Raw genomic sequence first — 72,089 nt, 5'->3', positions numbered from 1 at the left:
CTATAGTCAATACAGGGGCGTAGCGAGCCATCTTTTTTTTTGACAAAGAAGAATCCGGCTCCAGCCGGGGAGGTAGACTTCCGGATGAATCTCCTAGCCAGATTCTCTTCAATGTACTCAGACATGGCCCAGGTTTCGGCCGCAGACAATGGGTAAATACGCCCACAGGGTGGAGTGGCGCCAGGTACCAGGTCGATCGGGCAATCATATGGCCTATGAGGTGGCAATGTCTCTGCTTCTTTTTTACCGACGACGTCTGAATAGGGCCAGTAAGGAGCCGGAAGACCGGGTAAATTAGCTGGGGTAGGTGGTGGACGAACCGGGCAAACCGGAACCAGGCAGGTCCTATGGCAATCCAGCCCCCACCAGAGTTCCGCACCGGATTGCCAGTTCAACACGGGTTTATGTGTCTGGAGCCAGTGGAGACCTAGTAATAGGGAGTGAGAGAGTCCGGGTAGCACATGGAAGGAGATTTTCTCAGAGTGCAGCATTCCCACCTGCAGGGTTATGGGTTCTGTGATGAGCAGGATGGTCACCGGAAGGAGTCCTCCATCCACGGAGGCAACTGACAGTGGTTCAGCCAGAGATTTGGTGGGAATACAGTATTTCTCTACCAGGGACTGGGAAATGAGGTTTCCAGCAGCTCCAGAATCCAGGTGGGCGAGTTCAAAGTGACAGTTCTCTCCCCAGGAGATAGAGACTGACAGAGTCAGGGATGGAGAGGGCTTACTTTTGCCTAGGACGACCTCTCCGAGCGGTCCTAGACACTGGCGTTTCCCGGCTTCTGCGGGCAGGAACGGATGAAGTGCTCCATACTGCCACAATAGAAACAGCTTCCCTCGGCTTGGCGTGACTCTTGGCGAGATTTGACCATCTTCGTCTGGTCGATCTGCATAGGTTCAGGCGAGTGCGCCTGGGGAGTGACTGGTTGAGAGGCAGGTCTCAGGAAAGTAGGAGCAAGGCGAGAAAAGTCTCTCTCCCGGCTAGTCTCTTTGGCACGTTCTTGGAACCGAATGTCAATCCGGGTAGATAGTGACACAAGGTCATCCAGGGTGGTAGGAACGTCCCGACCAGCTAACTCGTCCTTAATCCGACTGGAAAGACCCTCCCAGAAGACGTACACCAGAGCCTCATTTTCCCAGGCAAGCTCAGAAGCGAGGGTACGGAACCGTATGGCATATTGGCCCACGGTGAGACTCTCTTGGCGGAGACGTAGCAGAGAGGAGGCAGAAGAGGTTTTCCGTCCAGGTTCATCGAAGACTTTCCGGAAAGCAGCGAGGAAAGATGACAGGTCGGATACCAGGGGGTCCCCTCTCTCCCACAGGGGATTTAGCCATGCCAGTGCCTCACCAGTGAGATGGGACATGATGAAGGCCACCTTGGCACGGTGGGAGATGAACTGGTATGCCAAGAGCTCAAAGTGCAGGGTGCACTGGTTTATGAAACCACGAGCTTAAGCGGGGTCGCCAGCAAAGCGTGGAGGTGCCAGGAGCCGAGGTCCATAGCCGGGTGCCATAATGGGACAGGATTGCGGTGCCGCAGGAACAGGCACGGCTGGGCCAGAGATAAACATAGACGAGTCAAACAATGCGCTTAGACGACAGTTAACGGACCGAAGATAGGACAGCACCACTTCCTGCTGAGTTCTCTGACCTAAGACCTCCTGGTGCAGATCGGAGATCTGGGGGCCACCGGGTTCCATGGCCCGAGCAAACTGTTACGGGTCCGGGTGGTGGAACCTCTGTGCCGTGGTGCAAGGAGGGACCCGGGGGGGGTAACTAAGTATCAACCAGAACCGACCCTGGTCGGACGGCGACTAACGACTCCGTGACCAGGGAGAATCCGAGCAGAGGGACCAGGTGCTACTCTGGGGACGACCTTGTAAGAGAGCAGGTGGCTCCCACAGGTCAGATGGCAGGGACTGACCGGTATGATGGATGGACACAGCAAGCAGGCAGAAGTCTCTGGGTAAGCAGACGGGTGGTCACGGTACGTGACAGCAGAGCAGGTAGTAGTCTCTAGGGTTACCAGGCAGGTGGTCACAGCAAGTGACAGCAGGAACCTCCAGGTAGGCTATCAGGTGGTCACGGCAAGTGACGGCCAAGCAGGCTGAAGTCTCTAGGCTAGCAGGCAGGTGGTCACGGCAAGTGACGGCAGAGCCTCCAGGTAGGCTAGCAAGTAACAGATGGGTAACAGGCGAGCGCTCCCAGGTGAGCGGGTTAGCAAGCATGGCAGATAGCAGGCAGGTAACTGGCAGGTGCTTCCTGGTAAGCAGGTGGACTTACCCATTGACAGACTGGCGGATGACCGGAGACAGACTGTCGGGCTGGAGAGTAGACAAGCTGGCAGACAGGACAGGAAGTCAGGCTGGCAATGGGACCTGAGGGCTGAAGCAGAGATAAGTATACTTGTGCAACAACTTTTGCTCGGGCACCTCCATTTTGGAGGAGGTGCCTTATATATGGGAGGTCCTCCGGCAATTGGCCGGGGACTCCTTAGGACGGCGCACGCGGCCCCTTTAAGAGAGAGGGAGCGCGCGCCCTAAGCACAGTGCCTGGGAAGGAGCGCGCACCGGCCGCTGCAGGAAGAGGAGCGCTGGAGGACACCGCGCGGGGAGCGGTGAGGTGAGAGGGACGGCGTCTCTGCCTGCCAGGAGGCAGAGACGCCGATGCTACAGTGTGCTAGGTCAAAGGCTTCACATACTCCTGCTGCGGGGTTGCTTTGCCCTTTGGAGGTTCCTAGTGCACCTTGGACGCATCTCAAAATGGATTTTATTACTGATCTTCCTGTGTCCAAGGGTTTTAATGTCATCTGGGTAGTCGTGAACCGTTTTAGTAAGATATGTCATTTGGTTCCATTCATTAAGTTGCCCTGCGCCAAGACACTCGCTAAGGTTTTTGTTAAGGAGATTGTCAAGCTTCATGGAATTTCCACGGATATTGTACTGATAGAGGACCTCAGTTTGTGGCTCGCTTTTGGCGTGCTTTTTGTGACAGGTTGGGAGTCCATTTGTCATTTTCGTCTGGGTATCATCCTGAGTCTAATGGACAGACTGAAAGAAAGAACTAGGATTTTGAGCAGTTTTTGCGTTGTTTTGTGGCGGACAATCAAGAGGTGTGGTCTGAGTTTCTGCCTCTCGCAGAATTTGGTTTATGGTGGGTGACATGGTTTGGTTGTCCTCAAGGAAACCAGCGGTTGTGGTTTCCCTCTAAAAAACTGGGTCCTAAGTTTTTGGGTCCATTTAAAGTGCTTCAGGTTGTTAACCCGTCTGCGGTTAGGTTGGATGTCCCTACTTCCTGGAAAATTAATCATGTGTTTCATGTTTCCTTGCTGAAAAAGGCTAATGATCAGATAGGGATTTCACTGTCACAGTTCCTCCTGTGGTGGAAGACGGCGAAAATGAAATTTCTCGTATCTTGAATTCTAGATGGCATAGAGGGAGATTACAGTATCTTGTCTCCTGGAAGGGTTTCAGTCCCGAAGATAACTCCTGGGTTAGGGCGGATGATATCTCTGCTCCTAGGTTTGTTAGAGCTTTCCACAGGAGGTTTCTGGATAGGCCTGGGCTTGGAGGATCCGGAGGATCCTCATAAAAGAGGGGGTACTGTTAGAACCTTCCTGTTTTTTTGTTTTTTCCTTCTTGTGTTTTGCGGTCATGTGACCACCTGCCTTTATATTCCAGCTACGCCCTTTTGGCTGTGCTGGACTTCAGTGTTTGACTGTTTCTCTAGCCAGGTGCTTCTGTGCCTTTCTCTGTTAGTTTGCTTGGTCCTTCTGGGACCTCTAGTACCTTTTTGTTTGTTTGTGTTTTTGTGTTCTGCAACAACTTCTCTGTTTAGGAAGTGTCCCATTTTTGTTCCAGTCCTTAGTTCTTTTAGGGACCCCTCCCCTTATGCTATAGGTCTTCGTTCAGACTAGCCGAGGACTAAGGCGGGTCTGTTCGCAAGTAACAGGCTGCCCGCTACATCGTAGGGATTCAGCTTAGTCTAACTGTAGGGACAGTTTTCCCTTATCTTTCCTTAGTACTTGTTGCAGATCATAACAGGGTGCCCAGTTGTGGGAGACACTGCTGCCAGATCCCTCTGAGGCTCCGGCAAAATGGCCACTGCGCCTCCCATGGCCACTGGCAAAATGGCTGCCGTGCACTCAGAGGACCCCAGCAAGATAGCAGCCGGGCTCTCGCTAGAGGAAGCTTGGGAAGATTGCTCCATTCCTTCCCATACTGGCGACGCTACCGCATCTTCCCCCGCGAGCTCTGGCCCTCACCTGGTTCATCGTTGCTGCACTCGTTTGCTCTGGCGGGGGACGTTAGGGCTCAGCCACTCTGGTGACTGCCGTCTTCTTGCTGGAGGCCACTCCGGGCAGGCATTGGGCCTCCCGGAAGGGGGACATGCTCTGCTGCTGCCCTCTCCATCTTCAGGGTCGGCTCCCAGAAGTACCTTCAGCTTCTCCTGCAGCCTCTTCGCAGCCTTCCTCAGGGACGTCATCAAGAATGGATCCATGGCCTCACAGCTTCTGAAACGCTGGTCTTCTGTGACGTTCACTGGACCTGGCTCCACAGACAAAGTGCTGGTCCAGACTCCTCCTACACTTTATAAAAGGTACCCTAACCTACTGTCTCCTATAAAATTCCCCCAATGAAACCTTAGTGCCCCTTTGATGACCTGGCCTTTGACCCACCCCCTTCTTTCCCACTTCAAAAAGACTACAAGCAAAACTGACCATTAACCCTTTCACTACCTCCTAATTTCAAACCCAGTCATGTCCGATCTTTCATTAGCTGCACTTATTCCAGCCCTGTCTTGTTTGCAACATGACCTCATACACTGATGTCAGATCATGCCCAAATTTTCAATGTGTGTGGGAATCTTTATCTAGAGTAGCTCTATTGAATTCAATTCTTTATCAGTCCAGCTAGTGAGAAATCAGGTGAGAACTTTAAATTTTATTATTAGAAGTCTTCAGTGCAGCATATTTGGCCACTAGATTATTACTGAAAACTGCACTTATTTATTTTTATATAAATAGATAACAAAATAAGAAATATAAAAAATAGCATAAAGGCAATGATAAAAACAACATAAAAAACTCATACTAGAATTCCCGAGACAGGCTTCAGGGGGTGCAAAGATATCAGATTCACCCAGTCACTGGTGCGTCTGGGCACTGCCATATAAGAAGGCACCAGTGTTATACTGTTATGATAACATAACATAACATGACGTGTGGAGGCATAACGAAGAGGGTGCAAAGGCAGTAGTGGCACCCTCGCCTAATACGAATGGACACTCTAGTAGCACTGATGAAATTCACATCCCGGATCAACTGCTTGACTAGAAGACCAGCTGTTACTGAAGTATTCAGCAGCATCTAGGATTATATTTCTACCCACAGTAAACTTCCCGTTGTGTGTATTTTTACCTGATTGTCCAGTGAAACGCTTTTCGGCATTATCCGTATATGTATAATGGAAGTCAAAAATGTTATAACAAGCAAAGCAAAAGCGTAAAAAAAAACAGATGTAGCAGGTAGAGCTTAAAATGGGCAGACCTTGCAGAAAAGTTCCCCAAGGTGGAAATTTCTGGGACTTTTTTGTGGGTGTTGAGTGAATATTGAGCGAATGGAGATTAAAATGTTGAGAGGGATGATATTCATTAATCTATTTAGTCATTTGATTAAAGGAATAATTGACCATGGATGGACCAAATTTACATCGTTGTGTCCACCTAATCAAAAGCAGATCTTTGAAATTACATCCATGAGCCCTAATAAAACATTTGCAAAAAAGTAACTTTCATTAGCCTAGCACTTAAAGAAGTTGTCCACTACTTGGACAACTCCTTGTCATTCCCATGCTTGGCAACCATAAAATAAAAAAGCTTATACTCACCCCCCGTGCTGGCGCCGTACCTTTCGGCACTCGCTCTCTCCAGGGCTCCCATGCTGTTGTTGTGACACGTAACAACGGCGCCCAATGAGCGCTGGCATCACTGTCCCCGCCTCCCCGTCGAATTGAGCATGAAGAAGAAGTCAGAGATCAGCTGCAGCCTGGACTTCCTCTTCATGTTCGATTTGTCCAAAGGCAGAGCCAGTGACACCAGCTCTGATTGGGTGTGTTACACGCACGCCGCTAGGTTCAGATAGGGGCAAGACAGGTTACATGAATTCTTTGGAATCCTGGGGGAACCGTTACTCAGGGCGACCATAGACCATGTGCTGCAGCTTCTTTCAGGCACACAGGGGTATTGACCCTCAGGCACAGACACGTAGGTTGTTTCACTTGCTGACCAGACACACTTGACAAGAGTCCTCATAAATGGTAGAACAGTAGCATTTAATAATAAGACGCACAGCCAGTGCAAGTTAAGTCTTATGACCAACAGGCTCCAGTGACAAACAGTACAGTTTCCTTAGCAGCACAGCAGTTCACAGTCTTCCCAGTAGTACAGGACAGCACAGTTCTAATGAAAAGGCACATTAATGAACACAGCATTCTTTACAGCACAGTGAGATGGAGGGGGGGGGGGTTTGCTGAGGGAATTGATCCATGGGACACCATTTCTTCCAGTCTTTATCTTTCTGCCTGACAATACTCTGCTCTTCTAGCTCAGGAACTCTACCTGACCTGTGTTTAGCTTCATTCCTGACTTGAATCCTTTTCACTTGCAGGGGCGCTTCTGTGAGGTACAGAACACACACACCACCTTTCTCTTAGGCTCCAGCCAGACAGTAAACAACTTCCCCACAATCCCCCTTTTGGTTCTGCTAACACACCCCCCTTCTCCTGTGACTGTGTTAACCACTCTAGTTGCTGGATGCTTCTGGAGCACAACACTTCCTGTCTCATGTGCTTGTGTTACTTCTAATATTTGCTGAATGCTTTTAAAGCAACAGCACTACTTCTGCATGTCACAGGTGCTGGCGTCACGTATCACAACAGCAGCATGGGAGCCCTCGTACTGCGAGTGCTGACACTACTGGAATGGAACCTGCAAGGGAGGGGAGTATAATCTTTTTTATTTTATTGGGGCCAAACATTTAGATCAATAATGGGTTGTCCTAGTAGAGAACAACCCCTTTAAATGATTGGTTCAATAATCTGTATAATAATACCTATCGAAGTTGGGCCTGGAGGGTCATTACTGCATGCTAGTCCAGTACTGATTACCGGAATCACTTCCTCGATGTATTCTTCAATCTGAAGCTGTGTTTTCTGCTATCTGGTTTCACCATGACTTGTTGATAATATGAAACAACCAGACAACCTCCTTTTGCTTATTTAGTCAGGATTCTTCTCAGAATATCTCCCAATCCATCAAAGTGCAACTGTTTTCAAAATGTTCTTTAATTCTCAAGCAACTTCTGCCTTCCTCCTTCCTTTGTCATCTTTATAACGAGATGTGATTCATCTACCCTGACGTTTTTAATAATTTTATTTTTAATGCAGTTTTAGAATGTCATAAATCTCCACAATTTCAAACAATTTTGTTTTCTTTGCATCTTTAACAAACAACATGAAACAATTTATATTGGAACATGATCTATAAATATACACGCTCCATCACTGTCTGCCAAGGGGATCCTGGTTAGAATATTGAGATGACTTCAATGTGCTGCTCGCAGGAGGACTTCATAGCACTTGTCACTAGCAGGGAAATAATCAACTTTTACTTTCTGCCAGATTTCCATCTTGTTATTTTTCCATTAAACCCACAAATGCAAGAGCAAGTTTTTTTCCCCACTATTTATTTTATAAAATTTTAGCACTAAGAAAGTAAGAAAAAATTTCACTCCTGCCTATGAATAGAACAGTCTAATATCTGATGCATTTTTTTCTCAAAGTCCTGTAACAGCATTGGACAAGGATTTCTTTGGCTTCCAATCGAATATTATTCTAAAGTCCATCTTTCCTTGCCTTTTCTCTTCCTCTTGCAGTGGTGTGAATTGAAGAGTATTTAGATAAAAATCTTGACTTTGTGATACTCTGTCAGGAGATGTTTATGTTATAGGTGTATATGTGTGGCCACCCAATAGTTATGATGTAAATTGAAGTTTGTCGAGGTGTTCATGATTTGAGACTCATCTCATGAGATACGGACAACAATTGATTGGCTTTAATTTTGGTTCCTAAAAAGCTTATCTTCTGATGGACCTTTAGAGTACATTATGGTTCTAGAGCCTGGGCAAATTAGAGTTCAGATTCCATTGGGCAAGTTTAACCCTTTGTAAGGTTTTCACTCACTCAGCAGCTCTTATAATGGCACTTGGGCATAAGGAAAACAAAAATAGTCAAAGTACAGTGGCAGATACGTATTGGTCCGGCTTGCCCAGACAGCGTAACATCCAGCACATAATATTCCAGTAGGAGACTTAACACAGGAGGACTTCTCACCTCCATTCTCAGTCACTGAATGAGACAACTGGTCTCCTTTTTTTCTGCCTCACCACACCCTGGGTTTGGATATGTGAGCAGCCAGTCCCACCCATATCTCTGACTGGTCGTAAACATGTCTCTTGACACACCGTATTAACTCTCCCACCACTATACGTGTTGAAGCCTGCTTTTCTGGGCTTACATCATCGAGGCTGCAAACCTCGATGATACATATCTCCCCTCGAGGACCTGTCCAGCGGCCATCTTACACCCTTAAAAGATCTAAGGTAAGGTGAGGAATTGAATTTACATCTCCGATGTGGAATTTCTCCAATTTCAGGCTTTCATGCAAAACAAATACACAAAGCCTTGGATCGAACATATGTGATGTCCACTTTCTAGACTGCTGGTGGAGTCATGCAGTGGGACAGGTTTTCACAACAAACACTTTGTGCCAGTTCACTATTCCATCATGTTTCCATTGCTGATTTACCACCATTATAACTCCAATCTTATGTACCCTGTTAAAGCCAACCAACTGCATCTTCTGACTCCAAAGTTGCTTCCCAAAAATATAGAGAATTATCAAAAGCAGTAAAATGCAAAGCGTTGACCATGATTAAGACCTTCTGGTCAAAACGCGTTAGTTTTGCTGACTGTGCTGTCTTTTATATACTTATGTTCCTGAAATAAATTTGAAGATTTTAGTCCATTCACGGAGGTCCGGATATCTTTTCACCATTAAAGTCTGACAAGCTCATGTGTTCTTGCACCTGTAGGAAGATGATACTGCAAGACTGATGAGCTGTACTCCCCAGTCTCTGGATTCATGTTGCAATAGACATCATCTCTGATTTGTTTCAACGTGATGCTTGTGACTTTGTATAACTACTAATTTAAGATAAATACAGCTAAACCTCTTCCATTCATTGACAGAGTACCCCTAGAATTAGCTTGGAAAAAGAAAAGCAAATGTGTATCCATAGGCATAGCTAGGGGTTCAGCTCGGGGGAGTGCAAACATCTGAGTGGGCCACTAAACAGGTAACCATGTTTATAATTACACTCCTTAGTCATGGGTATAGGAGAACCTCAGCGGATGAACCTGTTGTTACTGAAAATAAATTTCTGTAGAAAGACCAACACCCATATTACCACCATACGTAAATCTCTGTACAAAGACCAACACCCATATTACCACCATACGGTGACCATATAGTGATAGTTACCAGTCTTGCAGAATATATAAGAGATTACAACACAGTTATAGATATTGACTTACAGCTGACGTTCTTTCTGATGAAGTCATTCACTTTTTCCTTCTTTTCTATCTTGCCCAGACCGACACGACAACTTCTCCAGCCACAACTAATCTGCAGAGTTTATTATAAAGACATATTTGACGTCTAACTTTTCCAGCACAGTCCCCATGTTTTTCCAAGATGCACAAACCCCTCACCCCAATGCTGAGCCACTGCTGCCATATGTGTCAATATTACTGCACCTGCTGTTTGGCACAAAAAAAGTGCTCGTCTTACAGCCCCACATAATAATGCCAAGCACTGTACCCCTTACAAAATAAAATGCCTCCTTTATGCCCTCTAGATAGTAAAATTGCTCCCTAGAAAATATTCATAGAATCATAGAATGTAGAGTTGGAAGGGACCTCCTGGGTCATCTGGTCCAACCCCCTGCTCAAAGCAGGATTCACTAAATCATCTCAAACAGATGTCTGTCCAGCCTCTGTTTGAAGACGTCCATTGAAGGGGAACTCACCACCTCTCGTGGCAGCCTGTTCCACTCATTGATCACCCTCACTGTCAAAAAGTTTTTTCTAATATCTAGTCTGTGTCTCCTCCCATTTAGTTTCATCCCATTGCGTCTAGTCTTTCCTTGTGCAAATGAGAATAAAGATGATCCTTCTACAATGTGACAGCCCTTGACATATTTGTAGACAGCTATTAAGTCTCCTCTCAGTCTTCTTTTTTGCAAGCTAAACATTCCCAAATCCTGCAACCGTTCCTCATAGGACATGGTTTGCAGACCAGTCACCATTCTGGTCGCTCTTCTCTGAACTTGCTCCAGCTTGTCTATGTCTTTTTTAAAATGTGGTGCCCAAAACTGTACACAGTATTCCAGATGAGGTCTGACCAAAGAGGAGTAAAGTCCGATAATGACTTCACGTGATCTAGACTGTATGATTCTGTTAATACATCCCAGAATTGTATTTGCCTTTTTTGCTGCTGCATCACACTGTTGACTCATGTTCAGTCTATGATCTATTAGTATACCTAAGTCTTTTTCACATGTACTGTTGCTTAGCTCTATTCCTCCCATTCTGTATATGCTTTTTTCATTTTTATTGCCCAGATGTAGTACTTTGCATTTTTCCCTGTTAAAAACCATTCTGTTTGTTGCTGCCCACTGCTCCAGTTTATTTAGGTCTTTTTGAATCCTCTCTCTCTCTTCTCTAGTATTAGCTATCCCTCCTAGCTTTATGTCATCAGCAAATTTAATCAGTTTACCCTCAATTCCTTCATCTAAATCATTGATAAAGATGTTGAACAATACAGGTCCCAGGACGGAGCCCTGTGGTACCCCACTTGAGACATTCATCCAGCTGGATGTGAAGCCATTTACAACCACCCTTTGAGTCCGATCACTAAGCCAGTTATGAATCCACCTAACAGTTGCCTGGTCCATTGCATACTTGGTCATTTTTTCAATAAGGATGGTGTGAGATACTTTGTCAAATGCGTTGCTGAAGTCAAGATATACTATATCTACAGCATTTCCCTGATCCACCCAGTCAGTGATTCTGTCATAGAAGGAAATTAAGTTAGTCTGACATGACTTGTTAGTTACAAACCCATGCTGACTCTGGTTAATCACTTCATTCTTATCCATGTACTTACCTACATGTTGTTTAATAATTTGTTCAAAGATCTTTCCTGGTATAGAAGTCAGACTCACCGGCCTATAGTTCCCTGGGTCCACCTTCTTCCCCTTTTTGAAGATAGGAACAACATTTGCTCTTCTCCAGTCTTCTGGGACTTCTCCTGTTCTCCAAGAATTTTCAAAGATTATGGAGAGTGGTTCTAAAATTTCTTCTACGATCTCCTTCAGTACTCTGGGGTGTAATTCATCTGGACCTGGAGACTTGAACTCATTTATGTTAGCTAAATATTCCCTCACAATCTTTCTGTTTACAGATAACTTGGATTCTTCTATTCCTTTAAAACGACAGTGAAGATCAGTTGATGATACATTTTCTTTCTGAGAGAAAACAGATGCAAAATAGGAATTAAAAAGTTCGGCCTTCTCAACATCCTCTCTTACCATTTCTCCATTTTCATCCTGTAAAAATCCTATAGCATCTTTGACTTTTCTTTTACTTTTGACATACCCCCAAAATCCTTTTTTGTTGCTTTTGACATCTCTTGCAAGCCTTAATTCATTGTCAGCTTTAGCTAACCTGATACGTGCCCTACAGGATCTGCAGACTGCATTATAATCTTCTTTAGATATGCCTCCCTCTTTCCATTTAATAAACATTTCTTTCTTTCTTTTTAGCATGTGTTTAAGTTCTGTGTTCATCCATCCTGGTTTCCTTAAATGCTTCCCATTCTTCCTACTTTTCGGGATTGTTAACGATTGTGCTTTGAGAATCTCAGTTTTAAAAATTTCCCATCCTTCCTGGACATTTTTGTCCTTAAGGACATCCAGCCATTGGATCCCTCCTATTCTATTTCTGAGTCTCTTAAAATCTGCCTTTCTAAAATCTAACCTTGAAGTTTGAGTCTTCACATGTCTTCCTCCTCTAGTTATCGAAAATTCTATAATAGCATGATCGCTGCCTCCTAGGGTCCCAGCCACCTTTACCTCCTCAACCATTTCATCCCTGTTTATAAGGATTAGATCCAAAGTAGCAGATCCCCTTGTTTTCTCCCCTACCTTTTGGAAGATAAAGTTGTCAGCAAGAGAGGATAAGAATTTGCTTGACCTGTTAGTTTTACTTGAGAGAGATTCCCAACAAATGTCTGGATAGTTGTGACGCGCCCCCTGGGCCATATTCTTTAGGGGAATACCCGGAGCCGGATCAGATGGGAGTTGTAGTCTTCCGAGTGGCTATGACCCGGTCCGTGCCCAGGGTGTCAAACTCAGTTGTATGTGGCAGTCCTACAGATGTTATTAAGTTCTTAATGTCGACTACGCCACCCGTTGTATTGCGGTCACTATGGCCGCCGCTGCAGCAGGGTCCGCTGAGGCTGATGGTGTTGGTGCAGCTTTTGATAGTATAACCCCCAACGGGTGGGGTATAGCCTCAGGGGGTCAGGTGCAGAGGATGGGGGTTGTGGTGGTGCAGCATAGATGTTAAATGAAGACAGAGTCGGGTTGTGCAGTTTAGGGTATTTACTCACTGCTGATGTTCCGGTCACTCCAGCTTCAAGTGACCACCCGAGCCGTGCTGCGTCCACCAGGTCCTGGATTCAGCAAACCCCCAAACAAGTCCGGAGCGTGACCCTGAGCTCTCCTTCTGTCCTTTCCTCTGGCCGTCCCCACTAGTGATCCACCTAGGTCCAGCTCCCTCGGGCCTTCTGTTGGGACACCCTTGGCCTTGGGTTCCCTGACCCTCCACGTGGTATGCCTTCGGGGTGGATGTGGTGGGTGGCCGTGGCAGACGCTGCCCACGGCCTCCGGTCTCTGGCTAGGGTGTGCTTTTGCCCCCACCAGTTTGGGATCCGGTACCCTATTGCCGACTCTTCACCCGGGGATTGAATTTGGGTTCTCAGAGTCCTCTCTTTGTCCCCTCTGGGTCTTTCCTTCTCTGCTCCACTCTTTCTCTCTCTGGGGCTGCTCTGCTCCTCTGCAAAGACTGACTGACTGACCCTGTTCTTAGATGGTGCCCACCTTATATACTCCCTCTATGTGTGAGCTCAGGCGACCAGCACCCAATGAGCTCCTATCTTTACCCAGGCTGCTCCCCCTATCTGCCCCTACACTACTTGGGATGTTCCACCCCCCTCCCACTCCAGCCAGGAACAGACTCGGTCGTACCTGCACATTTCTAAGTGGGAGTACCGTCGGTCTGCTCCTCGGAAATGGGATGTGTGTAGTGCATGCAGCCTACCGAGCTCAGGTCCACACTCCATCCTTACCCGGGAGTGGAATATCACACCTCTGGTTGAGGTGCAATACCCCTGTAGCAGCCGAATCCTCAGGGTGCTACATTCCCCCCTGGTAAATCACAGCACGTCCTCGGGCTGTAAAAGAATAAACACCACAAACATACAATTTTTGCATAAACATATAAAACATCATATAAAACATTATATATATATATATCAATAAAACTTTTCATATAAAACATTCTTGTAGACTTTTCCTCGCTTCTAGCTCCTCCTCCGGTCACTGTGCAACGTGTGACCGGGTAAAGTGCGACAGTCTTTTCTTGAAAAATGGTTTTCCTATAAAACCGGTAGGGGGCGCTTTAGGAAGCGCAACTATATACAAAAGGGGTAGTGGCCGCTCTCAGTCCTCGGCCAGGTATTAGGGAGGAATGACCGCTCTCAGTCCTCGGTCAGTGGGATTTAAGGGTTAAACGGGTAAACAGTTCACACTTGCTGGTCCCAACGGGGACTATATTAGCAACAACGGTTCACTGTGCCCCGACGGGCAACTATATACAGTTTCTACTCCGCTGTACTCAACGACGACGTCCTCCTGCTCTTTCTTTGTGATTCACTTTAGCTTCAGACCCGTCCGGATCCTCTTGCTCTTCCTCCTCACATCGCAGCTCCTCCTCTGTCAGGCGATGCACATGGAGGGCGTAGGGTCCTTTGGCACACTTGTGCCGGGTAAAGGTGACCTCGTCCCCGATATAAAGGTCACGACCTCTGTGCCCCTCCGGCAGATGGGACTCCACATCTCTGCGCGTGACAAAGACGTCGCCGGGGGTGTTGTGGTCTCTGATGAAGCCCCACCCATGCTGCATGTTGAACTTAATTACAGTCCCGGTGGTGCGGGGACTATGCGCTGCACGGGGGTCTCTCCTGGTTCGGCTCTTCTGCTCGGCGCTCCTTACTTGAGCCTGTTGTTCCCGGACCCGCCTCTCTCTCCGCTCCCTCGCAAACTCCTCGAGCTGCTGTCGGCAGCACTCAGCACGCTCCGCTGCAGCTGCCCTGGTTTCTTGAGTGAACCCCATTGGGTCTTCTCCGGTGGGGTCCCACTCAAATTGGGTCTCTTCAAGCGGGGGCGAGATCCTTATCACGGGCTTCGGAGCCGGAATCAGGGGTGCACACATGGCCCCAACTCTCCTCTGGTGCTCCAGTTCATAATATTTCTGGGGCCAGATGAGGGGCTGCCCGTCCGGCCACGTGTGCTGGGCAAGCAAGTCCTCTCCCAGACGCGGCACCCTTGGTTTTGCGGGTGCGGGCGCGGTGGTGGTGGCACCCGGGTTGCCCAGGCCTTGCGGCCAGGCCTGGGGCACCTGGAAGGTGAAGGGCACCGTCAGGACGGCGGCGCCCTGGGCTACCTGGCCTTGCGGCCAGGCCGGAGGCTCCGCGGAGGTAGGGGGCGCTGTTGGTGATGCGACGCCCGGGAATCCTAGGCCCTGCGACCAGGCTGGTGGTACTTCCTGCTTGGTCACGCTCGGGGTCGAGGCGTGTGACGTCACAGGGGTCGCGGCTGCGGCTTCCGGTTGAGGCCTAGTCTGTGGCGGTGACATGGCGTTTTCGGGCACAGCAGGGGGACTTTCGGGCTCTGCGACGGGGAGCTGGGGCAGGTAAGCGGTGTCCTGGTTTGGAGTATAGACGTCCCCTTTACCTGTCTCCATGCGTTCGGCTCCCTTCTCGGCGTCGTCTCCGGCCTTGGGTCCTCCCGCGCCATCCTCAGAGGCGGTCTGTCTCCTCATCTTGGCTGGCGTGCTCCGGGTCTTGGTTTGCTGGGCCATCTCTCGTCTCCACTCCGCCAATGTCTCTCGCTGTACCCGGGCCATCCTCCGTGCGAGGCCCTCCAGGGCAGTCTGTGCACACTCCCGGTCTCGGGGGAGCTGTGCGAGGACCTCCACTAAGCCTAGTGGGGTCGTGGTTTCCAGCAGGCTCCTGACCAACGGGTCGGTGCTACTCTGCTCTTCTTCCAGCAGGCTCCTGGCCAGCGGGCCGGTGCTGCTCTGCTCTCTGGACATCTCCGGGTGAGCTTCTCTGCTCCTCCTCTCCAGGCTTCTTGCCTCCGGGTGCGCTCGCTCCAGACTGCTCCAGGCGACACCCATCTTTGTTCTCTTCTTTCGTCTCCTCCCCCTTCGAGGGCGGTCCCGGGGCCACTTGGTGACTGTCAGCTCCAGGGGCTGTTCTTTCACCCTGACAGACACCTCTAGCATCACAGTCTCTGTTGGTGGGGGCGGTTTCCACTTTTGGCGCCATTTTCGGTCCTGGCCCACGATGGGAGGCGGCCTCTCACCACCCTCTGGCACGCCCATAATGGCGTCCGCTCTTCCAAGGCGGGAAACCTTTGGAAATGGCGGGAATCGCTTCCCAGTGGCGGGAAACTCTGCAGATGGCGGGAAAACGCTGTTAATGGCGGACAACCGGCTGGAATCGACTGGTGATGGGGTCCGATGGCGGGGACCCTCCGGAACCGGCAGGAGACTTCTTTTTGAGGTAAACTTGCACTTTTCTTCAGGCACGCAGTACCCGGGTGTTGCGGGCACGTAATCCTGCCGACTACGCCAAAGTTGACGCGCCCCCTGGGCCATATTCTTTAGGGGAATACCCGGAGCCGGATCAGATGGGAGTTGTAGTCTTCCGAGTGGCTATGACCCGGTCCTTGCCCAGGGTGTCAAACTCAGTTGTATGTGGCAGTCCTACAGATGTTATTAAGTTCTTAATGTCGACTACGCCACCCGTTGTATTGCGGTCACTATGGCCGCCGCTGCAGCAGGGTCCGCTGAGGCTGATGGTGTTGGTGCAGCTTTTGATAGTATAACCCCCAACGGGTGGGGTATAGCCTCAGGGGGTCAGGTGCAGAGGATGGGGGTTGTGGTGGTGCAGCATAGATGTTAAATGAAGACAGAGTCGGGTTGTGCAGTTTAGGGTATTTACTCACTGCTGATGTTCCGGTCACTCCAGCTTCAAGTGACCACCCGAGCCGTGCTGCGTCCACCAGGTCCTGGATTCAGCAAACCCCCAAACAAGTCCGGAGCGTGACCCTGAGCTCTCCTTCTGTCCTTTCCTCTGGCCGTCCCCACTAGTGATCCACCTAGGTCCAGCTCCCTCGGGCCTTCTGTTGGGACACCCTTGGCCTTGGGTTCCCTGACCCTCCACGTGGTATGCCTTCGGGGTGGATGTGGTGGGTGGCCGTGGCAGACGCTGCCCACGGCCTCCGGTCTCTGGCTAGGGTGTGCTTTTGCCCCCACCAGTTTGGGATCCGGTACCCTATTGCCGACTCTTCACCCGGGGATTGAATTTGGGTTCTCAGAGTCCTCTCTTTGTCCCCTCTGGGTCTTTCCTTCTCTGCTCCACTCTTTCTCTCTCTGGGGCTGCTCTGCTCCTCTGCAAAGACTGACTGACTGACCCTGTTCTTAGATGGTGCCCACCTTATATACTCCCTCTATGTGTGAGCTCAGGCGACCAGCACCCAATGAGCTCCTATCTTTACCCAGGCTGCTCCCCCTATCTGCCCCTACACTACTTGGGATGTTCCACCCCCCTCCCACTCCAGCCAGGAACAGACTCGGTCGTACCTGCACATTTCTAAGTGGGAGTACCGTCGGTCTGCTCCTCGGAAATGGGATGTGTGTAGTGCATGCAGCCTACCGAGCTCAGGTCCACACTCCATCCTTACCCGGGAGTGGAATATCACACCTCTGGTTGAGGTGCAATACCCCTGTAGCAGCCGAATCCTCAGGGTGCTACAGTTGAAATCTCCCATGACCACTACGTCATATTTTTTGAGAACTTGGTCATTTGATACATAAAGAGTTCATCCATATCTTCAGCTTGCCCAGGTGGCCTGTAGTAAATGCCTACAATGGTGTCCTTTCCGTTGTTCTCTCCTTGTATTCTTACCCAAACAGTTTCCACAGAACTCCCAGTCTCTGAAGCTTCAATCTCTGTGCAGATATACGCTTTTCTAACATACAATGCGACACCTCCTCCTCGTTTATCAAGTCTGTTTCTTGCAAATAAGTTGTATCCTTTTAGCCTTTTATTCCAATCATGTGTATCGTCCCACCAAGTTTCAGTGATTCCAATGACATCATATTTCTTTTCCTGCATTAGTAGTTCCAATTCTCCTTGTTTGTTGCCCATGCTTTGTGCATTTGTATAAAAACATTTTAGTTTGTGATTGGTTTCTCTTCCTCCCATATTTTTATTATTTAAATTGTTTTGTCTTTGTTCTTCCTTTCCACTTCCAGTAGCAGAGATCTCAATAGTATTTGTCAGCTGTATGGCTTTTTCTGGCCTTTTGCTTCCCTTCCCACATTGTTCTAGTTTAAAGCTCTTCTGATGAGTGTAGCAAGGCGACTTCCAAATACATGTTTTCCAGTCTTTGTAAGGTGCACCCCATCTCTAGCAAGTAGTCCATCGTATAGGTAATTCATTCCGTGATCCAGAAATCCAAATCCTTGTTGACGGCACCATCGACGTAGCCAGTTGTTCACCTGTAGAATCTTATTCCACCTCATTGTTCCATGGCCATCCACTGGGAGGATGGATGAGAAGACCACCTGCGCTCCCAATTCTTTCACTTTCTTGCCTAAGTCTTCAAAGTCACTGCAGATGGTTTCCAGGTCCTTTCTTGCGGTGTCATTTGTCCCCACATGTATTAGCAGGAATGGGTAGTGATCTGTAGGTCTGAAGAGTCTTGATATCCTGTCAGACACATCTTTAATTTTTGCTCCTGGAAGACAGCACATTTCTCTTGAGGTTATGTCTGGTCTGCAGATAGCGGCCTCTGTTCCTCTTAACAGGGAATCCCCCATGACCACCACTCTCCGTTTTTTCTTCACAACATTCTTCTTTCTCCATCCAAGAGGATTCTGAGGGCTTACAAGGTTATTCATTGCTGGCAAAGTCTTATCTTGCTGTATTTCTTCATGGTTCTCCTGCGTGAGAGCCTGGTACAGGTTCCTGAGCAGTATGGGTGCTGACTGCCTCTCGATCCTCCTGCTTCTGTGGGTCACATGCTTCCATTCCTCTGTTTCCTCAGGTGCAGTTCGAATTTCTTCTCTTTCTGAATCATGAAGAGATAATTCTGCTCTGTCTAAGAACTCTTCACCTTCCTTAATGATTTTCAAGGTAGTTAACCTCTCTTCTAGATTTCGCAACTTTTCCTCCAACAGGGACACAAGCTTGCATTTCTCGCATGTGAAGTTTGGCTTTTCCACTGGCAAGTCTGTGAACATGTAGCAGGATATGCAGCTCACCAAATGGCTCCTGGACTCTTCCATGTTCTTACTGTTAATGTTCTGAAAACAGTGAAAAAAGCTTCAAAATGCGCGCGGTTTACCGATGTCCTCTTTTCAGCTCCAACAGCCAAAATCCAGTGTTCTTTGAGCTCGCGGAGACTCTTCACTTACCCCAAAATGCAGCGGGAATATGCAAATTATCTCCTCAGGACTCCTCCCCTGGTTTACCGATGTCCTCTTTTCAGCTCCAACAGCCAAAATCCAGTGTTCTTTGAGCTCGCGGAGACTTTTCACTTACCCCAAAATGCAGTGGGAATATGCAAATTATCTCTTCAGGACTCCTCCCCTGGTTATTAATGCCATGTGCAAGTGCCCTAGAAAACAGTGCCTCCATTTTGACCCTAGAAAGTGATAATACCCCAAGTACAATACCCTGAATGCCCCTTTAACCATATTGCTTCTTAAGTGCCCCCATCTCATTTAATAATGTCTCCTGAGTCTCCCCAATTACCATAAAAATGTGCCTTGAATAATCCCCCTATGTACAGTACAGCTCCCGTATATGCAGTATGATACCCTCGCAGCTACCTATACACAGAATGATGGGCCCACAGCTTCCCTATATGCAATATGATGACCCTACAGCTCCCTATACACAGAATGATGGGCCCACAGCTACCCTATACACATTATGATGACTCTACAGCTCCCTATACATAAAATGATGGGCCCACAGCTTCCCTATATGCAATATGATGACTCTACAGCTCCCTATACACAGAATGATGGGTCCAAAGCTTCCCTATACACATTATTATGACCTTACAGCTCTCTATACATAAAATGATGGGTCCACAGCTCTGCTAGACATAGTATGATATCACTATAGCTCCCTTATACAAAGTGTAATGCCTCTACAGCCCCTATACACAGTATGATGGCCCTATAGCTCCCCTATAATGCCCCCCACACTGTATGATGCCACAACAGTAGTAGCTACACTGTATGATGACCCCCACAGACAAATCTACAGCAGAAAATCTACTTTATATTCATTTTTTTTAAAAAGAAAGGATTAAACAAAGCAATTTCATTTTCAATTTAAATGATAATGAATTAAAATGATTGCTGTAGTACAAAATATGAACATCAGCAAAATGGTGGCAAAGTGCAAACCACGTGAGAAGAGCAAGTGGGCAAAAAGTATATTGTAAACAATGGTGATAAGATAGCACACAGTAGAATTACAAATGAATATTGTGTATTTAGAAAGCTGTAAATCCATATAGATAAATGGAGAATGTATATAAGGCAAATGCATGAACAGTAATTTAGATACTTATAAAAAATCATAGTATATAACATTTCCAACAACTGTTCTAATACCATACATTCAAATCACTATGGATGTACAGCAATAACAATTGTTGCTGATATGCACTGAAATACTGATTAATGAATCTCAAGGTACACTTAGAATAATAAATGTCACCTAATGTGAATGACAAATCCCATACATCATCAGATAAATATCAAAGCGCAAGTGCAATGATACAAATAACAAATCTCATTTATTGATCGTTAGATGCATATCAAGGTGCAAATATAAAAATTAATAATATGTAATATGAATGGTACATCCCATGCAATCATGTACAATTATTACCCATATTATGTCCAAATGGTTCGCCAGCCACCAACCTTAACACGTGTTTCGCCTATACAGCTTCCTCAGAGGACGTACCTTGAATAAAATGTACCTTACAAATGCCAGAGGTTTATAACAGTGCCACAGTGACCTGAAACAGTTCAAATTAAAATTATTAGACCCTCATTGCAAAATCAGTTTATTAATAAAATTTACAAACATTCTGGTGTTTGCAATGAGCAAATGAAACGAGAACGATGTAAATAGCTCAACACAATGAATATAGCCATCGCAATTATAACCCTATCATTAGACTTTATCAAGTACATCTGGAGCCTCAACAGCTTTGTCCAGGCACCAGCACTTATTACTTTCAGGCTGGATCAACACATGCACATTAAGTAGGGTTGAGCTGAATTTACCAATCCTATTCATCTACATAACAAGTGGTTTCTTCAAATTTAGCACAAAATGCCACTTTTACTGACTGCTGGCTGCAGTCTCAGAAATATTAACCCTTTCATGACCTCTGGCTGTTATGACCTGCTGCAAATGTGAATCAGAACCAGACCGGAGCTTCTGGCTGAGTTCCTAAGGGCTGTTATCGCATTCCTCATAGGCAATGGCATCCAGGTCACTAATATTCGTTATCAACAGAGTGATTCAAAAAGTTATGGTAATAGATCATTGCTTTGCACAAACAAGGTAAAAAGACTAAAAGACACAAAGGCAGTGCCTGTTCCTATAGATACAGATGGAGGCAGTGTTCACAAGTTGATTCAGCCAGACAGGGCCAGTACAGCAGTGCCAAAATCTCTCACAAACAGTCCCTGCCAACATGCTTTAATTAAAATAAAGAGTTAAAAAAAAAAATTTGTTGGTTATAGGAGTCAGTAATTGACATCTGTGAAATTAACCTTTGGGTTAGCAGATGTAAGATATGAGCCACATGTTCTATAATGTTAACCCTACAGATAGAAGGGGAAGAAGTGCCATTTGGATACACAAAAATGATGAAATCAGAGGGGTACAACAATCACTAGCTTTCCCTCTTGTGCTGAACTTTTTGAACAGGAGACGAGTAGTGGAACATAAACTTTTTTGGTGTGATGATGTTTCGACTGACAGTTATCACTTCTACCTATCACTTCTGGTCCCAACATAGATAGTTGGACCTGCAGCGATGGAGCGGTAGTATGTAATTCCAGTGATAAGTTTTAGTTAGTGATGAGCGAACGTGCTCGCCACTACTCGGTACTCGCCCAAGCATCATGGTGCTCGACAAGCTCGGCGCTCGGCCAGTATTTCCGGGTTGCTCATGCGGGAACTCGGGTCCCCTCCCTACATGATTGGCGCTCTTTAGAGAGCCAATGAACATTCAGGGATTGCCTGCCATGCACTGTAATGCCGTAGCCATGTTGGTTGTGGGCATCTCAGTGATTGGCTGGCCGCACAGCGTTATCAGGTCTATATCAGACCTGGCGCCGCCATGCTCGTCACAGTCACTCTGGATCAGACAGTGTAGGGAGAGCTGCTGCTGAGCTAGGGAGAGATTTGCTTGTGTATTAGGTAGTGTAGGGAGAAAAACCGCACATTACACATATCCATCTTAACAAACAGTCCTTCTGAGGATTAATCCATCTGCAGAGATATCTGGCAGGTAGGGTATATAGGCAGGCAGGCAGTGTATATAGCAGAATGCAGTGCACATAGCACAAGATGCTCCATTCTAATTCTGCCTTCTGCTGCTGTTACATATTTGTATACAAAGGCCCAGGTCTCAGGGGCCAGGAATACTTTTCTTTAGATCTTAATTCTCATTATTTGCTTAAAAACCAATCCAGAGAACATTTTTCTGTGCCATTTGCTTGTTGGCACTGCAGAATACAGCCAGGTCCTTTCCAAATTACAGCGCTAAAAATTCATCTATTTAAAACTGTGTTTTCTCCGTCACACGGATTACATATACATTTTCAGAAAATATTGCCATTTCTGGCCTCCATTAAAAAAAAATTTCAGTGTGTCAGTGAAGCAATTGACACCAGTTTGCTGTTCAAAATAGTTACCTACAGGCCAGGTATTTAAAACTCTGTTTTCTCCATCACACGGATCACATATAAGTTAGCTCCAAACTCAGTCATTTGTAGTGAGCGTGGAAGATACTCTCCTCCATTTAAAACGGGCAAGGCACGTGGCAAGGGACGGGGAACTGGACGTGATGGTAATGGTGCATGCAGAGGCCGAGGCCAAGGCTGTGGGCAAGCCGAAATTGTGTCACAATAAACACCCTTATCTTTTCGCCTGACCTTACTGTCTCAATTCCTAGGGGACCACAGCACACCACTATTGATCCCAGAGCAGTGTCAAAAGGTTGTTGGTTGGATAGCGGATAATGCTTCCAGTCACTTAGCCACCACCACCACCACCCTGTCTTCCACACGGTCAAGTCTCAGTAGCTGTGAATCTGGACTGCATATTCCTCACCCTGATCCTCCTTCCTCCCACCATGCCGAGTACCCAGAGACAACTGATTCCACACTTGGACACTCTGAAGAGCTGTTCATTTTTCCATTTATAAATTCGGGCCTCTCGCCCGGTCCACTTGAAGTGGGGAAAGAGGAGATCGCGTGTAGCGATGCCCAAATATTTGAGCAGCCGCGGTCACACGAAGGTGACAGTGGGAAAGCGTCACAAGAGGTGGACGATGATGAGACACAATTGCCAGAAAGTCAGGAGGAGGACCAGGGTGCGGAAGTGGAAGACCAGGTGGTGGATGATATAGTAACTGACCCAACCTGGCAGGAGGACATGCAGAGCGAGGACAGCAGCACACAGGGGGAGGGAGGCAGAGCACCCCCACAGGCAGGAAGAAGCAGTGTGGTGGCCGCAGACAGAAGGCAGGCAACCGTTCCCCGTAACACCAACACGAAGGAAGTTGCCAGTACAACTGTTAGGTTTTCCCGAGTCTGGTTGTTTTTTAAAGACTCTGCTGATAACCCCAAAAAGGCCATTTGCAACACCTGCCAGGCCAGCATCAGCAGGGGTGGCAAAACGACCAGCCTGGCCACCACCAGCAGGATCAGGCACATGGCAGCAAAGCACCCGACTTTGTGGGCCGAACCTCAGGGTCCAGTAACAGTGTCTGCGAGTGGCACCATTGCTTCTTCCGCTGTTATGCATGCAAGCCAATCCCCTGTTCATGGTGCATGCGAAGATGCCTCCTGCCCTGCACCTGTCGTTGCACACTCTCAAGTAGCAGCATCAGGAAGCACATCCATGCCTTGTCCCAGCGCAGCGTTCAGTTGTCCATACCCCAGTCCTTGGAACGCAATCGCAAATATGAAGCCAATGCCCCACAGGCCACACTACTAAATTCCCACATTTCACGACTGCTTGCACTCGAAATGTTGCCTTTTAGGCTCGTTGAGACAGAAGCATTCCGCAACCTGATGGCGGCAGCCGTCCCTCGGTTCTCGGTCTCTATTTCTCCCGATGTGCCATCCCCACATTACACAAGCACGTGTCCCAAAACATTAGCCGTGCTCTCAACAACGCAGTTACCGGTAAAGTTCACCTAACCACGGACACGTGGACAAGTGCTTGTGGTCAGGGATGGTACATTTCGCTGACGGCACATTGGGTTAACATAGTGGAAGCTGGGACCCAGTCGGACCTTGGGACGGAGCACGTCCTCCCGATGCCAAGGATTGCGGGCCCTAGGTCAATCAGGTTTGCCCCCAAGGTCTATAGCTCCTGCACCTTATCCTCCTCAGCCTCCTCCTCCTCTTCAGCCTCCATCTCCGAAATGACCACATCAGTCACAATCTGAAGCACTGCAGCACTGCCTCGGCCAAGAGGCAACAGGCTGTGCTGAAGCTAATATGCTTAGGTGAAAAACCGCACAATGCTGAAGAGTTGTAGACAGCTCTGAAAGAGCAGGCAGATCTGTAGCTCACACCGCTGAACCTAAAGCCAGGCAAGGTCGTGTATGACAATGGCCGGAATCTGGTGGCGGCTCTGAGGCGAGGCGAGCTCATACACGTACCATGCCTGGCCGATGTGCTTAACCTCGTGGTTCAGCAGTTTTTCAAATCCTACCCGGAGCTGCTGGATCTGCTTTTTAAAGTACGCCTCCTGTGTGCCCATTTTAGAAAGTCAGCTACAGCTTCCGCCGCCCTTGCAGGGTTTCAGCAGCGTTTGCAGCTTCTGGCTCACAGACTGGTGTGTGACGTCCCCACGCATTGGAACTCTACACTGCAAATGTTGGGAAGGATTTGTGAGCAGAAGAGGGCAGTTGTTGAGTACCAGCATGAACAAGGCTATCGGTATTCAGTTCAGACTCCACACATAAGACCTCAGGCTTGGACATGGATGTCAGACATATGTACCATCCTCCAAAACTTTGAGGACTCCACCAAGATGGTGAGCGGCGATGTCGCCATAATTAGCGTCACCATCCCACTTCTCTGTCTTCTGAAATGCTCTCTGCTCACAATCAAAGAGGATGCATTGCAGGCAGAGCGCGATGAGATGGAGCAAGGAACCATGCAGGGTGATTACACAAAGCCAAGCCTCATCTCATCCCAATGTGGATTGGGTGACAATCAGGAAGAGGAGGAGGAGGAAGGACAGGAGCTTGTTTCATGCACTATAGACGGTACTACCAGCATAGCTGTCATACCGTCTGTTCAGCGTGGATGGCCAGAGGACAGAGAGGAGGAGGAGGAGGAGAGTATGGTCAGTCATCCTCTTGGTAAGGACACGGAAGTCTTGCCTGTTAGTAGTCTGGTACGCAAGGCCGAGTTTATGTTACGCTGCCTTTCCCATGATCCTCGCTTTCTCAAAATTTTGGGTGACAGTCATTACTGGTTGGTGACACTTCTAGACCCACGCTACAAGGAGAACTTTATATCTCTTATTCCTGAGGCGGCCAGGTCTACAAAAATGGGGCTGTACCGGAAGGCCCTTGTTGTAGAACTATTAAAAAAATTCCCATCTGAAAACGCTGGCGGCAGAGGGCACACTACGTTGAACAACCAAGGAGTACAGGCGAGAGAGACACAACTTCAATCCAGCAGAGGCAGGGGAACACTGTCAAAGTTCTGGGAGAGTTTTCTCAGACCCTCCCATCGGACAGTCCCTGAGTGCAAAGTTTGGGAAGATGCTGAGGGAGTAGCTTGCCGACCGTACCAACGTCCTACATGATTCCGCTGTGCCTTATAATTATTGGGTATCCAAGCTGGATACGTGGAGTGAACTGGCTCTCTATGCCTTGGAGGTCCTGGCCTGCCCTGCCGCATGCGTTTTATCAGAGCGGGTTTTTAGTGCTGCTGGTGGAATTATGACTGATAAGCGCTTCCGCCTGTCAACTGAAAATGCTGACAGGCTGACTCATAAAAATGAACAAGGGCTGGATTGGGCCAGACTTCTCAACACCACCGAATGATAGCAGCATAATATAAACTCAAATCCAGTGTATTTTCTTGGGATGTGTATTCCCATGCACCTTTTCACACCCACACATGGGTATACACTTCCTGATTTTGGCTATTTGCTCTGGCCCTCCTCCTTCTCCTCATCCTCCTCCACCATATCACCAGGGTGACCGTGGTCCGTGATGCAACACCCACATAATTTTTTTAAAGGGCGTTTATGATGTCCGGAAAACATTTTTTTTATGCAGTATGTTCATGTATACCCCCCAGGGGTAAATGTTTGTCAGCCCATACACTTGCATGAGCACTACAAGTATAGGAGGCCCGCTGCTTTCTAATGGGAACATTTTTTATGAGGCCCTCCTCCACGTCTCTTCCAAGGGGCATTGAAGTGCCTCCAAATTTTTTGCAGCCCTTGCATTCACTGCATAGGCCAACACTATGGGAGACTCTCTCCTTTCTAATGGGAATTTGTCGCTACTGTGACCCTGCTCTGTGTGTCTTTAAATTCTTAGTGGGGTTTTTCCTAAAATTGTCAGCTGTTGCACTCACTGCATACCCTATAACTGTATAGCAGACTCTCTCCTTTCTAATGGGAACATGTCGTAACTTGTTACTGTGGTCCTGCTCTGTGTGTCTTTAAATTCTTAGTGGTGTTTTTCCTAAATTTGGTCAGCCGTTGGACTCACTGCATACCCTATAACGGTATAGCAGACTCTCTCCTTTCTAATGGGAACATGTCGTACTTTGTTACTGTGTCCCTGCTCAGTGTGTCTTTAAATTCTTAGTGGTGTTTTTCCTAAAATTGTCAGCCGTTGGACTCACTGCATACCATATAACATTATAGCAGTCCCTCTCCTTTCTAATGGGAATTTGTTGTTACTGTGGCCCTGCTCTATGTGTCTTTAAATTCGTAGTGGGGTTTTTCCCAAATTTTGGCAGCCCTTGCAGTCACAGCATGGGCATTACCACTATAGGAGACCCGCTCCTTTATAATGGGAACATTTTATTTACTGAGACCCTCCTCTATGTCTCTTCAAAGGGGTATTGGGTTGCGTCCAAATTTTTGACAGCCCTTGCAGTCACTGGACACGCAATAACAGTATAGGAGACCCACTTGTTAATAATGGGAACAACAAAGCATAGCCGGCTGATGGCTCTCTAACAATAGCTAGGGCCGACTGCTGGCCTTTTAAGAATAGTAAGGGCCGTCTGATGTCCCTATAAAAATAGGCTTTATGACTTTCAGAGTCCCTCCATCATAAATAAAACAGGAAGTGTCTGATGATGTGTCACACACCACATTGCCAGATAAGGTTGTAAAATGTTAAAATTACATTTCCTGGTGAATGCATTTTTCTTAAAAAACAACGTAAAAAAACAAAACAATAGGATCTTTCTTTAGTATAGAAAACAGCGTCACCAATTTAACAACAATGTAATCACATTGTTCAGCTCATGCACCTCCTCCTCCATCTCCGAAATGACCACATCAGTCACAAGCTGACAGCACTGCAGCACTGCCTTGGCCAAGTGGCAACAGGCTGTGCTGAAGATAACATGCTTAATGCTTAATTGACAAACCGCCCAGCACTGCAGAGTTGTTGAAAGCTGTAACACAGCAGCCTGATCTGTGTCTCTCACCGCTGAACATACAGCCAGGCATGGTCGTGTGTAACAATGGGCGGATCCTAGTGATGGAGAAATGACACTGAGAAGCTGTTTCAGATTGAAAAACATTGTGCCCACCAGAGGATATGATTCTGAGGGCTAACCTTTCTCCCCCGCTCAAGATCCCCATAGGAGCTGCAAAGTTAGCGCTATCATGAACTCTCCTGAGGTAGAAGCCAAGGCACACCAGAGGATTCTCTGGTGGGACCGTCCAACCCTGCCGAGAAGCAGTCCTGGCTAAGAAAAGTGTGTGGAAAGGTTCACGGACAATCTATGGCTGCTTTTTTACTGAGGTGGAAACCCACGCAATCACGGGGAGAACATACAAAGTCATTGCAAATACTCCTCCACACCTTGGGCTATGTTCACAAGTAGTATTTTTTATGCGTTTTTGCACTTTTGTATTGCTTTCAACCGTGACAAATGCATTCACCGGGAAATGTCATTTTAACATTTTACAATCTTATCTGGCCATGTGCTGTGCGACACATGCATACAGTGCTGAAAAGACATGGGAACAGCATGGGGAAGAACCCTGGCAGCATCTCTGACACCCAGGTCACTGCCTAAAAGTGTGCCCATCAGAAGTGATCCTTGCCGCATCAGAAGATGCAGACTTGCAACTATCCCCGTGCAAGTCCTTGTCCCAGGGCAGTGTTCAATTGTACCTCCCCCATTCCTTGCAATGCAAGTGCAAGTATGAAGCCTGCCACCCACCCACCCCCAGGCTGCAATACCATACTGCTAGCTTGCTTGCACTTGAAAATGGACCTTTTAGGCATGTGGAGGCAGACACCGGCCACCATGTCATGGCTGCGTCGGCAGCCTGGCATCCATACTCAGTCCCCAGCCGCCCGGCGGCCGGGTATCCACGCTCGGTCCCCAGCTGCCAGGGGGCGGCCGGGTGTCCATACTCGATCCCCAGCTGCCCCGCGACCGGGTGCCCACACACGTTCCCCTGCCACCTGGGGGCGGCCGGGTGTCCATAAAATGGTCCCCAGCTGCCCCTATTTCTCCTGGGAACTTCCCCCAAACTTTTCTAAGCCTGGCCTGCTTTAGGGCAGCATTGGGCGAGCCCACGAGAGAACCAGACTCCTCCGGTGGGACCTGGCTTCTCCATCAGGGGAGTTGAGAGTGCCAAGGTGAGGAGCATGATGATGATAATAGAAGCTAGCATCTGCTTTGTTTTCTTGGAATGCAAACGTAAGTGTGCAACCTGCCACCCACCCACCCCCAGGCTGCAATACCATACTGCTAGCTTGCTTGCACTTGAAATTGGGCCTTTTAGGCATGTGGAGGCAGACGCCGGCCACCATGTCATGGCTGCGTCGGCGGCCGGGTATCCATACTCAGTCCCCGGCTGCCCGGCGGCCGGATGCCAACACACGCTCCCCAGCCGCCTGGGGGCGGCCAGGTGTCCATAAACGGTCCCCAGCCGCCCCTATTTGAAGGACAGCCTAACCACAAACAAGTGGACAAGTGAATGTGGCCAGGGATGGTCTATCTGACTGACGCCTTCACACTGGATTAATATTGTGGAAGCCGGGACACAGTTGGACACTGGGATGCAACACGTCCTCCAGACATAGAGGATTGCGGGTCCTGGGTCAATCAGGCTTCAACAAAAAGTTCAGAAGGTAGACAGCAGCAGTGGTCGGCCTCCTACACAATGAGTAAATTATTCATGATCATGAGGCCATCCATCTCCTTAGCTTTCTGTTCCTTGGAATGCAAGCGCATGTATGTAATAGTGGCTAGGCCTGAGGTGGTCAGCGTTTTGGCGCATATCCTACCTCCTCCAAGGATTGCTGGATGTTTTCCTGCTACTATCCCAGTTCTATGACTCCCGTTAAAACAAAGCTTCAGGTGATGAATGATGGATGAGGTGGTGGCAAAGGAGAAAGAGCAGGAGGAACAGGGACCATTCACATCAATATCAGGCCAGTCAACCACAAATGTCTTGTAGGATATGTTTCTGTACCAAAAGGAGCGGTTCGGCTACACAGTTATAGGGCATACAGTGAGTGCAATGCCTCACAAAAATTTTGAGGCACTCCAATGCCCCTTGGAAGTGACATGGAGGTCAGAGGGCCTTAACTAAACCGTTTTTTCCATTTATAGCAACTGGGTCTCCTGTACACAGTACAAGGCTTTCCAAAAATTATGAGCAACTGCAATGCCCCTTTAAACAGACGTGGATTACAGCATACCAAAAACCTTCTACCCATTATTGGGGATTGGGTCTCCTTTAGTGTTCGCCTATGCATTGAAAAGCAAAAGCTAACTAAAATTAGGAGGAAATGCAATGCCCGTTGGAAGAGTCGTGGATGTTAGAGGTAATTAAAAACAACATTTCAATGCCCCTTGGAAGAATGGTGGAGGTCGCAGTAGCTTAACAAGATGGTTTTAATGCCCCTTGGAAGAGTGGTGGAGGTCGCAGTAGCTTAACAAGATGGTTTTAATGCCCATTGGAAGAGACGTGGAGCTTGCAATAGCTTAACAAGACGGTTTTAATGCCCCTTGGAAGAATGGTGGAGGTCGCAGTAGCTTAACAAGACGGTTTTAATGCCCCTTGGAAAAGTGGTGGAGGTCGCAGTAGCTTAACAAGACAGTTTTACTGCCTCTTATAAGAGACGTGGAGGTCGCAGTAGCTTAACAAGACAGTTTTAATGCCCCTTGGAAGAATGGTGGAGGTCGCAGTGGAATTAAAAGACAATATCAATGCCCCTTGGAATAGTGGTGGAGGTCGCAGTAGCTTAACAAGATGGTTTTAATGCCCCTTGGAAAAGTGGTGGAGGTCGCAGTAGCTTAACAAGATGGTTTTAATGCCCCTTTGAAGAGACGTGGAGGTCGCAGTAGCTTAACAAGACGGTTTTAATGCCCGTTGGTAGAATGGTGGAGGTCGCAGTAGCTTAACAAGATGGTTTTAATGCCCCTTGGAAGAGACGTGGAGGTCGCAGTAGCTTAACAAGACGGTTTTAATGCCCCTTGGAAATGTGATAGAGGTCACAGTAGCTTAACAAGACGGTTTTAATGCCCCTTGGAAGAGATGTGGAGGTCGCAGTACATTAACAAGACAGTTTTAATGCCCCTTGGAAGAATGGTGGAGGTCGCAGTGGAATAAAAAGACAATATCAATGCCCCTTGGAAGAGTTTTGGAGGTCGCAGTAGCTTAGCAAGACGGTTTTAATGCCCCTTGGAAGAGACGTGGAGGTCGCACTAGCTTAACAAGATGGTTTTAATGCCCCTTGGAAGAATGGTGGAGGTTGTAGTGGAATAAAAAGACAATATAAATGCCACTTGGAAGAGTGGTGGAGGTCGCAGTAGCTTAACAAGACGGTTTTAATGCCCCTTGGAAGAATGGTGGAGGTTGTAGTGGAATAAAAAGACAATATCAATGCCACTTGGAAGAGTGGTGGAGGTCGCAGTAGCTTAACAAGATGGTTTTAATGCCCCTTAGAAAAGTGGTGGAGGTCGCAGTAGCTTAACAAGAAGGTTTTAATGCCCCTTGGAAGAGACATGGAGGTCGCAGAAGCTTAAAAAGACGGTTTTAATGCCCCTTGGAAGAATAGTGGAGGTCGCAGTGGAAAAAAAAGACAATATCAATGCCCCTTGGAAGAGTGGTGGAGGTCGCAATAGCTTAACAAGACGGTTTTAATGCCCCTTGTAAAAGTGGTGGAGGTCGCAGTAGCTTAACAAGATGGTTTTAATGCCCCTTGGAAGAATGGTGGAGGTCGCAGCGGAAAAAAAAGACAATATCAATGCCCCTTGGAAAAGTGGTGGAGGTCGCAGTGGAATAAAAGGACAATATCAATGCCCCTTGGAAGAGTGGTGGAGGTCGCAATAGCTTAACAAGACGGTTTTAATGCCCCTTGGAAAAGTGGTGGAGGTCGCAGTAGCTTAACAAGATGGTTTTAATGCCCCTTGGAAGAATGGTGGAGGTCGCAGTGGAATAAAAAGACAATATCAATGCCCCTTGGAAAAGTGGTGGAGGTCGCAGTAGCTTAACAAGACGGTTTTAATGCCCCTTGGAAGAATGGTGGAGGTCGCAGTGGAATAAAAAGACAATATCAATGCCCCTTGGAAGAGTGGTGGAGGTCGCAGTAGCTTAACAAGACGGTTTTAATGCCCCTTGGAAGAATGGTGGAGGTCGCAGTAGCTTAACAAGACGATTTTAATGCACCTTTCAAGAGCCATGCAGTACAGCATATTAAAAACATTATTCCCAAAAGCTGCCAAAAATTAGGACGGAGAAACTTGCAATGCTGGCAGCACGGACCTCGGTCACCCTGGTGGTATAGTGGTGATGGAGGCTGAAGATAAGGAGAAGAGCAAAAAACAGCCGAAATGAGGAAGCGTATACCCATGTGTGGGTGTGAAGCGGTGCATGGGAATACACCTCCTGAAGTAATACAGTGGATTTGACTTTATTTTACTCTGCTGTCATTTGGTGGTGATGAGAATTCTGGCCCAATCCAGTCCTTGTTCTTTTTGATAAGGGTCAGCTTGTCAGCATTGTCAGTTGACAGGCGAGTGCGCTTATCAGTTATAATTCCCCCAGCGGCACTAAAACACGCTCCGATAACACGCTACCGGCAATGCAGGCCAGGACCTCCAATGCGTACAGAGCGAGTTCATTCCAAGCGTCCAGCTTGAATACCCAATAATTAAAAGGCACAGAGGAATCACGGAGGACGCTGGTACGGTCGGCAAGGTACTCCCTCACCATCTTTTGACACTCTCCACTCCATGTGAGAGTACCCCGCGCCTCAGGGCCTGTAAGCTGGGCGGGTCTCAGAAAACTGTCCCAGAATGTTGACAGTGTTCCCCTGCCTCTGCTGGATTGGAGTTGCGTCTCTCTCACCTGTACACCTTGGCTGGTCAACGAACTGTGACCTCTGCAGCAAGAGCCTTCTGGTACTGCCACATTTTTGTAGACCTCTCCACCTCAGGAATAAGAGAGTGAAAGTTCTCCTTGTAGCAGGGGTCTAAAAGTGTCACCAACCAGTAATGACTGTCACCCAACATTTTGACAACGCGAGGGTCACAGTTAAGGCAGCGTAACATAAAGTCAGCCATGCGTGCCAGACTGGTAACGGGCAAGACTTCCGTGTCCTCACCAAGATGACGACAGACCATGCTCTCCTCCTCCCCCCTGTCCTCAGGCCACCCACGCTGAACCGACTGTATGACAGTTGTACAGGTACTACCGTCTACAGAGCATGATACCAGCTCCTGTTCTTCCTCCTCCTTCTCCTCCTCCTCCTCTCCCCCATTGTCCCCCAATGCACGTTGGGATGAGATGAGGCTGGGCTGTGTGTAATCGCCCATTACGGCTTCTTGATCCATCTCATCATACTCTGGCTGCAATGCCTCCTCTTTAATTCTCTGCAGAGAGCGTTGCAAAAGACAGACAAGTGGGATGCTGACGCTAATGATGGCGTCATCGCCACTCACCATCTTGGTGGACTCCAAAGTTTGTCAGGATGGTACATATGTCAGACATCCAGGTCCACTCCTGAGGTCTTATGTGTGGAGTCTGACCAGAATATCGATTGCCTTGTTGCAGCTGGTACTCCACAACTGCTCTCTTCTGCTCACAAATTCTTTGCAACATGTGGAGGGTAGAGATCCAACGTGTGGGGACATAACACACCAGTCGGTGTGCCGGAAGCTGCAAACGCTGCTGCAACACAGCAAGGGCGGAGGAAGCTGTAGCCGACTTGCGAAAATGAGCTGACAGGCGACGTTCTTTGACGAGCAGATCTGGCAACTCGGGGTACGATTTAAGAAACCGCTGAACCACGAGGTTAAGCACATGAGCCAGGCATGGTACGTGTGTGATCTCGCCTCGCCTCAGAGCCGCCACCAGGTTACGGCCATTGTCACACACGACCATGCCTGGATGTAGGTTCAGCGGTCTCAGCCACAGATCTGCCTGCTCTTTCACAGCTGTCCACAACTCACAAGCAGTGTGAGGTGTATCACCTAAGCTTACGAGTTTCAGCACAGCCTGTTGTGCCTTGGCTGCGAATTTGCGCTTTTGTTCAAAGCTCTGGGATATGGACAATTGAACGATGCGGTGGGACGCGGACGTGGACGTTGATGCTGTTTCTTGAGAAACTGCCATAACAAGTGAAGACTTAGAGGAGGGGGCGTCTTTGCATGCAGTATGGACAGGGGATTGCCTTGCACGCACAAAAAGGGGTTCTATTACATGCCCAACAGCGGAAGAAGCAGTGGTGACACCCGCTGACACTGGTCGTGGACCCTGGGGTTCGCCCCACAAAGTCGGGTGCTTTGCTGCCATGTGCCTGATCATCGTGGTGGTGGTCAGGCTGCTAGTTTTGTCACCCCTGCTGATGCTGGCATGGCAGGTGGTACAAATGGCCTTTTGGGGTTATCAGCAGAGTCTTTAAAAAAATTCCAGACTCTGGAAGACCTACTGGTTGTACTGGCAACGTCCCTCGTGTTGGTGTTACGGGGAACTGTTGCCCGCCTTTTGTGTGCGGCCACCACACTGCTTCTTCCTGCCTGTTGAGGTACTCTGTCTCCCTCCCCCTGTGTGCTGCTGGCCTCGCTCTGTGTGTCCTCCTGCTACGTTGGGTCAGTTACTAGATCATCCACCACCTCCTCCTCTTCCACTTGCGCACCACGATCCTCCTCCTCACTTCGTGGCAATTGTGTCTCGTCATCGTCCACCCCTTGTGACAAATTGCCAGCGTTGACTTCCTGTGGCCGTGGCTGTTCAAATATTTGGGCATCGCTACATGGGATCTCCTCTTCCACCACTTCAAGTGGAGCAGGCAAGGGGCACAAATATGGAAATGAACAGTGAACAGCTCTTCAGAGTGTCCAAGTGTGGGATCAGTTGCTGTCTGACGACACTCGGCATGGTGGGAGGAAGGAGCATCAGTGTGAGGAGGAGTATGCGGTCGATACTCATGGCTACTAAAACTTGACCATGTTGAAGACAGACCGGAGGTGGTGTTGCCCAGGTAACTGGAAGTATTATCTGCTATCCAATTAATAACCTGTTCACACTGATCAGTTTGCAATACTGGTGTTGTAGTGTGCTTCCCTAGTAATTCGGTCAAGAAGTGGGAGCGAGAAGATGTGGCTGTTGGTTGTGGCACATTTTTACCTTGGCCCCGGCCTCATCCTCTACACGCACCATCACCAGAACGTCCAGTTTCACGTCCCTTGCCACGCGCCTTGCCCATTGTAAATAAAGTAAAATAGCTTACACTTGCACTATCAATGAAAAAAGGGTAATAGAAAGGAGATTAGAACTGTGGAAGAGGAAAACCACAGTTCTATTTCTCTGGCCTACACCAGACTCTTTTAAACAGATATATTTGTGTCTGAACAGTCAGGGAGACACTATTACTGTTTTTTTTAAGGAAAAAATGCCAAAAGCAGGATAATACAGAGATTTGAACCGTGGAACTGCAAAAACACAGTTCTAATTATCTGGCGTACACCGGACTCTTTTAAACAGATATATTTGTGTCTGAACAGTCAGGAAGAAACTATTACTGTTTTTTTTTGCGGAAACAATGCCAAAAGCAGGATAATACAGAGATTTGAACCGTGGAACTTCAAAACCACAGTTCTATTTCTCTGGCCTACACCAGACTCTTTTAAACAGATATATTTGTGTCTGAACAGTCAGGGAGACACTATTACTGTTTTTTTTTACAGAAAAAATGCCAAAAGCAGGATAATACAGAGATTTGAACCGTGGAACTGCAAAACCACAGTTCTATTTCTCTGGCCTACACCAGACTCTTTTAAACAGATATATTTGTGTCTGAACAGTCAGAGAGACACTATTACCTTTTTTTTTTTAACGGAAAAAATGCCAAAAGCAGGATAATACAGAGATTTGACCCGTGGAACTGCAAAACCACAGTTCTAGTTATCTGGCCTACACCAGACTCTTTTAAACAGATATATTTGTGTCTGAAAAGTCACGGAGACACTATTACTGTTTTTTTAATGGAAAAAATGCCAAAAGCAGGATAATACAGAGACTTGACCCATGGAACTGCAAACCACAGTTCTAGTTATCTGGCCTACACCAGTCTCTTTTAAACAGATGTATTTGTGTCTGAACAGTCATGGAGACACTATTACTGTTTTTTTTACGGAAAAAATGCCAAAAGCAGGATAATACAGAGATTTGACCCGTGGAACTGCAAAACCACAGTTCTATTTCTCTGGCCTACACCAGACTCTTTTAAACAGATATATTTGTGTCTGAACAGTCAGGGAGACACTATTACTATTTTTTTTAAGGAAAAAATGCCAAAAGCAGGATAATACAGAGATTTGACCCATGAAACTGAAAAACCACAGTTCTATTTCTCTGGCCTACACCAGACTCTTTTAAACAGATATATTGGTGTCTGAACAGTCAGGGAAACACTATTACTGCTTTTTTTTACGGAAAAATTGCCAAAAGCAGGATAATACAGAGATTTGACCCGTGGAACTGCAAAACCACAGTTCTAGTTATCTGGCCTACACCAAACTCTTTTAAACAGATATATTTGTGTCTGAACAGTCAGGAAGACACTATTACTGTTTTTTTTTTGCGGAAAAAATGCCAAAAGCAGGATAATACAGAGATTTGAACCGTGGAACTTCAAAACCACAGTTCTATTTCTCTGGCCTACACCAGACTCTTTTAAACAAATATATTTGTGTCTGAACAGTCAGGGAGACACTATTACTGTTTTTTTTTACAGAAAAAATGGCAAAAGCAGGATAATACAAAGATTTGAACCGTGGAACTGCAAAACCACAGTTCTATTTCTCTGGCCTACACCAGACTCTTTTAAACAGATATATTTGCGTCTGAACAGTCAGGGAGACACTATTACTATTTTTTATAAGGAAAAAATGCCAAAAGCAGGATAATACAGAGATTTGACCCGTGAAACTGAAAAACCACAGTTCTATTTCTCTGGCCTACACCATACTCTTTTAAACAGATATATTTGTGTCTGAACAGTCACGGAGACACTATTACTGCTTTTTTTACGGAAAAAATGCCAAAAGCAGGATAATACAGAGATTTGAACCGTGGAACTGCAAAACCACAGTTCTAGTTATCTGGCCTACACCAGACTCTTTTAAACAGATATATTGGTGTCTGAACAGTCAGGGAGACACTATTACTGTTTTTTTTTTGCGGAAAAAATGCCAAAAGCAGGATAATACAGAGATTTGACCCGTGGGACTGCAAAACCATAGTTCTAGTTATCTGGCCTACACCAGACTCTTTTAAACAGATATATTTGTGTCTGAACAGTCAGGGAGACACTATTACTGTTTTTTTTACGGAAAAAATGCCGAAAGCAGGATAATACAGAGATTTGACCCGTGGAACTGCAAAACCACAGTTCTATTTCTCTAGCCTACATCGGACTCTTTTAAACAGATATATTTGTGTCTGAACAGTCAGGGAGACACTATTACTGTTTTTTTATGGAAAAAATGCCAAAAGCAGGATAATACAGAGATTTGACCCGTGGAACTGCAAAACCACAGTTCTAGTTATCTGGCCTACACCAGACTCTTTTAAACAGATATACTGGTGTCTGAACAGTCACAGACACACTCAATTTTTTTTTTTTTTTGGGGGGGGGGGGATACCAAAAGGTTAATAAGACGCGTATTTGTACAGTCTGACTGAGGGAAAAAAAAAATACTGGATTTAGATGAAAAAAAAAAGGATTTTTCCTGGCCCCTGAGACCTGGGGATAAGTCTAGCAATTTGACCAACAGCAGCACACAGGAATGTAATGCAGCGTTTGCTGGTATAACCACTGCGTCTCCTATACAGCCTGCCTGCCTGGTATCTGGGATGGATATTAGTCCTGAGAAGGACTGTTTGATTTGGCAGGCTTTAGAGACACTACACTACCTATTTCACACTATATATCTCTCCCTAACTCAGCAGCACTCTCCCTACACTGTCTGATCCGGAGCGACTGTGTCCAGGTTGGCGGCGCCCGGCTTTAAATACTCGAGGTGACGCTGTGCGGCCAGCCAATCACTGTAATGCCCACAAACAACATGGCTGCGGCATTACAGTGACTGGCTGGCAATCCTTGCATGTTCATTGGCTCTGTAAAGAGCGCCAAACGTGCAGGACGGAGACCCGAGCTCCCGCCCGAGTAACCCGAAAATGCTTGGTGCTCGCCGAACATCCCAAGTAGTGAGATGCTCGGGCGAGTACTGAGCAGTGTTGAGCATGCTCGCTCAACACTACTTGGTACTAATGTGATTGAAAACTGCCTTGAAGAAGTGCTGTTTTTACTCCAACAGTTTACAGAGACTGCTGGCAGAGGAGAGTCCTTCAAAGAGAAATCCGTGCCTTAATTCACAAGCAACAGGTAAATCTGTCTGGGGGGGGAATTGGCAGAGCGCGGGTAACAGACCCGTTTCCCATTGTATTACCACCAAACAGTGAAATGATGATATGGTGTCGAGCAGCTATGGGTATCAGAAGAAAGGAATATCAGGCAGTTGTAGAACCAATATATTCAGAGCATAGACCTACACTGCTGACAGCTAGAGGGGTGGTGGATGTACGCAGGGGAAGAGTACCAATCCGTGTGTTGAATTGCGGGGAGGAAGAAGTGAAACTACCCCGGTATGCTACTGTAGCAAAGCTGTACACTGTCAGTAATAACAATATACAGACACTAGAGCCCTTGACCCCGTCAAGTCAAGCGGAGGACAACAACCCCAAGGGACTGCTGGAGGAGTGGTGTCAGCAGTTGCACATAGGGACGGATGCCACTCCCTACCACCAGAAGCAAGGAGTTTACTGGGTGGTACAAGAGTTTAGTCAAGTATTCAGTAAGCATCCATTAGATTTTGGGAGGATAAAAGGGGTACGCCATCACATACCCACAGGAGATCATCCCCCGATTAAAGTGAGACATAGACCCATCCCACCAAACCACTACCAGTGTGCTAAAGAGATGCTGCAGGACATGAAGGAGGCCGGGGTTATAAGGGATAGCTGTAGTCCCTGGGCGGTCCCCTTAGTCTTAGTCAGAAAAAAAGATGGCACTATGAGGATGTGTGTGGATTACAGGGAGGTCAATAAGATCACTCACAAAGATGCTTACCCTTTTCACCGGATAGAGGAGTCTCTTGCTGCATTAAAAACTGCTAAGTATTTCTCCACATTAGATCTCTCTAGTGGGTATTGGCAGGTCTCCGTTGCAGAAGAAGACCGGGAGAAAACAGCATTCACAACACCAATCGGCCTATGTGAATTCAATAGCATGCCATTTGGGTTATGCAATGCACCGGGGACGTTTCAAAGACTCATGGAGTGCTGCCTAAGACACCAGAATTTTGAGACGGTACTTTTATACCTGGATGACATCATCGTGTATTCCAAAACCTATGAAGAACATCTGGAATACCTGGTAGCGGTATTTACAGCTCTAACCAAGTATGGAATGAAACTTAAACCATATAAATGTTACCTGCTGAAGCCAAAAGTCCAATACCTAGGGCATGTGGTCAGCGCGGATGGCGTAGCGCCAGATCCGAAAAAAGTGACAGCTATCCAGGACTGGCAGAAGCCAACCACCGTCAGAGAGGTACGGCAGTTCTTAGGTTTGGTTGGGTATTACAGAAGAATTATTAAGGGCTACACGAAGATGGCAGCACCCCTACAAGATCTTCTAGTAGGCCAAGCTAAGAAGAGAAGGTCTTCAGAGCCGCCGTTGGAATGGGGAAAGAAACAAGAAGACTCCTTCCAACAAATGAAAGAAGCCCTGACCGGTGAGGAAATCTTGGCATACCCAGATTATAACCTACCATTTGTCCTCTACACGGATGTAAGTAATGTAGGCCTGGGAGCAGTACTGTCCCAAATACAAGAAGGCAAGGAAAGAGTAATTGCCTATGCCAGTAGAAGACTTCGACCTACCGAGAGGAACCCGGAAAATTACAGCTCTTTTAAGTTGGAGTTTCTGGCCTTGGTCTGGGTAGTCACGGAGAGGTTCAAGCATTACTTAACAGCTTAAAAATTTACTATCTTTACGGACAACAATCCGCTAACACACTTGGATACTGCAAAACTTGGTGCATTGGAGCAGCGCTGGATGGCCAGGCTATCGAATTACGACTTTACCATCAAGTACCGAGCAAACCGTGGAAATGCAAATGCTGATGCCCTCTCCAGAAACCCTCAAGTACATTTGCAAGGGCTTGAAGAAGCAGATGACTTGGAGGAAATAGAACTTCCAGCTTTCCATAAAAGTAGAAATTGGAAAATGACAGAAACCCATATCTACCAGGACTGTCAGGATGTTGCACTAAACCCGCTGCCTCTTTATGGATGGAAAGAGACCCAAGATAGTGATCCGGCAGTGAGCCTAGTGAAGAGGCTGGTAACCCAACCGGATTCCAAACTTGAGAAGAATGCTCCCCCAGAGGCCCAATACCTGTGGAAAGAAAGAAGCAGGTTATTTATCTATAAAAAACAATTGTGCAGATGGTATATCAATCCAAGGACACATGAAATGGTATGGCAAGTTGTGGTTCCAAAGAGAGACATCCAAATGGTATTGGAAGCGTACCATAATAGAGCAGGACACTTTGGATGGAGAAAACTGGAAATACTGTTATGTGAGTGGTTTTATTGGATTGGCATGAGGGCTTTCATAGAAAAATGGTGTAAAAATTGTGGCCCATGCTCATTAAGAAGAGGAGATTGTAACAACCAGAAAGCACCACTCCAGCCTATCATAACCAAACAGCCCTTGGAACTAGTAGCATTGGATCATGTCAAACTCACACCCAGTAGATCAGGCTATACTTATGCTCTTACCATGATGGACCACTATTCCAGATTCCTAGTGGTAGCTCCTGTGAAGGACTTGACAGCTCAGACAGCAGCAAGAACCTTTCAAGCTTATTTCGGCAGGCCACATGGATATCCAGAACTGGTATTGACAGATCAGGATCCTGCCTTTGAAGCGGAAATATTTCAAGAGTTCTGTAGCTTGTATGGATGCAAGAAAATTCGTACCACGCCTTACCATCCCCAAACTAATGGAATGTGCGAAAAAATGAATCACGTGGTAATAGAATTGCTGAAGACTCTACCCTTGGAAGACAGAAACAGATGGCCAGAGAAATTACCAGATCTGATTGACATCTATAACAACATCCCAGTAAGCTCAACTAATTGTACCCCGGCATACCTGATGAGAGCGAGACCAGGAAAATTGCCAGTGGACTTTGAAATGGGCATTGTAGTTCCTGAGGAAGACCCCTCAAGTGCAGATTGGGATACTAGAAGAACAGAACAATACAAGAAAATACAGGAGTGTGTGGAGAAAAGTCTAGCAAAATCCAGAGAAAGACAAGAAACCAATTTCAATAATAACGCATGAGGAATCCCGTTAACCCCCAGAGAATTGGTTTTGAAAAGGAAAAAGAGACTTCATAAGCTACATAATCAATGGGAAGAAGAACCATACACTGTATTACCATCCAATTTTGACAACCAGAAAACCTGTCTAATCAGCAAGGATAACGGAAGAACAACAGCAACAGTGTCCCGAGACCACTTAAAGAAGTGTCCTCAACCCTTACAACAAAAATGATATATCCCTTCTCCCATACCAGAAGAAGAGACGCCAAGGACAATTAAGACAATCTTAGGAGAGTTACCTGCAGATTGGCCCCAAATAGAGGGGGCATATTTAATTCCCATGTTGACATTCGCACAACCAGTAGAAGGATCAAGAGCAGAAGAACCACCTGCTGCAGCCGAGCTAGGGAATCCTGCAATCGGTGTACCTGCCATTCCCACAAGGGGAGTGGGAAGACACTCCGGCATACCTGTGCTACATAGACCAACTCATGAGTCAGTAAGTAGTGTTCGCTTCACACCAGGCTTACGCACCAGTGGGATACCAGTTTTACGGAGGTCATCATGTATTAATTTTGGACACCCACCACACAGGGAGTAAACCATAACAAGTGGGAAATGTAAATAGGTTCAAAAATGTAAATAGGTGGTTAAAGTCAGTATATAGAAGGGTGACGAGTAGACCAAAACAGGATACACCAGGTACACAACATAAAAAAGGGGTGAGTAGGGTGGGTGTAAGAAGCTGTCTAGGGAGAGCAAAATCTTGGCCAATAGGTGACCCCAGGGCCAAAAGACCTGCAGTGCTTATGACCGGTAGAGGCCCCTGCAGTACCTAGGACTCTTACGCCAAGGCACACGTAGTAAATGTTTTATTGAGTATTGCGAATTATTAAGTCTATGTGAATCTTTAAACCTACAGAGACTTTACCTGTTTGGACGTCTGAAACTTTTTGCAAATTTTTAAGAATGGACTGAAGCCACAGGATTGGTGGTAGCAAAAACACATTCCCTTTAACAGCCTGCAGCAGATTGACTAACGTTGTATGAACTGGTTATCTGTTTTTCCCATTTTCCTTGGTTATTGTAAATTTTATTTTTGGGACTCTGTTCGAATTACAAATGTAAATGTTAATGTTATGTTATCTTTGTTAAAAAAAATGTTTCAGTCCCGGAGGACTGAAGTTGACTAGGGGGGAATGTGGCACCCCTGCGGGGGTTTACCACAGGATCCATAGGTGCAGGGGGAGATGTACGCTTGGGCACACACAACACCTTTCACCCCAGGTCTGAGTGGAGGAGTCAGTTTCCAGGGAGACAGCAAAGCGGCAGTTAGTCTGGAAAAACGGGGGTGAAGGAAGGATAAAAAAAAAAAAAGAGCTGTTGGCCGGGGACCAGTTAAGCCCTGAACTAGGAAACCGGTCTGTGTTGTGAAAGCGTCCTAGAGAGAGGGACGGAGGCTAGAAGGAGAAAGAAAGAGATAAAACGATTATCCCTTTGGCTCACCCGGACACCGGAGTCCGAGATTGCTATTAATTTAGGAATAGCATAGAAAACCCGGACAGATCAGGAGGATCTATTCCCCCTGAAGAAGAAGGGGAAAGAGGTGCCAAACTTGACCAAGTATAGGACGAGGGGCTCAAAAAGAGAATTGGTAGCCCCAAGGAAATGTCCTCATTGTCAGTTGTGGAGAAGGACCCCAAAGAAAGTCAAGGTGGCAGGTTCAGCTTAAGGCAGGACTGATCCCAAAACAAAGCACACAGTGTTAGATGAGGCCTCACAAATCCTCAAGGTGAATAACTCTACCTGCACCGAAAACCTGGTTACTCTCCTGAACTGTACTTGTTACCGGACATCAGTAAAAAAAAAAAAAATAAAAATAGGTATTGAAACAAAGGCTTAATGTGTGTGTGTGTGGTGATTATTGCCTATAGCGTTCGGACAAGCCGTATGCCGATCACCTCAGCAACGGTTCACAGTGCTGGTCACCGATATTACCAGTTACCACAGGAGGTGTCACGACAGAGTACTCCCATCATCCTAACCCCCATCACTTCACTGAGGGTCCAGGGCATGGAACCGGGAATCGACCAACCGTGATCCCCACTGAAGTAGCCCATCCATCCCGGTATCCGAGTACCCCTACCCTGTGGATCGAATCATGTTCCTTAACATATTTCCCAGGAAAATCCATTTTGGTTTCGTTTTGGTATGTTTTATTGTGAGTCCGTAATAGTGGCGTAATACCTCTGACAACGTTGTTGACAGAAGAGACCTGGGAGTCAGAAATGCTTCCAGGGGTCTTCCCCATGCTGTCCCCATGTCATTTGGGCACTGTTCCCATCGATTTGGCCAATTTTTAGGCCCTCTGCAGACCACCGGGGGGAGCCGCCTGAAAAATGCTCGAGTTTCCCATAGACTTACATTGGGCTCGTTGCTCGGGTCGAGCATCCGAGTATTCCAATTTGCTTGACCCGAGCAATGAGTACCCAAGCATTTTAGTGCTCGCTCATCACTAGTTTTAGTTCATTCTTTTTTTATGTTGATGATGCGTCCTACGTAGTGATGAGCGAGTATGTTCGGTTAACCCTTTCGGAGAGTATACTCGGGCAAGTACCGAGTATCTTCAGAGTACTCGATGATATGTTTGAATCACTCACGTGTGCATGATTTGTGACTTTTTGACAGCTTTAATACATGTGAGGAATGCGAAAGAAACAAGCATTCTTTACATGTATTAAAGCTGTCAAAGGGTTAACCGAACATACTCGCTCATCACTAGTCCTACATCATCCACACAGTGTCTCCCATAGTGCTTCTGCACAGGCACACTTCTATTTGCTCTGCCGAAAGCAAAGCAAAGCACTGTAGTGCGCCAGCTTTACCTGGGTTATTGGCGATCTTTGGCTTTCCCCATGCATGTGCACTACAGCAATTTCATCTGCCCTTGGCAGCATAGAGAGAAGTGCGCCTGTGCAGGAGCGCAATGGGAGTTTGGAGGACACTGTGTGGATGACGAAGAATGCATCACCCAAGCGAAGCAGGAAAGTAGGACGTCGATCGTAAGAAGAGAGGAGGCACCGGATCAAGACCAGAGATGCCCATCAGACTGGACCACCTGTGAATTAAATAAAATCTCTTTTTTTTGCCTTGCTTAATGGATTGGGGACTAGTGATGATAGAGCGTGCGATCATCAAAAAACTATAAAAAACTATATAAGTCTGGTATCGCTGTAATCGCACCGACCCGAAGAATAAAGGCGCCTAATCACTTATACCACATGAAGAATGGCATATAAAATAAATAAAACCAATTCTTCACTTGCTGTTGATTTGATCATTCTGCCTCCCAAAGATCATAGTAAGGCTCAGTTTACATTTATCCTGCACTGAGCGCTTACACCGGGGTTTCCATGTAAATCTCTGAAATACATGATTCAGATGGAAACCCCAGCAGAAGATTTCGTATAATGAGGAAGATGGAGGCACTGTGGACGCCGTCTGACCTGTGATCTGACGATGTGTCTTTTTAGGCGTGCATAAAATGGAGGTTTGCCACTGTTTTGTGCATTTCTGGAAGGAAGGACACCACTGATCAGAGGTCAGACGGAATCCAGAGTAACTCTGCTGCCTCATTATAGTGAATGGATCTCTCGGGGGAGTCATCTGAATCACGTCACTCAGAGATTTAGATAGAAACCTCAAATTAAGTGCTCGGCGTAGAGCGCCGGATAAATATGATCCAAAATGTTATGTAAAATGTTCCCAATAAAAGCTTCAGTCCACAAAAAAAGCAAGTCACCACTCAGGTCGGTCATCTGTTAACAGAAATATAGGGGGCTTCCACATTACTGGTAGTTCAAAAGCTCTGGAAAAGCACTATGGCCCCTAGCCCCCCAAAAGAAATCCAGCAAATTCTGTGCTCCCAAATCCAAATGCCCCCCATTCTTTCTGAGCCCCAGTGTGCCTAAACAGCAGATAGCCTCCACATGTTTGGCATTTCTGTAGCGATGAGAGCCCTCCTAATTTACGGGTGCATGTCTCCAGAAGCACAAGCTGGGCACAATGTACTGGTCACTACAAAATACTGGTCACAACAACATACTGGTCACTACAATGGCAGTTTGCAAATTTCACTCAGCAGCATCCACTACTGCTTGTTTCTAGAAAACACCCATGGAGTCAAGATCATCAATACACCTGTAGATAAATTCCCAAAGGGGTATCATTTCCAAAATGGGGTCACTTGATGGGGAATTCTGCTCTTTTAGCACTTAGGGGCTCTGTATATGGAGTCCGCAAACTATTCTAGGAAAATATGCGCTCCAGGAGGAAAATAGCTCTCTGTCCCTCCAGAATCTCACCATGTGGCTAAGCAGTACTGTACAGACACAGTAGTTTTCCCCCACATATGGGGTATCTGCGTACTCAGGAGAAATTGCACAACAAATTTTGGGGTCCATTTTCTCCTGTTACACTTGTAAAAATAAAAAAAATTGGGGCTACAAGAACATTTGTGATTTTTGTATTTTCACGGCTCAATGTTATAAACTTCTGTGAAGCATCTTGGGGTTCAAGGTGCTCACCACACATCTAGATAAGTTCCTTGAGGGGTTTAATTTCCAAACTGGGGTCACTTGTGGGGGGTTTCCACTGTTTATGCACATCAAGTGCGCCCCAAATGCGACATTACGCCTACTAATGATTACAGCAAATTTTGCTTTCAAAAGTCAAAAGGCACTACTTTTCTTCCGAGCCCTGCCGTGCGCACAAATAGTATTTTTTCTCCACATATTGGGTATTGGGGTACTCAGGAGAAACTGAACAACAAATTTTGAGGTCTATTGTCTCCTGTTATCCTTGTGAAAATAAAAAAAAATAGGTCTAAAGTAACATTTTAATGAAAAAAAGTTAAATGTTCATTTTTTCCTTCCACATTTATTTAATTCCTGTGTAGCACCTTAAGGGTTAATAAACTTCTTGAATGTGGTTTTGAGTACCTTGAGGGGGTGCAGTTTTTAGAATGGTGTCACTATTTGGGTACTCACCCCCATACACTGCTTAGTCATCTTCTGCCTATAATTTAGATATTATCTTTTGCTCTGATTTTTAGTCTTATGCTTAATGTTCTTCCGCTTTTTGTTCTGCAGCTTCTTGTATTTCTGCTTCTTGGTTTTCTGTCTCTTGTTCTTCTGTATCTTGGTGCTTGTCTTCTCTTCTTTGTCCTCTTGGTCAACTTCTTCAGGGTCATCTTCTTGGTCTTCTTCGGGGTGGTCTTCAGGGTCGTCGTCTTCGGGGGTCCTCGTCTTCGGGGTCCTCGTCTTCTTCGGGGTGGTCTTCAGGGTCCTCGTCTTCTTCGGGGTGGTCTTCAGGGTCCTCGTCTTCAGGGTCGTTGTCTTCGGGGTCCTCGTCTTCTTAGGGTTGGTCTTCAGGGTCCTCGTCTTCAGGGTCCTCGTCAGGGAGATCCAGAGTGATTACCAAGAACCATTTCAAAAAGCTTGAACTTGGAAATGTAGCAGAAGGTACAAGAAAGCTGAGGAACTGCCGAGAACCAGCTGACGGTACTGGAACCCGGATGGGTAGCAGAAGGTACAAGAGCCAATGGAACTGCCGAAGACCAGCTGACGGTACTGGAACTCGGTTACTAAACAGGAGGTACCTGTGCCAGAAAGCACTACCAAGGACCAGCAGACGTTGGTCGAACTTGGATACCGAGAAGGAGGCACCTAATCCAAAGGCACTGCCGAGAACCAGCTGACGGTACTGGAACCTGGATGGGTAGCAGAAGGTACCCATGTAAAAAAAAGTTCAAGGCCGCGAGCCGGTAGCAGTTACCAAAACCCACAGTCCTACAAGGGGTGCTTGTCCTATAGGCACTATGGAACCAGCCTTCATTGCCAGATCCCGCAGCCCACATAGGAGTCACCTAAACTGCAGGCACCATAGACTCGGCTAACCCGACCGCAACACGACAGGACAACGCATTGGAGGCAAAGTGACGTTGACGCTATCCGGAGACAGCTGGCGTGCTGGAACCAGGCTGGGCAGGAGGGAGTACCCGTGCCAAAGACACTGCCGAGAACCAGCTGACGGTACTGGAACCCGGATGGGTAGCAGAAGGTACAAGAGCCAATGGAACTGCCGAAGACCAGCTGACGGTACTGGAACTCGGTTACTAAGCAGGAGGTACCTGTGCCAGAAAGCACTACCAAGGACCAGCAGACGTTGGTGGAACTTGGATACCGAGAAGGAGGCACCTAATCCAAAGGCACTGCCGAGAACCAGCTGACGGTACTGGAACCCGGATGGGTAGCAGAAGGTACCCATGTAAAAAAAAGTTCAAGGCCGCGAGCCGGCCGCAGTTACCAAAACCCACAGTCCTACAAGGGGTGCTTGTCCTATAGGCACTATGGAACCAGCCTTCATTGCCAGATCCCGCAGCCCACATAGGAGTCACCTAAACTGCAAGCACCATAGAGTCGGCTAACCCGACCGCAACACGACAGGACAACGCATTGGAGGCAAAGAGACGTTGACACTACCCGGAAACAGCTGGCGTGCTGGAACCAGGCTGGGCAGGAGGGAGTACCCGTGCCAAAGACACTGCCGAGAACCAACTGACGGTACTGGAACCCGGATGGGTAGTAGAAGGTACAAGAGCCAATGGAACTGCCGCAGACCAGCTGACGGTACTGGAACTCGGTTACTAAGCAGGAGGTACCTGTGCCAGAAAGCACTACCAAGGACCAGCAGACGTTGGTGGAACTTGGATACCGAGAAGGAGGCACCTAATCCAAAGGCACTGCCGAGAACCAGCTGACGGTACTGGAACCCGGATGGGTAGCAGAAGGTACCCATGTAAAAAAAAGTCCAAGGCAACGAGCCGGCCGCAGTTACCAAAACAAACAGTCCTACAGGGGGTGCTTGTCCTATTGGCACTATGGAACCAGCCTTCATTGCCAGATCCCGCAGCCCACATAGGAGTCACCTAAACTGCAGGCACCATAGAGTCGGCTAACCCGACCGCAACACGACAGGACAACGCATTGGAGGCAAAGTGACGTTGACACTACCCGGAAACAGCTGGCGTGCTGGAACCAGGCTGGGCAGGAGGGAGTACCCGTGCCAAAGACACTGCCGAGAACCAGCTGACGGTACTGGAACCCGGATGGGTAGTAGAAGGTACAAGAGCAAATTGAACTACCGAGGACCAGCTGATGGTACTGGAACCCGGATGGGTAGCAGAAGGTACAAGAGCCAATGGAACTGCCGAAGACCAGCTGACGGTACTGGAACTCGGTTACTAAGCAGGAGGTACCTGTGCCAGAAAGCACTACCAAGAACCAGCAGACGTTGGTGGAACTTGGATACCGAGAAGGAGGCACCTAATCCAAAGGCACTGCCGAGAACCAGCTGAAGGTACTGGAACCCGGATGGGTAGTAGAAGGTACAAGAGCAAATGGAACTACCGAGAACCAGCTGGCGGTGCTGGAACCCAGGGTAAATACTAAAAACAGAGTGGAGCCAGAGGTGTAATTGGAGCAAGTTTTAAATCAGTAGTACAGTGGATGTGGACAAAGCAGGAGAATTTGCCGGACACACAGCAGGGGAACAGCTGATGTTACTGAACCCCAATAACACTGGAGCAAGCGTTGACTGTGCAGACGGCACTTCTGAGCAGCAACTAGCGGTATTGGAGCCCAGGGTAAATACTAAAAACAGAGGAGCCAGAGGTGTATTTGGAGGAGGTTTTAAATCAGTAGTACAGTGGATGTGGACAGAGCAGGAGAAATTGCCGTCCGCACAGCAGGGGAACAGCTGACGTTACTGAACCCCAATAACACGGCAGCAAGTGTTGACTGTGCAGACGGCACTTCCGAGCGCCAACTGGCGGTGTTGGAGCTCAGGGATAATACTGAAAACAGAGGAGCCAGAGGTGTAATTGGAGCAACTTTAAAATCTGTAGTAGTGAGAATGTGGACAGAGCAGGAGAAATTGCCGTCCGCACAGCAGGGGAACAGCTGACGTTACTGAACCCCAATGACACGGCAGAAAGTGCTGACTGTGCAGACGGCACTTCCGAGCGCCAACTGGCGGTGTTGGAGCTCAGGGATAATACTGAAAACAGAGGAGCCAGAGGTGTAATTGGAGCAACTTTAAAATCTGTAGTAGTGAGAATGTGGACAGAGCAGGAGAAATTGCCGTCCGCACAGCAGGGGAACAGCTGACGTTACTGAACCCCAATGACACGGCAGCAAGTGTTGACTGTGCAGACGGCACTTCCGAGCGCCAACTGGCGGTGTTGGAGCTCAGGGATAATACTGAAAACAGAGGAGCCAGAGGTGTAATTGGAGCAACTTTAAAATCTGTAGTAGTGAGAATGTGGACAGAGCAGGAGAAATTGCCGTCCGCACAGCAGGGAAACAGCTGACGTTACTGAACCCCAATGACATGGCAGCAAGTATGGACTGTGCAGACGGCACTTCCGAGCGCCAACTGGCGGTGTTGGAGCTCAGGGATAATACTGAAAACAGAGGAGCCAGAAGTGTATTTGGAGGAGGTTTTAAATCAGTAGTACAGTGGATGTGGACAGAGCAGGAGAAATTGCCGTCCGCACAGCAGGGGAACAGCTGATGTTACTGAACCCCAATGACACGGCAGCAAGTGTTGACTGTGCAGACGGCACTTCCGAGTGCCAACTGGCGGTGTTGGAGCTCAGGGATAATACTGAAAACAGAGGAGCCAGAGGTGTAATTGGAGCAACTCTAAAATCTGTAGTAGTGAGAATGTGGACAGAGCAGGAGAAATTGCCGTCCGCACAGCAGGGGAACAGCTGACGTTACTGAACCCCAATGACACGGCAGCAAGTGTTGACTGTGCAGACGGCACTTCCGAGCGCCAACTGGCGGTGTTGGAGCTCAGGGATAATACTGAAAACAGAGGAGCCAGAGGTGTAATTGGAGCAACTTTAAAATCTGTAGTAGTGAGAATGTGGACAGAGCAGGAGAAATTGCCGTCCGCACAGCAGGGTAACAGCTGACGTTACTGAACCCCAATGACATGGCAGCAAGTATGGACTGTGCAGACGGCACTTCCGAGCGCCAACTGGCGGTGTTGGAGCTCAGGGATAATACTGAAAACAGAGGAGCCAGAAGTGTATTTGGAGGAGGTTTTAAATCAGTAGTACAGTGGATGTGGACAGAGCAGGAGAAATTGCCGTCCGCACAGCAGGGGAACAGCTGATGTTACTGAACCCCAATGACACGGCAGCAAGTGTTGACTGTGCAGACGGCACTTCCGAGTGCCAACTGGCGGTGTTGGAGCTCAGGGATAATACTGAAAACAGAGGAGCCAGAGGTGTAATTGGAGCAACTCTAAAATCTGTAGTAGTGAGAATGTGGACAGAGCAGGAGAAATTGCCGTCCGCACAGCAGGGGAACAGCTGACGTTACTGAACCCCAATGACACGGCAGCAAGTGTTGACTGTGCAGACGGCACTTCCGAGCGCCAACTGGCGGTGTTGGAGCTCAGGGATAATACTGAAAACAGAGGAGCCAGAGGTGTAATTGGAGCAACTCTAAAATCTGTAGCAGTGAGAATGTGGACAGAGCAGGAGAAATTGCCGTCCGCACAGCAGGGGAACAGCTGACGTTACTGAACCCCAATGACACGGCAGCAAGTGTTGACTGTGCAGACGGCACTTCTGAGCGCCAACTGGCGGTGTTGGAACTAGGGATTACAGTTCAGGTGGTAGAAACATGAACAGAACAGGAGACCTGGATACTTTTGCCAACAATTATTTATTCTGGAAGAGGACTGGCAAATTCATGAGAGATCCAGGCCTTGTTCATTTTGAGAAAAGTAAGCCGGTCAACGTTATCGGAGGATAGTCGCTAGAGATGAGCGTTGTTCTACTCGAACTGTTCGCCAATCTCAAATTCGAGCTGTTTTGGGCGGTGTTCGAGCCGTTCGGCGAACACGAACGATTTGAGAAAAATTCGGCTGTTCGAGGTTATGTTCGATAACTGTTCGTGCACCAAAATCATAACTGGATTTTTTCTCAGTAATGATGAAAATTAATGTTAATACGCAGTTTGAGTGTACAGCGGGGTGGGGGGAGGGGCAGGGGATGGATCTCTGCAGGAACAATGAAGATCTCCATTTTTTTTTTCTCTTTCCCGCATTTACAGTGGGGAGGTGCAATCTGTCAGCCTATCAGCAGCGCACACACGGAGCGAAGTGCTTTTTTTCACACAAGCAAGGGCATGTGTCATTGGCAGTGTATGTCACATGTCCTTGCCCTATAAGACCAAGCCATTTTCCCCGTCGCCACCATTTTCTCACTGCTGCAGCTGCGTGTTAGACGGCACCGCTGTTGCTGTGTGCGCTATACCTTGTTAATTTCAAGCCAATTTTCGCACAAATCTACAGATAGCTTGGGAGTAGGGAATAGTTGTGATTGCAGTCCTTTTAAGGACTAGGTTACAGCATTTCCTATGACTTTTATCAGGCAGGTCTGTGCTCTTAAATAGATAAGTTGTGGGAGTAAAGACTAATTGTAATTGGAGTCCTTTTCAGGACTAGGTTACATCAGTTCCTATCAGTTTTTGCCAGGAAGGTCTGTGCCAGTGCTGTGAAAGTTTTTTTCACAGCATTTGGCTGAATCTAGCAAAGCTAATCCTTTTTGGCCTATTGCAGAGTGTGTTAGTCAGTGGAGTAGCCTATCTGTGTTGCAAGATATACCACCTGTGTATAGAATACCAATTTTTTTACTGCACCTAGTGAAGTAAAATCTTTTGGGCATAGCATCATTCTATTAGTCCATCTATACTGACCTCCATCAGGTTGCAAATTGAATATAATTTTTTTCTGCATCTAGCTCTGAAAAAATATTGGGCTTCTAGCTGTGTGTGGGACTTGTTCTATTAATCCATCTATACAGACCTCCATCAGGTTGCAAACTGAATATATTTTTTTCTGCATCTACCTCTGAAAAAATATTGGGCTTCTAGCTGTGTGTGGGACTTGTTGTATTAGTCCATCTATACTGACCTCCATCAGGTTGCAAATTAAAAATAATTTTTATCTGCATCTACAGTACCTCTGAAAAAATATTTGGGCTTCTAGCTGTGTGTGGGACTTGTTCTATTAGTCCATCTATACTGACCTCCATCAGGTTGCAAATTGAATATAATGTTTATCTGCATCTAGCTCTGAAAAAATATTTGGCCTTCTAGCAGTGTGTGGGACTTTCTCTATTAGTCCATCTATACTGACCTCCATCAGGTTGCAAATTAAAAATAATTTTTATCTGCATCTACCTCTGAAAAAATATTTGGGCTTCTAGCTGTGTGTGGGACTTGTTCTATTAATCCATCTATACTGACCTCCATCAGGTTGCAAACTGAATATATTTTTTTCTGCATCTACCTCTGAAAAAATATTGGGCTTCTAGCTGTGTGTGGGACTTGTTCTATTAATCCATCTTTACAGACCTCCATCAGGTTGCAAACTGAATATATTTTTTTCTGCATCTACCTCTGAAAAAATAGGTGGCCTTCTAGCAGTGTGTGGGACTTTCTCTATTAGTCCATCTATACTGACCTCCATCAGGTTGCAAACTGAATATAATTTTTTTCTGCATTTAGCTCTGAAAAAATATTTGGCCTTCTAGCAGTGTGTGGGACTTTCTCTATTAGTCCATCTATACTGACCTCCATCAGGTTGCAAATTCAAAATAATTTTTTGTCTGCATCTAGCTCTGAAAAAATATTGGGCTTCTAGCTGTGTGTGGGACTTGTTGTATTAGTCCATCTATACTGACCTTCATCAGGTTAAAAATTAAAAATAATTTTTATCTGCATCTACAGTACCTCTGAAAAAATATTTGGGCTTCTAGCTGTGTGTGGGACTTGTTCTATTAGTCCATCTATACTGACCTCCATCAGGTTGCAAATTAAAAATAATTTTTATCTGCATCTACCTCTGAAAAAATATTTGGGCTTCTAGCTGTGTGTGGGACTTGTTCTATTAATCCATCTATACAGACCTCCATCAGGTTGCAAACTGAATATATTTTTTTCTGCATCTACCTCTGAAAAAATATTGGGCTTCTAGCTGTGTGTGGGACTTGTTGTATTAGTCCATCTATACTGACATCCATCAGGTTGCAAACTGAATATATTTTTTTCTGCATCTACCTCTGAAAAAATATTGGGCTTCTAGCTGTGTGTGGGACTTGTTCTATTAATCCATCTATACAGACCTCCATCAGGTTGCAAACTGAATATATTTTTTTCTGCATCTACCTCTGAAAAAATATGTGGCCTTCTAGCAGTGTGTGGGACTTTCTCTATTAGTCCATCTATACTGACCTCCATCAGGTTGCAAATTCAAAATAATTTTTTGTCTGCATCTAGCTCTGAAAAAATATTGGGCTTCTAGCTGTGTGTGGGACTTGTTGTATTAGTCCATCTATACTGACCTCCATCAGGTTGCAAACTGAATATATTTTTTTCTGCATCTACCTATGAAAAAATATTGGGCTTCTAGCTGTGTGTGGGACTTGTTCTATTAATCCATCTATACAGACCTCCATCAGGTTGCAAACTGAATATATTTTTTTCTGCATCTACCTCTGAAAAAATATTGGGCTTCTAGCTGTGTGTCGGACTTGTTGTATTAGTCCATCTATACTGACCTCCATCAGGTTGCAAACTGAATATATTTTTTTCTGCATCTACCTCTGAAAAAATATTGGGCCTTCTAGCAGTGTGTGGGACTTTCTCTATTAGTCCATCTATACTGACCTCCATCAGGTTGCAAATTCAAAATAATTTTTGTCTGCATCTAGCTCTGAAAAAATATTGGGCTTCTAGCTGTGTGTGGGACTTGTTGTATTAGTCCATCTATACTGACCTCCATCAGGTTGCAAATTAAAAATAATTTTTATCTGCATCTACAGTACCTCTGAAAAAATATTTGGGCTTCTAGCTGTGTGTGGGACTTGTTCTATTAGTCCATCTATACTGACCTCCATCAGGTTGCAAATTGAATATAATTTTTATCTGCATCTAGCTCTGAAAAAATATTTGGCCTTCTAGCAGTGTGTGGGACTTTCTCTATTAGTCCATCTATACTGACCTCCATCAGGTTGCAAATTGAATATAATTTTTATCTGCATCTAGCTCTGAAAAAATATTTGGCCTTCTAGCAGTGTGTGGGACTTTCTCTATTAGTCCATCTATACTGACCTCCATCAGGTTGCAAATTAAAAATAATTTTTATCTGCATCTACCTCTGAAAAAATATTTGGGCTTCTAGCTGTGTGTGGGACTCATTGTATTAGGCCATCTATACCAAGCTCCACCAGCTTTGAAATTAATAATAATTTTTAGCTGCATCTAGCCCTGAAAATAATTTTTCCCAATAGTGGTAGCAATAGAAATATGGAGCGCGCGCCTGGCTAACAAAAATATATGCTTCATAACACAAAACACCAGCCTAGCGCACTGCATTAATAAGATGGCATCATCGTCTCTCCCAGTGCTAGGCCTACTACGCAGGCTAGTATTCCTGTGCCTAAAACACAATGTATGGGTCCGCGCTAGCCACTATGCTGAGGGGTATAAAGCTGCTGCTAACGCTTTATAACAATTCAATTGGCAGATTTTCACAGAGCTCTTCCACAACGCCCACCCATCGGGCAACAGTTGCCCACCCTCCCTATGGGATCTAGTGGCGAATAGTTGATGCCTTTAATCAGAGCGTCAGTTGGCCCGTCAACGTGGCAAGGATACGGTAAGGCATGGGAAGAGTGGACACGACTAGTAGCAGGCAGACGGGTTGACCAATGTGAACAAGCCAGATCACAAGTCACCATAGAATTTCTCCACCAGCTAATGATGAGGGGCATATCAGGGGCGTCAGCGCAGCGGTGTCTGACCGGAGTAGCATTTCACTTCCAACTACTGAATTGGGGAGATGTGACAAAGGTTCATCATCAGACAATCCATAAAAGGGTGGAAAAGGGGTCAGCCAAGTCAGGAATGTAGACGTCCCGTCCCGTGTCACTAAAACTGATTTCTCACATCTTATCCCTAACACCATTAACATGACACTCACAATTTGAAGCAACACTGATGTCTACTGCATTTGTTATCGCCTTCTTCGGGGCGCTATGTATAAGCGAATTAGTCCCTCAATCCAAAATTACCACCAGTGGACGCTTATTACACCAGGAAGTAGTCATAGCCAATAATGCAATACGTGTACGCATACACCAATCGAAAACGGTTCCAGCGGGCAGGGGTACTTGGGTACTTCTACAACCCACAAACGGTACACTGAGTCGGGTAACAATAGTAAAAACATATCTAACCATCAGATCACAAAGTAATTTCTTCGTATCACACATTGATGGAACGCCATTATCAAGATACCTGTTCCAAGCTATATTTAATAAATGCATAACATCAGCAGGGAACCACCCCAAAGATTACGGGACACACTCATTCCGCATAGGTGCGGCCACGGAAGCAGCAAGAGCAGGACTGTCAGAAACGGAAGTTCAGAGGATAGGGAGATGGCGATCCACGTGTTTGGCGAGATACATAAGACCGGACTTGTTATCCTAACGTGGTTTGTTTCTTTTACAGGTGACGCTAAGCCAACAGTGTGAGTGATAGGCCACTCGTATATATATTGGGCACAAAAAAGGGCGAAAGTCCGCCCAGGCGGGAGGAAATTAGAGTTTCATAACACATATTTCAACTGGAGAGGTATTAGAGGCCTGCTATGGCCACAGGTACTAATGGAGGTAATCAAGGTAGGGAGAGAGGCAAGAGGTTCGGTCATCTTAGTTATACAGGCCGGGGGAAACAACCTAGGTCATCACAAGAGCGCATAACTAATGGCAATAATGAAACTAGACACTGAGCGCTTCAGAGAATTTTTCACAAAATTAGCTATAGTATGGTCAGAGATTGTGCCGATAGCGGTATGGCAAGGTGCGCGAGACATCACGGCCATCGAATGGACAAGGCGGGTAATAAATATTCGGATGGCAAAATTTAGAAGAGACAGAGGCGGTGTAGTGATACGACACCGACAACTGGAAGGAGATAAAGCAGGCCTCATACGGCCCGACGGTGTTCACTTAATAGATATTGGACTGGACATATTCCTGTCAGGACTCCAGGACGGAGTGGAACAAGCGTTAAGAGTGATGGGTGGGGGTCAGAGTCCTGCATACGAGTACGCTGGATCCTCCGTGGCCTGGAAATAGAAAGGACATGTTGGAGAGTTACACTTGTTGGCCAGCTTGCCGGAGTGGGGACCCAGGGCATGCTGCAACAAGCTGAATTATTTTAGAAATAAAATGCCTTTCTAATGGAATGAGTATAAAGAGTTAATAAAGCTGTGACCGATCCTCACCCATCCAGTTGTAAGAGTTACATTATTGGGTTGTCCATGAAAGGGGGGCGGTAGGGGGACTGAGCATCTGGGTTTGGTTGGGGGTCCCCACAGTCTGCCTAGGCTAGATTAATTTAAAAATTCTTATTAGATACACAGGCGGTGCAGCTTGCTTCGCAGCTGGGCTACTACGCCCAAAGTATTGCCTAGGCTAGATGCAGTTAAAAATTCTACGCTGACTAGCAGACACTGAAGATTTGGAGCAGACCTCTGAGTAAACAGCTCTTCAGACTCAACCATCTGTGTTACCCCAAGCCATAGTGTATGTAGTTTCTTACAGTTAAAAGGGGGGGGTGCGACCCAACCCACCTGGAATTGACGATGTCAACGTCACGTAAGACACAGCAAGGGGACTCCCAAAATTGTGGCACAGACACCACTTAACCCTAGAACGCATACTTGTGGCCTTGCAGGCCCGCCCAGTTAATTGTTTTCTATTTTCTGCAAGATTGCTTTAGTTAGAATTTTGAAACTCTAGGTATTCTTCATGTATATAGTTGTTTGTCATTTGAGTTTGAGTTATTCCATGTTATTTGCACATGGGCCTAAAGGGCCCCAGGTATGTGAAAGTGTAGATTTTTATAGTCATGCGTTCTAGGGTTAAGTGGTATCAATTGCCCCACTGTTGCTTAAAACGGTTGGTGAGGTGATTTTACCAAATCCCCAAGCTTTTAGTCTCCCAAGGATGACACAGGGGTAGAAATGTCCTTGCGAATCCATGATTTGATCATCTTTATGAACGTGAGTCTGTCTACATTCTCAGTGGACAGCCGCGTGCGCTTATCTGTCAGCACACCACCAGCAGCGCTGAACACACGTTCAGAGAGAACGCTGGCTGCATGGCATGACAAGATCTCCAAGGCGTGAGTGGTGAGCTCCGGCGATTTTTCAAGATTGGAATACCAAAATGAGCAAGGGTCCAGTGACACAGTCATGGCTTCGATGTTCACTTGGAGATTCTCCTTTACCATCCTCTCTAGGCATTGACTATGTGTCAGACTTCTTGTCTCCTGTGGCTTGCAAAGGATGGTCTAAAAAAGTGGTGAAACGATTCCACAAAATTGCTGTTACCAGCAGATACTGTGTTACTGTTACTGTTTGAGTGATGAAGACTCGACAGTCCCACCGTTGGCAAGTTAGAACTGTGAGATTCACTACGTGCACCACTGGTGTTTTGTGGAAAAGCACATGTAAGATTCTGCAACAGATACTCCTGCATTCGTCAATACCTTTTTATGGCAGGAATTATTTCGGCAAATATACTTTTGTACCGGGGATCTAAGAGTGTGGCAACCCAGTAGTCGGGATTACTTCGAATTCTGACAATCCGGGGGTCATGTTGCAGGTAGTGCAGCAAGAAGGCACTCATGTGTCTTGCGCATCCAGAAGGACCAAGTCCTTGTTGTGTTGGTAGCGAGGTAAGAATCATGCTTCCTTCCTCTGCCCTCTCCCTCCAACCTCGCACAACAGAAATGTGATCAAGGTCTCCCTCATCTGATGAGTCTTCCATGCCCATTGCCAGTTCGTCCTCCACTTCTTCCTCGGCTCCTGCACCTTCCTCAACAGTTTGGCTGCTACCATGCGCCCTGGTTAATCCCTCTCCCCCACCCTCCCATGCCTGCTGCCTTGGTGCTGCCAACCGTCTGGACCTTGGAGATGTTATCCCTTCCGCATACGACTCCTCCTCTACTTCCTCCACCTCCTCTTGTCCCACCACCTGACTCCGAATTCTGTTTAACATGTGCTCCAGCAGGTAAATCACCGTAATAGTCATGCTGATAATGGCATCGTCAGCACTAAACATCTTCGTCGCCATTTCAAGACTGTGCAGAAGGGTGCATAGGTCCCTGATCTGAGATCACTCCTCCAGCATGATTTGCCCCACCTCTGGATCTCGTTGGCCCAGGCTATACGTCAGAACGTATTGCACCAGGGCTTGTCGGTGCTGCCACAGTCGCTGCAACATGTGCAGAGTTGAATTCCACCGTGTCGGCACATCGCATTTCAGCCGGTGAACTGGCAGGCCCAACGACTTCTGTAGAGATGTAAGTCGTTGAACTGCGGGATGCGAACGGCGGAAGTGAGCACACAGCGACCGTGCACTCTGCAGAAGGCCATCTAGTCCGGGATAGTGGGCTAAAAATTGCTGGACAACCAGGTTCAACACGTGAGCCATACAAGGCACGTGTGTGACATTGCCCCGGCGAAGTGCCGCACCCTGGTTTGCAGCATTGTCGCACATGGCCTTCCCTGGTTGCAGGTCCAGTGGAGACAACCTTTCATGAAACTGGGTCTCCAGAGCTGACCAAAACTCCTCAGCTGTGTGACTCACATTTCCCAGACATTTCAAAGTAAACACTGATGCGTTGAGCCCTGCTGCCAGCATAGTAAGGAGGTGTGCAGGATTTCTTCTGCGCAGTTAGAAAGCAGGTGGCATTACCAGACAGGCTTTGGGTGCAGGTGGAGGACCGAGAGGAGGTTGAGGAGGCAGAAGCAGTGGAGGAAGTTCGAGATAAAGAGGATTAACACACAACTCGTGGGGACGGTAAGACTTGGACAGCAGCCCCTTGTCCTGCTGTCACCATAGTTACCCAGTGCCCAGTCAGCGACATGTAACGCCCCTGTCCATGCCTTCTCGTCCAAGTGTCTGTGGTGAAGTGCAACTTGTCACACACAGAGTTTCTCAAAGAAGCGGTGATGTTGTGTGCGACATGCTAGTGGAGCGCAGGCACACCTTTCTTTGAGAAGTAGTGCCGACTGGGCATCTGGTACTGGGGCACTGTGACGGACATAAGGTCTTGAAAATCCTCTGTGTCCTCCAGGTGGAAAGGCAGCATTTCTGTAGCCAACAGCTTGCAGATGGTGAAATTCAACCTCTTAGCTTTCTCATGGCTAGGAGGAAATGGTCTTTTACTTTTCCACATCTGAGGGACCGAGGGCTGGCTGTTGTGCTTAGACGGTGTTGAGTAGGGTGTCCCCGGCAACTGCCGGTCTGTGAGGAAGATGCAGGCGGACATGTTAGGTTGCCTTGATCCAAAGGTGGTGCTCTCGATGTCGGAGAGCGCTTAACACTAGCAGGTGTTTCCACTTCCCAATGAACTGACGACCTGCCAATCACACTGGCTGTTGCGGGTAAAGAGGTGGCAGGTCTGCGTCCAAAAACATGTGTGACTGCTGTCCCCCCAGTCACAGAGGATGAAGAGGCTGCGGATGCACAAGATGGGGCAGACGGTGGTTGGCCCAGCCGGCTAGGCCGCATTGTAGCACAGTGAGCTTCCCACTGCAACTTATGCTTCATATCCATGTGACGGTACATGCATGAAGTACTCAAACTATGTATTTTTTGGCCTCTACTTAGCTTTTGCTGACAAATATTATAGATAACACGAGTTGGGTCATCCTTATCGATCTGAATAAATGCCCAGGCTATGCAAGGCGTAGAGCCCATGTGACCTGAAGAGCCACTACGACTTGTGGTCAGAGGCAGAGTTGTGGTTGAGGATGCAGTTGTTGACGTGCTTCCAGTACTCCGTCTCTGTTCAGGAAGGCGCAACCTAACCTCGTCGTCAATAGCATCTGTGATGCCCCGCTGCGCTTGGTATCACAGATCCTACAAGAGTGCATTGATGGAATCCTCCACAAGAGGCCCCCATAAACATTCACACATCTCCACCTTCCACTTCAGACCAGCAGAGGGAGCCCGTTAGGGATATAAATAGGGAAGGTGGAGCTAGGCAGTTCAGTTCCTCTGAAGAGTTCCTGCAGTAGAGAAGCCTAAGAGAGGTCAGTCTGCAGTGGAGCTCAGTCTAGTCTAGAGAACGCAGTTAATAGTTCAGCAGTGGAGCACGAGGCTCCTGCTTGCTAGATTCAGGGAGCCCAGATAGAGCTTAAGGTGTGCCGGTGCCGTAAGATCAGTGAAGCGCGGCAAGCTGCCGTTAGTGTGTATAGCCTAGTGAGGGCCCGAGTAGGCCGAAGGCGAGTGGCGAGTTAGTACATAAGGGGCAGAGGAGCTTAACCAGCTCACCCCGAAGCATTTACCGGACACAGGATCCGAGCTTACCGGTATCTCTATGACCCAGTAAGGCATAACCGGAATCCCTGGAGAACTACAAGTCCCAGGATCGCTAAGGTGCTGATATGTAACAGAGCCAGGAGACGCTTAGGCCCCGCATACTGGGAGCGTGAACTCCAAGAGAAGGCCCTACCACAAGGTCAGCCAGCGCAGGACAGAGACAAAGTTAGGCCTAGCTCCAGGCAGGTCAGAAACTTACTACGCAGAGGCAAGAAACAGGAGGCCCTACACCCGCTCATTGGGGAGGATCCTGATATGCACCCTTCACCCTACAGTGCTCCGGGATGTGCCTGAATTTCCACCAGTAAAAGGTACTGAAGTGACTACCGTGTCCGTTCCCGTTCTTGCTCTGACCCAGCTGGGTCTCGCCTGTCCTGCATTCCCCCTGCATACGCTGCCCTGAGACCTAGCTCCACCTGTGGGGAGCTATACCATCGAGCTGCCTTATCTCCGGCCTCAGTGGACTGCTGCAGCGCTGGTGCTTGTCACCAGATACCACAGGTGGCGTCATGAACTCTTATAAAATTAACAATTATCCACCCTTTTAAAGAGAGACCCCAGGGTACGGGCCAGGGAGCCGACCACCGCGACATCCCCAAGGCCAGGCAAATGCCCGGGTACCGAGTCATCCCCATCCCCAGGGCTAGTCACATCCTCCTCCACCTCCTCTGCTGACCTCATCGACTGTCTGACTGTGGGTTGACAGTAAGTGGGATCTCCAACCTCGTCATCATCACCCTGTGTGTTATCACACCCGTCACCCTCAGAGCCAACCTCTTCCTGCCCTGACCGAAAAGTCAAGTTGTCGCTCCAATCAGGTATTTGAGTCTCATCATCGTCTTCATCATTGTCTCCACCAACAGGAGTTACAGTTTGGGAACAAGGGTCTACATTATGCTCAGAACCTTCTTCATCTGGTCCTGGATCCAACTTATAAAGATTCTGGGCATCGGATAAGATCATTTCCTCATCTGGATTAACAGAAGCTCTGGAGCAGACCTCCGTTTCCCAGGCTATAGTATGAGTAAACAGCTGGGCAGACTCAGCCATCTGTGTTACCCCATACTCAGACGGGCAGCTGGAGACTTGGGAGCTGTGAGGAAGCAAGTGCGATTGGGGTGACACCTCTGAGGACTGGAGTATTTGTGATGTTGAAATTGAGGTGATGGAGAGCCCACTTGAAGGAGCACTTGATATCCGTTGAAGCACCTGCTGTTTTTGTGCCTCATCTAGAATTTGTAGCGATGGGCGTGTCCGTAAGAATGGGATCGTATCACATTGTCCACGAAAAGAAGTCGACATCTTAGTTTGGCTGGAAGATGGTCTTTCTTCTGCAGATGTTACCCCCCCCCCCACCGTGGGGGGCCTTGACCCACCGGCGGACAGGCACCAGTATTGGGATAGGGGGGCTGGCCGTCAGGGTCCACCGCGGCTCTGGCACAAACCCGGCGACACATAGGTGGCACAGGCAGGAACGGACTGGCCGTGTCGGCTTCTCACTTTTTGGATTTCAGAAGGGCATGACATGCCTATATCTGTGTCTCCCCCTCCTTTTACTCCTCCACCTCTTTTCTTTTCGCATGACTATATGTACTTGTCACTTTTCCATGTGTTAGTTGTGTCTTCTGAGCAGTTTGTCAGCTTTTGGACACCTTTGAAGGTGTTTTCTATGTGTTTCTATATGTTTTTGTTTGCCTGCCATTGGTTTTAACGGTGTTCGAAGGTGTTCGACGAACAGTTCGACGAACAGTTCGGCGAACACACGGGTGTTCGACGAACCGAACCGAACTCGAACACTACGGGGGTGGCTCAACACTAATACAGACCTCCATCAGGTTGCAAACTGAATATAATTTTTTTCTGCATCTAGCTCTGAAAAAATATTTGGCCTTCTAGCAGTGTGTGGTACTTTCTCTATTAGTCCATCTATACTGAACTCCATCAGGTTGCAAATTAAAAATAATTTTTATCTGCATCTAGCTCTGAAAAAATATTTGGGCTTCTAGCTGTGTGTGGGACTTGTTCTATTATTCCATCTATACTGACCTCCATCAGGTTGCAAATTGAATATAATTTTTTGCTGCATCTAGCTCTGAAAAAATATTGGGCTTCTAGCTGTGTGTGGGACTTGTTGTATTAGTCCATCTATACTGACCTCCATCAGGTTGCAAACTGAATATATTTTTTTCTGCATCTACCTCTGAAAAAATATTGGGCTTCTAGCTGTGTGTGGGACTTGTTCTATTAATCCATCTATACAGACCTCCATCAGGTTGCAAACTGAATATAATTTTTTTCTGCATCTAGCTCTGAAAAAATATTGGGCTTCTAGCTGTGTGTGGGACTTGTTCTATTAATCCATCTATACAGACCTCCATCAGGTTGCAAACTGAATATAATTTTTTTCTGCATCTAGCTCTGAAAAAATATTTGGCCTTCTAGCAGTGTGTGGGACTTTCTCTATTAGTCCATCTATACTGACCTCCATCAGGTTGCAAATTAAAAATAATTTTTATCTGCATCTACCTCTGAAAAAATATTTGGGCTTCTAGCTGTGTGTGGGACTTGTTCTATTAGTCCATCTATACTGACCTCCATCACGCTGCAAATTCAAAATAATTTTCTGTCTGCATCTAGCTCTGAAAAAATATTTGGCCTTCTAGCAGTGTGTGGAACTTTCTCTATTAGTCCATCTATACTGACCTCCATCAGGTTGCAAATTAAAAATAATTTTTATCTGCATCTAGCTCTGAAAAAATATTTGGGCTTCTAGCTGTGTGTGGGACTTGTTCTATTACTCCATCTATACTGACCTCCATCAGGTTGCAAATTGAATATAATTTTTTTCTGCATCTAACCCAGCCAATAGTTTTGGCCTAATACCACAGTTTGGCCACTTAGCTCTGCTCGGTTCCCATCCCTTGTTTTTTTGTGCAAACAACTCCAGAGTTGTGAATTAGTTAACCACCAAAATGAGTGGAAAAAGGCCTGCTGCTGGTGGAAAGGGGAATAGGCGTGTTGGGAAGGGGAAAAAAGGTTGTGTCCGTGGGGTAGGTGTTAAAGCAACAGTAACATCTGCAGAAGAAAGACCATCTTCCAGCCAAACTAAAATGTCTACTTCTTTTAGCGGACAATGTGATAAGATCCCTTTCTTACGGCCACGCCAATCGCTACAAATTCCAGATGAGGCACAAAAACAGCAGGTGCTTCAACGGATATCAAGTGCTCCTTTAAGTGGGCTCTCCTCCACATCAACTTCAACATCACAAATACTCCAGTCCTCAAAGGTTTCACCCCAATCGCACTTGCTTCCTCACAGCTCCCAAATCTCCAGCTGCCCGTCTGAGTATGAGGTAGAACAGATGGTTGAGTCTGCAGAGCTGTTTACTCATACTATAGCCTGGGAATCAGAGGTCGACTCCAGCGCTTCTGTGAATCCAGACGAGGAAATGATCTGCACTGATGCCCAGAATCTTTATGAGTCGGATCCAGGACCAGACGCAGAAGGTTCTGACCATAATGTAGACCCTCATTCCCAAACTGTAACTCCTGTTGGTGGAGACAATGAGGAAGACGATGATGAGACTCAAATACCTGATTGGAGCGACAACTTTAGTTTTTTGTCAGGGCAGGAACAGGTTGGCTCTGAGAACGACGGGTGTGATAACGCACAGGGTGATGATGATGAGGTTGGAGATCCCACTTACTGTCAACTACAGTCAGCCAAGAGATGAGGTCAGCAGAGGAGGTGGAGGAAGATGCTAGTGACGACGAGGTCAGGTTGCGCCTTCCTGGACAGAGACGTAGTACTGGAAGCACGTCAACAACTGCATCCTCAAACACAACTCTGCCTCTCACCATAAGTCGTGGTGGCTCTTCAGGTCGCATGGGTGCTAAGTAGTGTTGAGCCACCCCCGTAGTGTTCGAGTTCGGTTCGGTTCGTCGAACACCCGTGTGTTCGCCGAACTGTTCGTCGAACTGTTCGTCGAACACCTTCGAACACCGTTAAAACCAATGGCAGACAAACAAAAACACATAGAAACACATAGAAAACACCTTCAAAGGTGTCCAAAAGCTGACAAACTGCTCAGAAGACACAACTAACACATGGAAAAGTGACAAGTACATATAGTCATGCGAAAAGAAAAGAGGTGGAGGAGTAAAAGGAGGGGGAGACACAGATATAGGCATGTCATGCCCTTCTAAAATCCAAAAAGTGAGAAGCCGACACGGCCAGTCCGTTCCTGCCTGTGCCACCTCTGTGTCGCCGGGTTTGTGCCAGAGCCGCGGTGGACCCTGACGGCCAGCCCCTCTATCCCAATACTGGTGCCTGTCCGCCGGTGGGTCGAGGCCCCCCACGGTGGGGGGGAGTAACATCTGCAGAAGAAAGACCATCTTCCAGCCAAACTAAGATGTCGACTTCTTTTCGTGGACAATGTGATACGATCCCATTCTTACGGACACGCCCATCGCTACAAATTCTAGATGAGGCACAAAAACAGCAGGTGCTTCAACGGATATCAAGTGCTCCTTCAAGTGGGCTCTCCATCACCTCAATTTCAACATCACAAATACTCCAGTCCTCAGAGGTGTCACCTCAATCGCACTTGCTTCCTCACAGCTCCCAAGTCTCCAGCTGCCCGTCTGAGTATGGGGTAACACAGATGGCTGAGTCTGCCCAGCTGTTTACTCATACTATAGCCTGGGAAACGGAGGTCTGCTCCAGAGCTTCTGTTAATCCAGATGAGGAAATGATCTGATCCGATGCCCAGAATCTTTATAAGTTGGATCCAGGACCAGATGAAGAAGGTTCTGAGCATAATGTAGACCCTTGTTCCCAAACTGTAACTCCTGTTGGTGGAGACAATGATGAAGACGATGATGAGACTCAAATACCTGATTGGAGCGACAACTTGACTTTTCGGTCAGGGCAGGAAGAGGTTGGCTCTGAGGGCGACGGGTGTGATAACACACAGGGTGATGATGACGAGGTTGGAGATCCCACTTACTGTCAACCCACAGTCAGACAGTCGATGAGGTCAGCAGAGGAGGTGGAGGAGGATGTGACTAGCCCTGGGGATGAGGATGACTCGGTACCCGGGCATTTGCCTGGCCTTGGGGATGTCGCGGTGGTCGGCTCCCTGGCCCGTACCCTGGGGTCTCTCTTTAAAAGGGTGGATAATTGTTAATTTTATAAGAGTTCATGACGCCACCTGTGGTATCTGGTGACAAGCACCAGCGCTGCAGCAGTCCACTGAGGCCGGTGATAAGGCAGCTCGATGGTATAGCTCCCCACAGGTGGAGCTAGGTCTCAGGGCAGCGTATGCAGGGGGAATGCAGGACAGGCGAGACCCAGCTGGGTCAGAGCAAGAACGGGAACGGACACGGTAGTCACTTCAGTACCTTTTACTGGTGGAAATTCAGGCACATCCCGGAGCACTGTAGGGTGAAGGGTGCATATCAGGATCCTCCCCAATGAGCGGGTGTAGGGCCACCTGTTTCTTGCCTCTGCGTAGTAAGTTTCTGACCTGCCTGGAGCTAGGCCTAACTTTGTCTCTGTCCTGCGCTGGCTGACCTTGTGGTAGGGCCTTCTCTTGGAGTTCACGCTCCCAGTATGCGGGGCCTAAGCGTCTCCTGGCTCTGTTACATATCAGCACCTTAGCGATCCTGGGACTTGTAGTTCTCCAGGGATTCCGGTTATGCCTTACTGGGTCATAGAGATACCGGTAAGCTCGGATCCTGTGTCCGGTAAATGCTTCGGGGTGAGCTGGTAAAGCTCCTCTGCCCCTTATGTACTAACTCGCCACTCGCCTTCGGCCTACTCGGGCCCTCACTAGGCTATACACACTAACGGCAGCTTGCCGCGCTTCACTGATCTTACGGCACCGGCACACCTTAAGCTCTATCTGGGCTCCCTGAATCTAGCAAGCAGGAGCCTCGTGCTCCACTACTGAACTATTAACTGCGTTCTCTAGACTAGACTGAGCTCCACTGCAGACTGACCTCTCTTAGGCTTCTCTACTGCAGGAACTCTTCAGAGGAACTGAACTGCCTAGCTCCACCTTCCCTATTTATATCCCTAACGGGCTCCCTCTGCTGGTCTGAGGTGGAAGGTGGAGATGTGTGAATGTTTATGGGGGCCTCTTGTGGAGGATTCCATCAATGCACTCTTGTAGGATCTGTGATACCAAGCGCAGCGGGGCATCACAGATGCTATTGACGACGAGGTTAGGTTGCACCTTCCTGAACAGAGACGGAGTACTGGAAGCACGTCAACAACTGCATCCTCAACCACAACTCTGCCTCTGACCACAAGTCGTAGTGGCTCTTCATGTCACATGGGCTCTAAGCCTTGCATAGCCTGGGCATTTATTCAGATCGATAAGGATGACCCAACTCGTGTTATCTGTAATATTTGTCAGCAAAAGCTAAGTAGAGGCCAAAAAAGACATAGTTTGAGTACTTCATGCATGTACCGTCACATGGATATGAAGCATAAGTTGCAGTGGGAAGCTCACTGTGCTACAATGCGGCCTAGCCGGCTGGGCCAACCACCATCTGCCCCATCTTGTGCATCCGCAGCCTCTTCATCCTCTGTGACTGGGGGGACAGCAGTCACACATGTTTTTGGACGCAGACCTGCCACCTCTTTACCCGCAACAGCCAGTGTGATTGGCAGGTCGTCAGTTCATTGGGAAGTGGAAACACCTGCTAGTGTTGAGCGCTCTCCGACATTCATAGCACCACCTTTGGATCAAGGCAACCTAACATGTCCGCCTGCATCTTCCTCACAGACCGGCAGTTGCCGGGGACACCCTACTCAACACCGTCTAAGCACAACAGCCAGCCCTCGGTCCCTCAGATGTGGAAAAGTAAAAGACCATTTCCTCCTAGCCATGAGAAAGCTAAGAGGTTGAATTTCACCATCTGCAAGCTGTTGGCTACAGAAATGCTGCCTTTCCACCTGGAGGACACAGAGGATTTTCAAGACCTTATGTCCGTCACAGTGCCCCAGTACCAGATGCCCAGTCGGCACTACTTCTCAAAGAAAGGTGTGCCTGCGCTCCACTAGCATGTCGCACACAACATCACCGCTTCTTTGAGAAACTCTGTGTGTGACAGGGTGCACTTCACCACAGACACTTGGACGAGAAGGCATGGACAGGGGCGTTACATGTCGCTGACTGGGCACTGGGTAACTATGTTGACAGCAGGACAAGGGGCTGCTGTCCAAGTCTTACCGTCCCCACGAGTTGTGTGTTAATCCTCTTTATCTCGAACTTCCTCCACTGCTTCTGCCTCCTCAACCTCCTCTCGGTCCTCCACCTGCACCCAAAGCCTGTCTGGTAATGCCACCTGCTTTCTAACTGCGCAGAAGGAATCCTGCACACCTCCTTACTATGCTGGCAGCAGGGCTCAACGCATCAGTGTTTACTTTGAAATGTCTGGGAAATGTGAGTCACACAGCTGAGGAGTTTTGGTCAGCTCTGGAGACCCAGTTTCATGAAAGGTTGTCTCCACTGGACCTGCAACCAGGGAAGGCCATGTGCGACAATGCAGCAAACCTGGGTGCGGCACTTCGCCGGGGCAATGTCACACACGTGCCTTGTATGGCTCACGTGTTGAACCTGGTTGTCCAGCAATTTTTAGCCCACTATCCCGGACTAGATGGCCTTCTGCAGAGTGCACGGTCGCTGTGTGCTCACTTCCGCTGTTCGCATCCCGCAGTTCAACGACTTAGATCTCTACAGAAGTCGTTGGGCCTGCCAGTTCACCGGCTGAAATGCGATGTGCCGACACGGTGGAATTCAACTCTGCACATGTTGCAGCGACTGTGGCAGCACCGACAAGCCCTGGTGCAATACGTTCTGACGTATAGCCTGGGCCAACGAGATCCAGAGGTGGGGCAAATCACGCTGGAGGAGTGGTCTCAGATCAGGGACCTATGCACCCTTCTGCACAGTCTTGAAATGGCGACGAAGATGTTTAGTGCTGACGATGCCATTATCAGCATGACTATTACGGTGATTTACATGCTGGAGCACATGTTAAACAGAATTCAGAGTCAGGTGGTGGGACAAGAGGAGGTGGAGGAAGTAGAGGAGGAGTCGTATGCGGAAGGGATAACATCTCCAAGGTCCAGACGGTTGGCAGCACCAAGGCGGCAGGCATGGGAGGGTGGGGGAGAGGGATTAACCAGGGCGCATGGTAGCAGCCAAACTGTTGAGGAAGGTGCAGGAGCCGAGGAAGAAGTGGAGGACGAACTGGCAATGGGCATGGAAGACTCATCAGATGAGGGAGACCTTGATCACATTTCTGTTGTGCGAGGTTGGAGGGAGAGGGCAGAGGAAGGAAGCATGATTCTTACCTCGCTACCAACACAACAAGGACTTGGTCCTTCTGGATGCGCAAGACACATGAGTGCCTTCTTGCTGCACTACCTGCAACATGACCCCCGGATTGTCAGAATTCGAAGTAATCCCGACTACTGGGTTGCCACACTCTTAGATCCCCAGTACAAAAGTATATTTGCCGAAATAATTCCTGCCATTAAAAAGGTATTGACGAATGCAGGAGTATCTGTTGCAGAATCTTACATGTGCTTTTCCACAAAACACCAGTGGTGCACGTAGTGAATCTCACAGTTCTAACTTGCCAACGGTGGGACTGTCGAGTCTTCATCACTCAAACAGTAACAGTAACACAGTATCTGCTGGTAACAGCAATTTTGTGGAATCGTTTCACCACTTTTTTAGACCATCCTTTGCAAGGCCACAGGAGACAGTCTGACACATAGTCAATGCCTAGAGAGGATGGTACAGGAGAATCTCCAAGTGAACATCGAAGCCATGACTGTGTCACTGGACCCTTGCTCATTTTGGTATTCCAATCTTGAAAAATCGCCGGAGCTCGCCACTCACGCCTTGGAGATCTTGTCATGCCATGCAGCCAGCGTTCTCTCTGAACGTGTGTTCAGCGCTGCTGGTGGTGTGCTGACAGATAAGCGCACGCGGCTGTCCACTGAGAATGTAGACAGACTCACGTTCATAAAGATGATCAAATCATGGATTCGCAAGGACATTTCTACCCCTGTGTCATCCTTGGGAGACTAAAAGCTTGGGGATTTGGTAAAATCACCTCACCAACCGTTTTAAGCAACAGTGGGGCAATTGATGCCACTTAACCCTAGAACGCATGACCATAAAAATCTACACTTTCACATACCTGGGGCCCTTTAGGCCCGTGTGCAAATAACATGGAATAACTCAAACTCAAATGACAAACAACTATATACATGAAGAATACCTAGAGTTTCAAAATTCTAACTAAAGCAATCTTGCAGAAAATAGAAAACAATTAACTGGGCGGGCCTGCAAGGCCACAGGTATGCGTTCTAGGGTTAAGTGGTGTCTGTGCCACAATTTTGGGAGTCCCCTTGCTGTGTCTTACGTGACGTTGGCATCGTCAATTCCAGGTGGGTTGGGTCGCACCCCCCCCTTTTAACTGTAAGAAACTACATACACTATGGCTTGGGGTAACACAGATGGTTGAGTCTGAAGAGCTGTTTACTCAGAGGTCTGCTCTAAATCTTCAGTGTCTGCTAGTCAGCGTAGAATTTTTAACTGCATCTAGCCTAGGCAATACTTTGGGCGTAGTAGCCCAGCTGCGAAGCAAGCTGCACCGCCTGTGTATCTAATAAAAAATTTTAAATTAATCTAGCCTAGGCAGACTGTGGGGACCCCCAACCAAACCCAGATGCTCAGCCCCCCTACCGCCCCCCTTTCATGGACAACCCAATAATGTAACTCTTACAACTGGATGGGTGAGGATCGGTCACAGCTTTATTAACTCTTTATACTCATTGCATTAGAAAGGCATTTTATTTCTAAAATAATTCAGCTTGTTGCAGCATGACCTGGGTCCCCACTCCGGCAAGTTGGCCAACAAGTGTAACTCTCCAACATGTCCTTTCTATTTCCAGGCCACGGAGGATCCAGCGTACTCGTATGCAGGACTCTGACCCCCACCCATCACTCTTAACGCTTGTTCCACTCCGTCCTGGAGTCCTGACAGGAATATGTCCAGTCCAATATCTATTAAGTGAACACCGTCGGGCCGTATGAGGCCTGCTTTATCTCCTTCCAGTTGTCGGTGTCGTATCACTACACCGCCTCTGTCTCTTCTAAATTTTGCCATCAGAATATTTATTACCCGCCTTGTCCATTCGATGGCCGTGATGTCTCGCGCACCTTGCCATACCGCTATCGGCACAATCTCTGACCATACTATAGCTAATTTTGTGAAAAATTCTCTGAAGCGCTCAGTGTCTAGTTTCATTATTGCCATTAGTTATGCGCTCTTGTGATGACCTAGGTTGTTTCCCCCGGCCTGTGTAACTAAGATGACTGGACCTCTTGCCTCTCTCCCTACCTTGATTACCTCCATTAGTACCTGTGGCCATAGCAGGCCTCTAATACCTCTCCAGTTGAAATATGTGTTATGAAACTCTAATTTCCTCCCGCCTGGGCGGACTTTCGCCATTTTTTGTGCCCAATATATATACGAGTGGCCAATCACTCACACTGTTGGCTTAGCGTCACCTGTAAAAGAAACAAACCACGTTAGGATAACAAGTCCGGTCTTATGTATCTCGCCAAACACGTGGATCGCCATCTCCCTATCCTCTGAACTTCCGTTTCTGACAGTCCTGCTCTTGCTGCTTCCGTGGCCGCACCTATGCGGAATGAGTGTGTCCCGTAATCTTTGGGGTGGTTCCCTGCCGATGTTATGCATTTATTAAATATAGCTTGGAACAGGTATCTTGATAATGGCGTTCCATCAATGTGTGATACGAAGAAATTACTTTGTGATCTGATGGTTAGATATCTTTTTACTATTGTTACCCGACTCAGTGTACCGTTTGTGGGTTGTAGAAGTACCCAAGTACCCCTGCCCGCTGGAACCGTTTTCGATTGGTGTATGCGTACACGTATTGCATTATTGGCTATGACTACTTCCTGGTGTAATAAGCGTCCACTGGTGGTAATTTTGGATTGAGGGACTAATTCGCTTATACATAGCGCCCCGAAGAAGGCGATCACAAATGCAGTAGACATTAGTGTTGCTTCAAATTGTGAGTGTCATGTTAATGGTGTTAGGGATAAGATGTGAGAAATCAGTTTTAGTGACACGGGACGGGACGTCTACATTCCTGACTTGGCTGACCCCTTTTCCACCCTTTTATTGGTTGTCTGATGATGAATCTTTGTCACATCTCCCCAATTCAGTAGTTGGAAGTGAAATGCTACTCTGGTCAGACACCGCTGCGCTGACGCCCCTGATATGCCCCTCATCATTAGCTGGTGAAGAAATTCTATGGTGACTTGTGATCTGGCTTGTTCACATTGGTCAACCCGTCTGCCTGCTACTAGTCGTGTCCACTCTACCCATGCCTTACCGTATGCTTGCCACGTTGACGGGGCAACTGACGCTCTGATTAATGGCATCAACTATTCGCCACTAGATCCCATAGGGAGGGTGGGCAACTGTTGCCCGATGGGTGGGCGTTGTGGAAGAGCTCTGTGAAAATC

This window comes from Phyllobates terribilis, unplaced genomic scaffold, assembly GCF_046119375.1.
Source record: "Phyllobates terribilis strain yellow unplaced genomic scaffold, ASM4611937v1 Scaffold_2__4_contigs__length_985480577, whole genome shotgun sequence".
Taxonomy (NCBI): Eukaryota; Metazoa; Chordata; class Amphibia; order Anura; family Dendrobatidae; genus Phyllobates; species Phyllobates terribilis.
The sequence above is the reverse complement of the archived record's forward strand: the minus strand, read 5'-3'. Positions refer to the sequence as shown.